This window comes from Salvia miltiorrhiza, chromosome 1, assembly GCF_028751815.1.
Source record: "Salvia miltiorrhiza cultivar Shanhuang (shh) chromosome 1, IMPLAD_Smil_shh, whole genome shotgun sequence".
NCBI lineage: Eukaryota > Viridiplantae > Streptophyta > Magnoliopsida > Lamiales > Lamiaceae > Salvia > Salvia miltiorrhiza.
Genome location: NC_080387.1, coordinates 38578147 through 38650235, shown reverse-complemented (window position 1 = coordinate 38650235; position 72089 = coordinate 38578147). Strand labels below are relative to the sequence as shown.

The following is a 72089-nucleotide window of genomic DNA, read 5'->3' as shown; positions in this document are numbered from 1 at the left end:
GCACTTTCGACATGAATGCCCTGATCTGACTCCAGTTGAGCGCAGGGAACTGAAAGCTAAGAAAGATCGTAGCTTTTCGAAGAAGAAAGCGATGGTTGCTGATGATGCTGACTCTTCCAAAGACACATCAGAATCATCCGACTTCGACAGTTCCAGCTCAGATGATGAGAGCCGAGCCCTAATGGCCAATGAATCAGAAAGCGTGGCTGACAACAGCTACGACAATGGAATGAATGGCTCAGAGGTAAACTCTCACTCAAAAACTCCATTTACTGATAACTTCCTGATGCTTTCAGGAGACCACTCAGAATCTGGAGATAGCTCATCCGATGAAACTGACGAGTTTGATCAGCTCATAACTGATCACTGTCAGCTGAGGAAAATGTTCGAAGATCTCCTCAAGCAGAATCAGAAAATGGACAAGGAGATCAATGATGAACGAGCTAAGAATCAGACAATCATCTACTTTCCGGATGAAATTTGTCTTGATCAGCTAATCATGGAGAACAGCCGACTGGAAGAAGAGCTCAGAATCTCCAACTCAGAATGTGAAAGAGCATCTCATGAAATCAAGAGGCTCAATCACAAGCTGGAAGAAACAGTCAAGATCTGCATGATGCAGTCTCCCATGATGAGCAACTTTCCATCGAAAGGACTGGTCAACAGCATCGGAGGAAAGGTTGCAGCTGTCAAAGGAAAGGATATCATGATCATCTCAAAGGACGATCCTTCTGAAATCACAACCTCAGAAGAATCAAGAGATCATAATATGGATGAAGTTCGCAAGCGCAGACTGATGGCTAGATCAAATGTTCCACCTCCGAGAAACTACAGACGAGCTAAGGAGGCCCCCAACCAGATCATTCTATTGAAAAGGCTGGAAAGCAGATTTCAGTCAAAGATCCGGGAAGGAACATCAGGAGTCAAGAAGAATCTTCCTCACCCATCCAGGGGGAAGAAAAGTCACATCAGTCAGAAACTGACTTCCTCAGTTCAGTTTCAGAAGGAACAACATCCATGGAGACCAAGCAATGCTGAGTCCAGACGAGCCAAGAGTCATCCTCGACAACAAGCTACTAGACATCAGCCAAGTCTCCAAAAGTCTGCAAAGACTCAAGTATCTCAGGAAAGATACTTCGCCGAGCAAAGAAGACCTCAACCACTCATCAGACAGAACTGCTACAAAAGTGAGGCCTTCAAAAGGATTTCTCAACAAAAGAATGCTCATGTGCCACCTGAAGCGCCAACGACGTCAATCAGACATTCAACCAAGCGCAAGAGATCAGCCAGACCAACTCTGAAGCAGATATGGGTTCCAAAGGGAACTCGAGCTAACATCGAAGGACCCAAAGCTTGATTGGGTGCCTGAAGCAACTCTTCCTTGCAGGTCAATATCAGGAAACACAAAAAGAAGGAAGAGGCCAAAGCTTCAATCAGAACGTGGTATCTGGGCAGTGGCTGTTCGAAGCACATGACGGGCTACAAAGAATATCTATCTCAGTATGTTGAGAAAGCTGGATCCAAAGTTGCATTCGGAGACAACTCAATCGAAGAAACAAAAGGCTATGGTGTGCTCAACATGGGTAACGACAGTATCAGTAATGTTAGCTTTGTTTCTGGTCTTAAACATAATCTGTTGTCTGTGAGTCAATTTTGTGACAGTGGTTTCACAGTGAAGATCAAGAAGGATGAATTCACTGTTAGAAACAATCAAAAGAAGGTGGTTCTGAAAGGATTCAGACAAGGAAGTCTCTACGTCGTTTCTTGGGAAGACAGCCCACCAGAAACGTGCCTCATCAGCAAGAGCAGCTCGGAGCTCAATTGGCTATGGCACAAGAGACTCAACCATCTCAACTTCAAGACGATCAACAAACTTGCTAAACATCAACTGGTAGAAGGTCTTATTTCTATTGTGTTCCAGAAGAAGCAAGAATGTGAAGCATGCCTCAGAGAAAAGCAGACGCGGAAGTCATTCAAGTCAAAGTCAGGACACTCCTCTGGAAGGATTCTGCATCTACTTCACATGGATCTGTTTGGCCCGATCACTCCAAGAAGCTACAACGGTAGGAAGTACACCTTAGTAGTTGTGGATGATTATTCACGATATACTTGGGTTATCTTTCTCTTCAAGAAGAAAGAAACACTGGAGGAACTGCCAAAGCTGCTGAGAAGACTGTGTGTTGAAAAAGAAGTCAACATCATCAGCATCAGATCAGATCGTGGGACTGAGTTCCTCAATACTGTCATTCGTAAGTATTGTGATGAACAAGGAATCAGTCATCAAACTTCTGCAGCAAGAACTCCACAGCAGAACGGAGTTGCAGAAAGAAGAAACCGGTCTCTAAAGGAAGCAGCAAGGACGATGCTAGCCGAGTCAAAACTCCCCTTGAAGTTTTGGGCCGAAGCAGTCAACAACGCATGCTAGACGCAGAATCGCTCCTTCCCCACTCAGAGACATGGAAGAACTCCATACGAGTTATGGAAGAACAGAAAGCCATCGATTGCCTACTTTCATGCTTTCGGTTCTAAGTGTTTCGTACACAACAATGATAAGAAGAGGTTGAACACTTTCGATAGCAAGGCTGATCCAGGAATCTTCCTTGGATACTCTGGAACAGAACGTTCAAGCAAAGCCTATCGAGTGTTTAATACTCAAACTCTTTGTGTTGAAGAAACACCTCATGTGATCTTTGATGAGTCTACAGATGGTTTCAGGGAATAAGATGCTGAAAAGAATGTTCAGATCGTTGAAGGTTCCAAAGCTGAAATCCACAACATCGAGCCCTCTACTGTCTTGGCGTGGGGGCCTGGCAAAGATGAAGATGCTGAGATGCTTCAGTATCAGAAGATCAACCAAAGGTCTGAAGTTCAGACTGGAGCCAATGCAGACGGCATCAGTCAATGGGGAACTCCAGTTGCTGAAGTTCGAGTTGAACGCGCAGAAGCCGCCCCAGCTCAACTCTCCCCTGCTCTAGAAGGTGCTCAACACCTCAGAACCATTCTGACCGAAGAAACCCCACCATCTCCAGAAGAAATCAAGAAGTATCGAAGATGGTTTGAACTCCACTCAAAGGAGAATATCATTGGAGAACCATCAGATGGCGTCAAGACTCGGAGATCAAAGTGCAACCTCGTCTTCGACATCAATCAGAACTGCATCAATGAAGATAAGAATTTCAGCTGTTTCTTATCAACTACAGAGCCCAAGGATATTGAAGAAGCTCTGAAGTCTACTCAGTGGGTCATCGCAATGCTAGAAGAACTCAATGAATTCAACCGGAATTCAGTTTGGGAGCTTGTGGATCGACCAGACGATGCAAAGGTGATTGGCTTGAAATGGATTTTCAAGAACAAGGAAGATGAAGAAGAAAACGTTGTGAGAAACAAAGCAAGGCTAGTGGCTAAAGGATACAGTCAAGAAGAAGGAATCGACTACGACGAGACGTTCGCTCTAGTTGCCAAATTGGAGGCAGTCAGACTCTTCTTAGCCTTCGCAGCTCACAAAGGTTTCAAGGTACACCAAATGGATGTCAAGTGCACATTTCTCAATGGAGTGCTCACAGATGAAGTCTATGTGGAACAACCTCCAGGGTTTGAGGTTGCTGGACCAGATAAGGTGTACAAGCTGAAGAAAGCGCTCTATGGGTTGAAGCAAGCACCAAGAGCGTGGTATGATACTCTCTCGGAGTATCTGGTTGAACAAGGTTTCAAAAAGGGATCTGTGGACAGAACTCTGTTCACTCTCAAAGAAGGAGAAGATCTCTTGCTTGTTCAGATTTATGTCGATGACATAATCTTCGGATCCAAATCCGAACGCATGTGCAAGAAGTTTGCTGACATCATGACCAACAAGTTTCAAATGTCCATGATGGGAGAAATGAATTTCTTTCTCGGATTGCAAGTCAAGCAGACCAACGAAGGAATACTGATCAGCCAGTCCAAGTATGCCAAGGAGCTGATAGCTAAGTTCGGTATTCAGCACATGAAGTCAGTCAAGATCCCAATGAACACAAACTGGAAAGTTGATCCAGGTTCAGAAGGAAACTCTGTCTCTTCGAAGAAGTACAGAGAAATCATTGGATCTTTGCTGTATTTGACTGCGAGCAGACCAGATATCGCATTTGCAGTCGGGGTATGTGCAAGATATCAATCAGATCCTAAGGATGCTCATTTGGATGCAGCAAAGCGGATTCTGAGATATCTTAAAGGCACGCCCAATTTAGGATTGTGGTATCCAGCAGACGACGACATCAAGCTCACCAGATATTCAGACTCAGACTTCGGTGGATGTAAGCTTGATCGCAAATCAACCTCCGGAACATGTCAATTCCTAGGCAACAAGCTCATTTCTTGGTTTTCAAAGAAACAGACTTCAGTCGCCACCTCTACAACTGAAGCTGAATATGTTGCTGCCGGAAGCTGCTGCTCACAAATCCTGTGGTTAGTCCATCAACTAAAGGACTATGGGATCGACGAAAAGGAAGTTCCTATCTATTGCGACAGCTCCAGTGCTATTGCAATCTCCCAGAATCTAGTTTATCACACCAGAGTGAAGCATATTGAAATTCGACATCACTTCATTCGTGATCATGTCGAAAAGAAGAATGTCTCTGTGGAATGGATTCCCACTGCTATTCAGAGAGCGGACCTGCTGACCAAGGCTCTTCCAGAAGAGAGGTTTAATGATCTATCTGCAAAGATCGGCCTCATCAACCCTGAAGAGTGATGCTGTGTTTGAAGATTTTCTCAAACAGTCATGCTGACTGGTGGTCAACCAACTGCTGCTTCTACGTTCGCCCATGTGGAAAGCAATGAAGTCCGAATGCTCATCTGAAGAAGAAATCATCCTGATGAATCAACCAGGATCACGTGGTATCAACTGACTACGATGTTCAGTTGATCAGTTAGTATTTTAAATACTTGCTCTTTCAAAATCAGTTGTTTCAGTTATGAGCTTTAAGTTTTTAGTTCAAAATCTTTTCTCTAACTGATCAGTTTCTTTCAAAAACTTTAACTGATTGTTGGAATTGTTGGAAAATGGAATATCCGAGAAGGACAAGATTTTTATAAAGTAAAAATCTGTTTTGATTGAACTTGTCCTGATCTTTTTGCCAAAAATCTTTCCAACCTTTGTGCCTCTGCAATAAAATTTCTTGAAAAGCTCATTGACATGATAGTATGTAATGATGCCTTTCAACTTTTTGAAGACGCAGTCCCTCGCAGTGGACTACCATGTTGTCTTCAATATTTTTCTGCACCAACTACCAACTCTCCACAGCCTTCACTGTGAGAAAAAAGTTTCAATTATTTCAAAAGTTGCAGAGAAAATTTGTTCCGACTAAAGGAGAAATCTATGACTGCAAAGTCATGGAGTGGAAGAATGACGCTCACACACTTGGTCTTCACCGGACCCTTCCACTGGATCTCAACGTCTCTCCGACGTCAAAGTTTGCTCTACCCTCACTTGTATCCAGCGAAGCGAGCGTCTTCCATCCTCATGCCCGGTGCATCGGATTGAAGTATCTGTCTGAAATAATACAGACTTCATCGTCTTCACAAACAGACCTCTCGTTCACTGTGAAGCTTCGATGCCAAGCAACAACAATGAGCAGGAGCTCGTTGTCAACCGGTGCAACATCGACAGTGTCTATCATCACGATAGCCACTCAGTCGATTTTTCTCCTCCACACACTTCTCCTTTGATGCCTCGTTCTCTTCACCATCAACCCTCTCCTCAACCTCCTTTGGTTTGCATGATTGCTGCTCTCTTATTCAACATCTCGAGAGCCATGCAAACCTGATCCCACCCCGTTCTCCGCCTCCTTCATCCCTCCTCTTCTCACTCTTCATTTTTTCTTTTCTAAACCCTTCGCGTTCTCCGTCTACCTCTGACCCTCAGCATCTTTCTCTGGACCATTCTGCGATTCTGTTTCCACGCAGTGGTCTTAGCTTCATCCCTCAGTCAAATTCCCACCTTTTGATGTTGCCAAAAAGGGGGAAATTCTTAAGAGACTTATTCTCAAAAGACTGAAGACGATCAAGCAAAATGATCATCCTATTTCTTCAGGATGATCATGAGGAAGATTAACCAGAGGAAAAGACCTCAATTCAACGGAAAACAAGTGAGAGTGGAACAAGCTTAGGAACATGAAGACACGAAGACAGAAGATGAAGATCAAGAAGTTCAAGGCGCAGCCAAGCAGACTGCTGGAGTCCATAGGTTTCCCATGTTGTTTTTGTTTTCTTTTTTACTCCAATGTAAGTCTTGCTCTGTACCTCGACTGATGGCTTATCAGTCATTTTTAATGAAATGAACTTCTTATTGATCTCAACCTGAAGACAATGACTCTTTGTCCAGGCTCTGATTATGGTTTTTCTGTCTTCTTTCTGTTCTGTTTTTAGAACTGTTTTTGTTCTTACTCTAAGTACAAGTTTTTAGGTTCTATTGTTAAGGGGGAACTGTTTTCACCCCTTGTTTAGAACTTGTACTATGAGTTCAGTCTTTTTGCTGTCTAGAACTGCTGTGTGGTTTTGGCATCATCAAAAAGGGGGAAATTGTTGGGAACCTTGTGGAATATCCTAACCCTTGTTTTGATGATACCAAAATTCATAGGACTTATATGTAATAGACTAGAATCGTTTTGAACTCAAGTGTTAGAGTTCGTTTCTAGTTTAGTTGCGGTGTCGAAGACTGAAGACTGAAGACTGAAGACTGAAGAACGAAGACTGAAGACTGCAGATACCAACTGAAGTATCAGTTGAAGAATCAGTTGAAGACTGATTATTTAATGCGCTCAAAGGACTGATACTAAAGTCAAGTATCAGTTGAACATTCCTCCTAGGACTGATCTTCCAACGTTCAGAGGAAACCACGTACGCACAAGTACAGCCGCATTAAATGCAGAGATCTCAGAATATCTTATCTCTGCAGAGGTCATTCCTATCTGGTGGTTACTTTTCAGAGATGTCACATCTCCTGTCCATCAAAGAGAGCCGTTTCCACACAGACAAGGAACCTCGAAGATTGAAGCCTCAGCCCAAATTCGAATTGCTCTCCAACGGAAGAAATCTTGAGGACGATTTACGCCAACGGATCTATTCAAGAGTTCTCCTACAAATAGCGCTCGAGGATCACTTCAACCTTCATCGATTCAACGACATAAGCTGAAGCTCTGCCGAAATTGCTACTCAGCCCAAAGCTTAACCGCCCCAAAGCTTGAATCGAAGAAGAGAATTCCAAAGCCAAAATCAGTCACTGCTGATTACATACATTCTCTTAGACCCTAGGCATATATCTGTTTACCCAGAAGCCAAAGGTCAAACTTGCTTCAAAGAACTTGTTCTTTGTAAGTATAGTTGGCGCTCGTTCAAACCTCTCCCCCATAAGAGTGTTTGAGTGGTTCGGAGTTCAGGAAGGTACTCTGAACTCTGAGTGAAAAGTCTGAGCACGAGGTGTGCTTAGCAGGGAAATCCTACGCGAGGTGTGTGGGTGCTGAAGAAGGGTTTTCTTCAGTTTACGGTTGTGTGCACCAGGCAAGCACACGGGTACGGTTTGCAGTGCACCAGTGAAGCACTTGCGGAGTGGATTGTTGGTCTGATCAACCAGCAGTGGATGTAGGAAAGGGTTTTTCCGAACCACGTAAAAGTCTCTGTGTTGTTTACAGCTTTCAGTTTTACATTCTTACTTGTGCTATTTCCATTGATAAAACTGAACACTGACTAACAGCAAAGAGAAACCTTAATCCAACTATCTGCTCCACCGAGGCTATTACAAAACGAAGTTTAATTTCCGCTGCGTATGATATCTATCTGACTGAACTATCCTCTGAAAGTAAGGAAGAGTGATATCATCTCTATCTTAGCAAACACGACTGAAGCCCTTACTTGGATCAGTTAAGTTCCAGCAACTTAACTGATAACTCTTTACTGAAGAGCTTTCAGTATCAGTCGTCAACCCTGTTGGTCAAAACTGATTTCAGTAAAACAGGAGTCCTTGTTTGCGTGTAAAGTTTCGTTTTGATCTCTGACTGAGATCCCTCTGATTGAGGTCAGTAGATTGTTGTAAAAATAGCCTATAGGTGTATTCCCCCCCTCCGTACACCTATTCGAGACCCCCCGGACCTAACAATTAGTAATTAAACTTATTAAAAATCTAAATATTCGGGGTGTTACATGGTGTGACTGTCATATTCTTCTTTTGTTGGATCCTCCTCTAACCAAAGGCAGAATAATCGTTTGCATTGATAACCCGATACGTAGGTTTCGCCACAGTTGTAGCACAACCGTTTAGCGCGTCTTTCAGCAGCTTCAGATTTGTACAGTCGCTTGATAAGCGGGGATAATGTTGGGCATGTTGACGAAGGATTCAAAGCTGATGTAAGGGAAGTAGTGGGCGCCGACAGTGTAATAGTGACTTTGGGAGGCAAACGGAGTTGTCGAGATGAAGTGGAAGTCTATAGTTCTAGTTTCCTGGCAAATAGGCGCGCAACGCTGATGGCCATAGTCAGATTTAATGGCTTTTGATGTTCAACGTCTAGGCGCAAAACTTCATCGAGCCCAGCTATGAAGATCCAAACCTGATACTCCATATGTAACGGTGGAACACAGGCTAGGTGATTTTGAAAATCCTTAATGTAGTCCTCAACTGGGCGGCTGTGCTGCTTGAGATTGGATAAATCACCTAATGGTTTTACACCACCTAGAGGTCCAAAGCGCTGCAGGAAATAATCCCGAAAAGATTCCCAAGAAATGTGAGGTTGATCTTGGCGTAAGTGGTGATACCATAGTTGAGCATCTGCTGTGAGATAGTAGGCAGAAATTGCGACTCGTTTTGCTGGTGTGGCATTTTGATTCATAAAAAATAGCTTGTATCGGTATAACCAACTAAGTGGGTCCTCAACCCCAGAGAAGTGAGGAAATTCGAATCGTGGCCCTGGATCTGGGGGCACACCATTCCCATAGTTGTGCAGGGTTGGGATCTCCTGGTCGCAGAGCTAGATTCATCGGTTGGAGACTTGCCTTTGTCGACCACCAGTTGTTCCACCAACTTTTCCAACGGCTGATGAATTCTTTGAGAGTAGAAACCTTATATTTTGATGCAAATGAGCCGCCCATGACGCCGACAACGAAACCAATGATATTGGATGCTATTGTGCAAGATCGTGTCACGGGCATGCGAACGTGAGAAAGGGATGATTGGGAGTGAGATGACTTAGCTATGATTGCGGATGAGGAGGTAGATATAGGTCTGCAAACTTGCATAGAAAGAAGTAGGAATTTTTTATTGAGAATTCCACAAACTCCCTAAGAATGTTATTGCTTCAAACTTGCGTGTCTTTCTCTATAATTCTCCAGCCTTTAAATAGGCTTTACAGATCTATAGCACTCAACATAAAAAAAGAAATACAATATTTCAAAATAAAAGGAAAGATGCAATATTCTAAAGATAGCTTCAATCAAATCCTTTGACTGTCATTTGTCTTCAATCACTCCCAACTTGCTCTACTTGATTTGCTTGATTTATGACATCATTTATTTTGAATGCATCAATTAACCATCTTCTGTGTATTTGAAAACAGAAGTACTAGACAAATATATATCTAATTCATTAGTAGTTCAGTTCACATGGGATTGGAACAATAAAGCGGCGGCTTGAGCGAAAGGGTTCGAATTCCAAGCACCTATGGGGGTTGTATAAGATTGGCTACTAGTATTACTACCTACATTTGTTGAAGATGGGTTTGATTAAAAATATTTTTTGTCCATATTCATTAAATAAGGCCCTCAATGTTTGGTCTATTCTAAACATAATATCATTTACGTCGGGAAGGAACCATTCTATTTCTTCCCCACTTGGTAATCTCTTCTCAGAATAAGGCATATTTCAAAAGACATCATAATGGATTTCTAACATGCGATTAACACAGGCAAGTTTCATTTTGAGGATCTAAAACCTTAGCAACTAAAAAAACATCCGGAATTCGCATAAAGTATTTAAGCCACTTAAGCACCATTTTATATAATACATTATATAAATATTAATTTTTTACTACAAGCATTTAAAGCAATAGTGATATATGCAATGTTCTAAAATTTTAACACTAGTGCAATAATAAACACTCGATAAATCAGTTGTTGCGTTTTCAAAAACCTTTAAAAGTTGAAATAAATCATGGCATTTTCCCAATAAGAAGACAACAAAGTCATATTAACCTCAGAAAATGTTTAAAAAAATCCTATAAATATTCTCGATGGTCCATTGTAGATGCAAGCATGGCATAAGTTGAATTCCAACATGTTAAAACGTTTTTAACAAAATTGGTATAACAAATTTTTTATGACGACAATATTTTTGTCATTTTTTTTCCAATATTCATTTTTGATGTAAAATTTTAACATCATTTCTAATGGGATCAACATAATCATTAATAAGTTTGTAAGCATCTTGTAAACATCTATTTAAGATATAACATACATCTAGCATGAAAATACTTACCATTAAAAACAAGTGAGCATTCGGCAACTAATTTGGGAATGGAGGCGGTGTTGGCAGCCGCATTATCAAAACCAATAGAAAATATTTTATTTAACAAACGATATTCATTTAAAGCGGAAATTAGCATTTGAGCAGTATTAGTAGCATTATGTATTTCATTAAACTCTCTAAATGCAATTAAACGTTTTTGCAAAGACCGTCACATTCATCTATTCAATGACAAGTAACATCCATATAAGCATTTTTCCAAAAGCATTGGTCCATATAGCGGAACATATAAAAATATTTTGATTTAACATGCTAAAATACTTCACTAAATCATGCTTTTTTTCATCGGCTTGTCTTCTAACTCTCCTAATCATTGTAGTTCTACTTATTTTATTAGCAGTGGGATTATAAACATTTTTTATAAAATGTTTAAAAGTCATTTTATCGGCAAATTGAAAAGGCAAATGCTCCATAGCAATAAAACGAGCTATTATTTCTTGACCATTTAAATGATCATATTGCCATAAAATACTAGAACTCATACATGATTGTTGATTACCTTGTTGGGGACGTAGTTGAGTTTGAGTTGTATGGATTCCAAACTCGGTGGGATGATTCTTCTCCATGTGCCTTAAGAGTGTGTCATAACTGTATCCTGATCCGAATCGTGTAAATGACACTATTCGATTATACAAATGACATTGTCTGTTATTGATACTATTCAGTTGTATAAATGACACTACAACATTATAAATGACACTGTTTATAATTGACATTATTCGATTATACAAATGACACTATTCTGTTATACAAATGACATTGCCTATAATTGATACTATTCGGTTATACAAATGACACTAAAACATTTTAAAATGTCATAGTGTCGTTTGTATAACCGAATAATGTAAATTATAGACAGTGTCATTTGTATAACTGAATAGTGTCAATTATAGGTAATGTCATTTGTATAACCAAATAGTGTCATTTGCACAGTTTGGGTTAAGATGCAGATTCGAATCAAGATGCGGATTAGGATGTAGGTCAGAGTGTGGTACAACTAGTTATACCCAAGTTTTTATGAAAAATTAATAAAGTGATTAATTTGCATAATTTCTTGAAATCAAACCTAGCCAATGCAAAAAGATACGTCACACGCGTTCACTACAATTAGACATGTAATCTTGTGTTAAATATCTAATCTTTGTATTATATTATATAAGATTAGGATTAAGTGAGAATTGCATGTTCATAAATTCATAAAATTCGTGAATAAATCAACAAAATTTATAAATAAATAAATATAGCACATTAATAACCATATTAACTTAATTAATGTGATTATCCGTAAGTTATTATTTTGTTTATTCTCGTTGAATATTATATATGTGTATGGGGGTGTATATCAGGGGCGGAGCCAGGCCCCTAAAGACAGGGGGGGCAAAACATGATAAAAAAAAACTTTTATAAAAATTATATAATAAAATATTTTTACAATAATTCCCTACGATTACTTATATTTTGAAAGCGACGTAATATCAGCTCATTAACAATACTATATAATAACAAAAAAAAAAGTATTTAAAATAGTTGATTTTGTATACCTTGTAATCCTCAAGTTGAAAAATCAATTGTGAAGATGGCAGATAGAAGAATTCTCAATTTGATGATGAATATATTTTTTTCGTTCAGCAGACAGCAAAAGACAGATGACAGAGACGGAACAAAATTGAGAGTGAAAAACTAAAAATACGGTAATTCATAGGGAGAGAAACTGTTTGATATTTCCTTTTGATACAAGGAAACTTGTGGAAAAAGATAACAATGATTTATCTTTCCTATATATCTTTTTTTTTTATCTTCTCTCTCCAATCCATATATAAGGTATATAAGAAAAAAAAAAATCAAATTTGATTAAGTCTCATCTGCAATGTCACGTGGACGTGGTTGCCCCTTTTTGCTCAATTTTTTGGTGGGGCAAAGATATATTATTTTTATAAGTATACATATATATACATGGTACTAGTTACTATTAATTTTTTTAGGAGGGGCAATTGCCCCACTACCCTAAGCTGTAGCTCCGCACCTGGTGTATATTCGAAAGGGATAAGATTGGTTAGGCACTAATGAGTTCCACTAAACTCCACGGCATAAAACATGGGAAGTCGAGTTCCAATACAAACAATGTTGTCTATATATTCTAATAGGAACTTTCCCACCTTTTCAACTAATTATATTCCTCTCTCTTTCTCTCCCCAACCTCACAGTGGTTTCTCCATTGGAAGATGAACATATGCACTTTTTTGTAATTTTTTAAAAGGACTACCACAACATATTCAAATTACTAATTTTAAAAACCAAACAAACAAACTGATATTTATTTTAATTTATATATATAAGAGAAGTAAATGTCAATAAATTCAATTTGAAGGGTAAATTTGGAATTGAAAAAAATGAGTAGTTAAAAATAGGGAAAATTGCATCTAAATACACAAACTTTGCCAAAAATCCATATTTGACGCGAAGTTAGGATTTTACATTTTAATACACCAACTTTCGTTGTTGTCCAAATTTGACACAACTTAATTCTTAAAAATTCAAAAAACAACATCTTTTTGTAAATAATTATACAAAGACCCACTTATGTTATAATTTGGGACATTTAAACCAAAACAAAATATTTACTTATGATGTTTTCTTTGCGCGGATCAAAGATTAAAAGAAAACATCATAAGGAAATATCTTGTTTTGGTTTAAATGTCCCAAATAATAACATAAGTGGGTCTTTGTATAATTATTTACAAAAAGGGTTGTTTTTTGAATTTTTAAGAATTAAGTCGTGTCAAATTTGGACAACAACGAAAGTTGATGTATTAAAATGTAAAATCCTAACTTCGCGTCAAATATGAATTTTTGGCAAAGTTGGTGTATTTTCACGCAATTATCCCTTAAAAATAAAATTCAATATATTCACTACATTTAAGCAAAAAAGAAAAAGAAACTGCCGACCTCTAATTAGGATTACAAAACCGCCAAAATAGTTTGTTGTGTAGCATATTATTAAAAATCTTTTATTTATTTATTTTCTTATTTTATAAATAGAACTCATTTCTTCATTTTCAAATAATTTTGTGTTTGATAAAATCTGTAATGTACATATTGAATGAAAGCTCATGAAATGACTTAAAATTTGATATCTACACACACACACACACACACATATATATATATATATATGTGTATGTATGTATGTATGTGTGTGTAAAAATTAAATTTAAAATAAGCAAGTTATGATAATTTAAAGTTGTAATGCATAAAATAATGGGTTAATTACGCCAAAAACCATGAACTTTGGGCCCATTTCCAAATTTTCCATGAACTTTGTTTTTTATCAAATTTTCCCTGAACTTAAGGGCGTGATCAATTTTTCCATGATTTTGACCTCCGGTAATACTCCGGTCTGAGCTGGCTCCTACGTGGCAATACCGAGCTGACAAGGCGCCTACGTGGCTCGGCTCTCTCTCTCTCTTCCCCAAACACACTCATCTCTCTCTCTCTCTCGGCTCCTACGTGGATCGTTCTTCTTCTTCCCCAAACACACTCATCTCTCTCTCTCGGTCCCTCTGTCCGCGGCCGCCGCTGCCGGCGAGCGGCGCGGCTGCTCCATCTCTCTCCTTCCCTGAACTCTCCTCTCTCACCCTCTCGCATCTATCCCTCTCGCTCACTCTGCCGGAAACAGGACAGCAGACACCACTAACGCGGTGCGCCGCCGCCTGTTCCTCCTCTCCGGCCACACGGCCGCCGTCTCCTACTCCCTCCTCTTCTCTCATTCCCTCTGTCACACTCTCACACGCGCACGGACATGGCGTAAGCCGCGCCGCCGCCCGAAATCGGTAAACCCTAACTCCTCCTCTATTTCCCCCTTTTTTTTCTTTTTCTCATCTTCTTATTTTTTTCCCTCTTTGGCAGATCGGAGACGACGACAGGTTCACCGCCGCCGCTCCATTCTCTCTCCACCACGCACCACCTTCCCCCACCTTCGCAAAACCAGATCCGCCCCCACCAACCATCTCTACAGATCCGCCGCCTCCCAGATGCAGCAGTGGGGTTTGGGCTCGACTGCTGCTGCTCGATTTCCGGCGAATTCCACCACCCCCTCTGCTCTGGCCGAGAACAGCTCTGGCTTTGCTCTGCCTCCGGCACCCGTACCAGATCCGGCGCCCCTGCCGCCGCCGCGCCAGTCACCTCCACCCCTCGCAGATCCGCCGCCCCAAATCCCGATCTAAAAATTGGAAATTTAAATAGGACGACGTCGTTTCTTCACATCGTCGCCGGTGCCAAGTCAGCTTTCAGGTGACTTAAATGGTGCCAAGTCAGCAGTCAAATTGGGGATTTTCGAAAATCATGGAAAAATTGATCACGCCCTTAAGTTTAGGGAAAATTTGATAAAAATCAAAGTTCATGGTAAATTTGGAAATTGGGGTATAGTTCATGGTTTTTGGCGTAATTAACCATAAAATAATTTATATTTATAAACAATGATATTTACAATGATATTTTCCTTCAAAAAGTATATTTCCTTCCAGAATTATTTATATCGTGTATATATATATATATATATATATATATATGAGAGGGCTACAGTGAAAACACTTCTTAAAATATAAATATAAACGTTTTTTAATGTACGAATTTATCCAACATGGTTACGAATTCTGAAAAATAAATTTTTGTTACCTTTGGAATTCGAACCCAGGACCACGAATTCATCCAACAAGGTTACGAATCAACTGTAGATCTTGATGATCTAAGGGCTGAAAATTGTTTATATTTTATATTTTAAGAAGTGTTTTTATTTTAGCCCTCCCCTATATATATATATATATATATATATATAGGGAGAGGTTCAAGAAAGAACCATAAATAAAAAAAGAACGGAGAACCATTTTCAGCCATTCGATTATCAAGATCTACGGTGGATGTATCATCTTGTTGGATGAATGCAGATCCTGGGTTCGAATTCTGAAGGGAGCAATTTTTTTTTATCTTTTTGAGTGCATTAATTTTAACAGCGAATGCATTAATTTTTACAGTGAATGCACTAGATTTGATGGTTCTCACGTTCTCACAAATAATATAGCTCTCTCTAGAACCACACCCTATATATATATATATATATATATATATATATATATATATAGTGCATTCACTATATATATATATATATATATATATATATATATATATTCTAAGGATTTGACATGTGTGCATTTTTCTTTAAGTATATATTTTCTCCTTTTATTTTCCTTTTTATTTTTGACATTTTCTCCCTATATATATATATATATATATATATATATATATATATATATATATATTCTAAGGATTGGACATGTTATACAGAAGTGTTTATACCGTAGCCCTCCCCTATATATATATATATATATATATATATATATATATATATATATATATTTTTTCTTCTTCTTTAAGTATATATTTTCTCTTTGAGCATGAATACATAACGATTATCCTGAACCGTAATGAGATGTATTATCTATGAGTGTGTCTTCTATAACGATAGTTTAAGCATTAATGTTCAAACTAAATTCATGTTAATTTCAAAATTGAAAAAGAACAAATGAATTCACTTATCAAATCAGCAGTTAGGATGTGATAAATTATGATTTTTTTTAGATTATTTTCTTTTTTGCATGTAAATGTGTTTTGAATGAAATATCGATGACGCTCTCCCTCTCTCGCACATCTGTATTGCACCGCCGCTAACCCTAGTTCGCGGCTGCCATTCTGCTCGTCTGTTTCCGGCCAGCTATTGGTATTCTCCGGCCCGGCATGATCCCTCCTTCATTGCTCTCCGATTTCCCTCTGCTCCAGGCCAATTCTCGGCCTTCGTTTCCTTCCATGCCTCCAAGTCTAGTCACCGGATTTGCCGTCGATCACGCGGACCTACTCCATGATGGTGCCCGCCTTCCAGTTGCCTTTGACAACGTTTGATTCCTGGATATTGGGGCGCCACCACTCCGCCCTAACCCTTTTAGGGTTTCTCAGCTGTCTTTCTATTCCATGCCCACGTTCGAAGGCAATGTCGCCTCCTCTCGATACTAGGGTTTCGGCCTCTGCATTGGCGGCGGAGGATTATACGCCTGGTGGATGTGTTGTTGAGGACCTATCTCAGTCCGTTCCATTCTCCCTGTCGGGTCAGCAATCTCTTATGTCGCCGGACCCTTCAGCTTTGGTCCTTTCTTCGGTTGTGGCCCCGTCGGATAATAGGGCTCCCTTGGTTCTTATTCGCTCGAACGAATCCCATGGTTCCCATGCTAGGTGTTCCACCGACGAGTCCTCTTTTATTGCCAATAATTCGGCGATGGTTCTTTATGCTACGACTTTTCTGCCGAATGGGCTGGTTGGAGTGGGTGAAGGATCAGGTTCAAAGCTCGCCTTCATTCAGCCTTTCTCCGCTGATCGGACCAATGCTCGCTCCTTTGATGTTCGTTTCCCGAAGATCGGTGTGTGCCCTCCACCTGGTCCGACAGATAAGCGGCCTCACCAACATGCTAAGTCCTTTGTGAACACGATCAAGACAAACTCGGGTCGGCCTGCCTATGTGCCGGCTCACGACTTCGCGGTTCTCAAGCCATCGATGGAGGGGCCGTCCTTGCCTCACCCTCTCACCAGATTTTCATCAGCGACAACTCCGCTCGTTCCAATTTGCTGTGCATGGTCGGCTGTTTCTACGCAAGGGGAATGCTCCCCGTTCGCTGCCGATATCTATAATGAGCTCAATGTTCTCTGGAAGCCGTCGCACCCTTAGGAAGTCATTCCTCTTGGAAAGGGTTTTTTCACCTTGAAATTATCTTCATCGGATGATTATGCTATCACTTTCTCTAAGGCTTCTTGGCGCCTGCGTACTGGAATTCTCCATCTTCAAGCTTGGGTTCCCAAGTTCAATCCCAATAAGGCCGCGTCTACTCTTGCTCAGGTTTGGATCCGTATTTTCAATCTTCCTCATGATTATTGGCATCCTGAGGTCCTTACTGGTATTGCTACGCACGTGGGAACTCCTATTATTATTGATTGTTGTTCTGCTAGAGCTTCTGTTGGTTATTTTCTCGTGTGCTTGTTGAAATGAACGTTGTTGTTGAGATTCCTGATTTTTTGGATGTGAAATGTGGTGATGATGTCTATGAAATTGAATTTGGCTATGAAAATCTCCCATATTTTTGTTGGATTTGCTCTGTTGTTGGCCATGCTACTAACGATTGCAGGAAGAACCGTAATGAGATGGAACCTTCTTTCCCGGCCGCTGAGCCTAAAAGTAAAAAAGCTAAAAAATAGGGCAGGATCGTTCTTTTGATGTTTGGCATAAAGTTCCCAGGGCTGCTGAGGATTCTGCCCCTCTTCGGGGTAATCATGACCCTGACACTGGCATGAGAAAAGTTCCTGAGGGGGGACTTTCACGTCGATCGCCTTCGTCTCTCGTCGCCGAGGCCATGACCTCTAATTCTTTTGCCATTCTAGCGGGTGAGGCGGAGGATATGGATATTATCACGCTTAAGCTGCATTCTTCTGGCGCCGCGGCCGTAGGGATACATGAGCTGCTTTTAGCCTCTCCTTCTTAGCCAGGACGGCCACCTAATCAGCCGTCTTCCGCTTTGGCCTCGGTTGATACTTCGGATCCCTTCGCCATTCTGGCGACTAATGGAGATGATAGGGATATTGTCACGCCACATTCTCCGTTATCTACTTCTACCGCCGTGGGTGCTTTACATTAGGTCCCGCAATCGGCGGCTGCTTCTGAGCCGAGTCGGCACGAGTCATCGGATGGGACGCCCCCTTCGACGATTGATCATCCAGCTTCAGACTTGGCTTCTAATGTGCCTAATATGCAGATTGATAATGAGGCTGTTTTCACCCTGCCAGGAAATGCGGTGATTGAGGATCCTCCCATAACTCGCGGCCAAGGGCGTCCGAAGGGTGCTACCATGAAGGAGAAGATTTCTGATTCCTCTATAAAGCACCGACTCCGGCATATGATCAAGAATGATATGTCTTCGGATACGAGTAAGATCCAAAAAGCAACGGGCCGTGCTGCTGGGGCCGTTTTTTAGGGCGCTATTCTTGACACTTCGTCGCCAGTGGAGTTTTTGAATAAAGTGCAACAGGCTCAGGGTGGAGGTGCGATTCTGCAAAATTTTGTGATTCATTCTTCTTCCGATGCAACTCGATCTATGTCGGCTGTGGTTTCTAAAAGATGAAAAGATATGTTAGACGACGAAGATTCTTTGGACGAGAACGACTCTTAGTCTTGGTTTTGTTTATTTTTCGGTTACCCATGGTTTCTTGCGGGTGTTTTTCGTCTTATTTTGTTTTGCCTTTAGACGGATCATTTGTGACCCGACCCTTATGCGTCTGTGCTCTCTTGGGTTTATAGGTCCTGTTTCTTTTTTTTCTTTTCCTTTTTTAATAAAATTTCTATTTCAACACTTGAGTAAATCCGTTCCGAATTCACTATAAAATATTCTAAATTTTCTGTGAAAAAAATATATATTTTAAAAAATAAAATTTTCAAGAACCCTAGACAAAAAATTTATTTAACAACGTTATGAATTCACCATAGATTTTCACGATCTAAGAGTTAAATATATTTCTTATTTTATACAATATATATATATATATGGATGTGTTAAAATTAAAAACTTATTTTAAAATATAAAATATAAATTATTTTCGGCCCTTAAATCATCAAGATCTACGATTGATTCATCACTTTGTTAGATGAATTCAAGCTCATGAGTTTGAATCTCATAGGGAGCGAAAATTTAAATTTTAAAATTCAGACATTTACACAACAAATTCAAAGAGTATTCGAAAATTAAACAACGATTGTCCAAAGATTAAATTCCAACCTTAGATTATGGATATAACAATGGTGTAAATTTGATCCTGGTTTACAACCTAACCAATTCCTATATATATCGAACTCAAGACCACTGAAGTACTTTAAAGGTCAAATGCAGTTCTTTGGGAGGCTCTCTTTCATTATTCGAAGGGGAAGGTAGGGAAGTTAGTTGGCGGTGTGGATGGTAGTGCGTGGAGGAGGAAGAGGTGGCGGATTGGTGGCATGATAATGAGTGGAGTGGGATGGTGGTGGCGATGGTGCTGGTGTGGAGGTGAGTGTAGATCTCGTGCAGCAACTCCGGCAAAGATGAAGCCATCAGAGAGAAATGTGGGCCGCCCATTTTAATTTAAAAAAAAAAAAAAGTTGACTAACGGAGGAAAACGGCGTTTGGTCGAAGGGGTTTAATTGAGCGATTTTTAAGATTTCGGGGGCTTATTTGCACAAAGAGTGAGTAAGAGGAGTTATACGCTATAGGGGCTACCACTACAATGGTGCATCTGCACCTTTTCCCTAAATTAAAATTATAATAGAGAATCAAAAATTCTCAATGCAATAGAGTAGCATTATTGCAACTTTATTAAAGTTACTTAATTAGATACATACAAAACGGTAAGTTACTTTTGAACAAAAAATATTATAAAACTTAGTCATAAGAAGTTACACTCAATATGCAAATGTATTTAAAACGCCATTTCTAAAGTAACCAAGACATTTGTTAATTAGGAGGAAAATTATTAGTAGTATGTTATATTTCAGTTTTATAATTAATAGATATGTGAACTTAATAATACTCCTACAACTTAAAATTTTCATTACAATATAAAATGTATACCTTGAAAATATAAAAAGAAGGTGTGTGTATATAAATAATATATGTACAGCTTTTCAATTAAGTAAAATTATATTATAATTAAACAATTTCTCAAAGTTCAAGCTATATAAAATATAAATTAAAATTAAGGTTGTAAATTAAAATTTGCTAAAAATTAAAATAAACTATAATTAACCCTAAAAAACTTCAATCTTATATTTTCAAAGTAGAACACTACATAAATCTACTTTTTAAATTTGAAAGCGCTTTTGAAATAGCCATTTTAAAGAAGGAAACACAATATTTGGCCACTAATTAAAAAAACACAAAATCTGGTCATTTATTATGTGTAAAGACTGTTTTGCCCTTAATTAGGGCGGACCGAATTCAGGTCGAATTTGGGTTTACGCGCGGGTTAGGCACATATGACAAAAAAAAAAAATCTAAGTATATGGCACTAATAACACTAATATATTTATAAGTACCATTCGTGCAACACTACATAAGAGAGTATATGACACTAATGACACTAATATATACGTATCATCCGTGCAACACACTAAATGGAGAATCTAAACCCTAAATGAATAATCTAAACCCTAAATGATTAATCTAAATCCTAAATGATAATCTAAACGCTAAATGGGTGATCTAAACCCTGCTGGGAAGTGTTCAAAATGGTCATATAACTGTACTCATCTAAATAATATCAGCACATAGGTATATGGCACTAATGACACTAATATGGTCATAACTATCATTCGTGCAACACTGAGTATATGACACTAATTAATAGTGTCATGAGTGTCTAACCCGCGTTCAAACCCGAATTTGACCCGAATCTGGGCGAATCTGGTTCGTCTTAATAAAGGGCAAAACAATCCTAAAATGTAAAAAGTTGTCAAATTTTGTATTTTTTCAATTAATGGCCAAATATTATATTTTTTCCTTCAAAATAGTCATGCGAGTATATTTTTCTTTAAATTTTGTATGTGATGGAATTTATATCATTGTATTTATTTTTCTATGGTCATTTCACGATTTTCAATGAATTTATCAATATGAAATTTATATATATATTTTTATGAAAAATAGAAAGAGCTTGACAGAGAAGAGCGGTTAAACAGTTTCAGTTAAACAACAGAACTTTGACTGATATCCAAAAAGGGACTTCAGTCAGGTTTTGAAACAGAGGAGTGCTATGAATCTTACCGATTATCCAAAGATTTATCAGTTAGACTAATAACATTGGCAGTGAAAAAACTTAAACTTAAGAAATAGCCTTTGTGATTAGCACGTTGTCAGGAGTTTGGTTTCACTTTGCAATTAACCAGTTTCAGTTAAAAAGAAGTTTGTGCACAGATAAGAAAGTAAAATTGAAAGAGAAAAACAACAAATGATTTTTACGTGGTTCGGAACAAGTTCCTACGTCCAGAGTCAGTTAAACACAATGACAATCACTCTGGACTTGTGCTTACGGGTGCACAGCAAACCTTAGACTGAAAATACAATTTTCAGTACCAACACTCTGGGTTGAATTTTTCGCTCATTCTTAGCACACTAAGACACAAGTGCCTTTTCCAGCGGGTTGCTAAGATCTCTTGGAGTCAGAACACTGGTGTGAACTCATCTCTACTCAAACTCTCTTTTCACTCGGGTGAAAAAGGGGTTTGAAGTACCAACTAGATTATAGAGAATATGCTCTCTGTAATCGGAAACTTAGGCTTTGGATATTACAAAGAATTTGCCTAAGGAACTAAGAGAATGTATGAAATCAGAGAACTGATTTTGGCTTTGGGAATTCTCTTCTTCGATTCAAAACTTTGAAGGCAGTGAATGGCTGAGTTGCGATTTTGGCAGAGTTTCAGCTTGTGCGTTTGAATCGGTGAAAATTGTAGTGTTCCTTGAGCTCTATTTATAGGAGAAGTCTTGAATAGATCCGTTGGCTGAGATGGTCTTCAAGAATTCATCCGTTGTGAGAGTAATTTGAATTTGGCTGAGGCTTCAATCTTTAAGGTTCCTAAATTTGGTGAAGAACGGCGTCTCAGTTACAAGAGGTAAGGCGCCTCTGAAAAGTTATCACCAAAAAGGAATACTCTGCAGAGAAAAGACGATCTTGAATATCTCTGCATTTAATGCGGCTGTACTTGAGGGTACGTGGCTTCCTTTATACTCAGCAGTTTCAGTCCGAGGAAGAATGTCAACTGATACTTGACTTGAGTATCAGTCCGCTAAATCCACGTAGCCTGCATTTTTACTTAAGCCATAATTGATTCTTTAGTAAGCAACTCTTTCAGTCAAAACATCAGTATTTGACTTAGCTTTTTCACAGCTAACTTCAGTTGAGGTCGTCAGTCTTCGGTCATCAGTCTTCAGAACACTAGATAAATTAAAAAATGAACTTCAACACTTGAGTTCAAAAAATTCTAATCTATTACAAAGAAAATCTTAGGATTTTAGTATCATCAAAACTAAGACTAGGATATCTCATTAAGTTCCCAACTGTTACTAAAGAAAAACATCATTTTCAGGTGATATTGCTTTTCCGAATATGGCCGAAAACCATATTTTAATTCACATGGGAGCATCAAATTATATAAAGTTCAGAACACACAGACAGTAACGTAACGTCCACTATATCAATATGTGGTCACTAACTCAAATATTCACATTTTTTAGATTTTGGACGGTGATATTTCTAGACTATTAAAACAATTTTATTTTTATTGTGGTTTATTATAGTCTGGCTAATTTCCAAATATTTGATCGCCTGGTAGCTCCAGTATTCCTATCAGCTAGATATTATTCCACATAGATTTCGATTCTTGAAATTTAGTACTACTATAATTTATGTTTTACTTATTTTATCGTAAAAATTGAAAATATTATATTAAATGTATAAAGTTATTATATTTCTCGTGAAATTAATTTTATTTATTAAAAAAAATCGTCTTCTATGAAATTTGAACCTGGGTGCTATATTCATATATTAAGATGATGCATTTGATATATCATAAATCTTAGCGATGCCCTGATCTGGAAAGCGAAAGCTCCGGCCAAGGCCATCGCCACGGCATGGAAAATTCTTAAAGGGAGACTTCCAACTGTGGACAATCTCCGGAAGAGACAAGTGGTGGTGCAATCGGCTGATCTGTGCGCCCTGTGCCAAGAGAAAGAAGAATCCATCGAGCATCTTTTCTTCTCATGCCGAAAAATAGATGGAATTTGGAAGGAGATCTTGAGTTGGATTGGTAAACAATCAGTTCTTCACAATAAAACTAAAACTCATTTCAATGCTTTTGTGAATATTGGGAGCAAAAAGGAGATTATCTCTTTCCTTGAAGTATGGATCTGCGTTACTTGGAGCATTTGGAAGTGTCGAAACAACTACATTTTTAATAAGGGGAGTTGGAATAAGGAAAGAATGGTGGCTGACATTAAGTCCAGTTTGTGGGGTTGGAGAGCTGCCTCAAATCAGTTTGTCCAGGCGCAGGATTTTAGAAGTTGGTTCTTGGCTGCACGTTTTCCAGTTTAGTTGTTTTTGCTTCGAGTTTGGTTTTAGAGGATTTTTATCCTCCCGTTTCTTGTTTTTCTTGTTTGTCTCTTTGACTTTGTTCTCTCTTTTTGGTACTTCTGGTACCTGGTTTTATAATATGCTTCTCTTGCCTGATAAAAAAAAAAAATGAGTGAAAATTATTCTTACTGTCACATTTAAAAAAAATCACCGAGATCTAGGGTATGAACACTTCTTAACATATAAAATATGAATTGACTAATATGTATGAATTCTATGTAGAACATGTATGAATTCACCGTATAACTATATGAATTGCAGAAAATAATTTTTTTGCTATATAAATTCGAACTCGGAACCATGAATTCATCCAACAAGGTTATGAATTAACTGTAGATCTTGATGATCTAAAGCTGAAAATAGTTCATATTTTATATTCTAAAAGGTGTTTTTATTTTAGTCAACCTCTCTCTCTCTCTCTCTCTCTCTCTCTCTCTCTCTCTCTCTATATATATATATATATATATATATATATATATATATATAGGGTCAGCATCCATTGAGATTTCACCTTAGAGTTAGATTTAAGATAAAATCATGTCCTTCCAATTTAACAGATCTAACGGTTCAGATCATTATCGAGTATCGTTCTTTTAATTTGTATTTTATAATGTAATTACAATTTTCTGAACAAGAAGGCTACATTAGTCAAATTTTCCTTCTGCCAGAATCCCGAACAAATCAAATCCCGGTAATTTCTCCTTTCCAACTGAAATAGAGTATCGATTTGGCAAATATTTGCTTATTATGAGAACAATAATTTATTGTTAAAAAACTTATCGGCGTCCAAACTAGTTCGAGGAAGAAGCTCTGCGGCGGTGTCTAAATTGGTTCGAGGAAATTGTCGCCGCTGCTGTTGAGGGGCCGGCGAGGCGAATGTCGTTCCACCCTTCTTCTTCTCTCCTTTGTCCCTCAAAACAAAATCACAGCCACTGCGTTCGATTTCAGGCGAGATCGACGCGCCTGGAATTCATCTGCTACCGCTGGCGTTCCCAAAATCAGCGAAGCAACTACGACTTTGGTTCGACGCGCCGTCGTGCCGTTGGAACTTGTAGAAAATCTCCAAAATCATTTGAGTAAAGCCTTTATTCATCACTACATTGCTGTCTACTCTATTGTTGTGCTAATTTGGTATTGGCCAAAGGATGTTAATTCTTCTGTAATTATAATTTTGGTCACTTTGTTTACCTTCCCTTACACCTTGTTATCTCTGTCGTTTCTTCAAGTTCAATTTAAATATGCAGATGTTCAACGTATAAACAACAAGGTTCATTACGTATGTTAATAAAATTCAACAAGTTCATCACTTTATGAAAAGTAGTTCTATAAATCCAATTTTGATGTTCATCACTTTATTTACAGATACAAGTGTAGAAGCATAAGATAAGAACCACGAAAATTTGGAAAACACTGGTGCAGAAGAAGGGGCTCATGAACTGGATAATGATTGTTTGAAAACATATATTTGGTCTATAATGTTCTATAAATTAATCAATATGTTCATCACAAATAGTGATAATTATGTTCATCACAAGTAGACATATTATTAATTAATATGGGTAATCCGAAAACATTACCAAGTATATACATATTTACTTTCCGTAATTTGAGGAGTATAACCGTTTGCGAATTTTGTTGAAATACAATAGTACCCTTCGTTAATTAACTAATGCTCAAATGCAGGTTCAGTTGTGTTCGTCGGATCAGGGAGATCAAAGGGATGAGATTTAATCTCAAATCTCAAAATATATATAAATCTCAATTGAACCAATTCCTATATATATATATATATATATATAGGGAGAGGTTCAAGAAAGAACCATAAATAAAAAAAGAACGGAGAACCATTTTCAACCATTCGATTATCAAGAGCGACGGTGGATGTATCATCTTGTTGGATGAATGCAGATCCTGGGTTCGAATCCTGAAGGGAGCAATTTTTTTTATTTTTTTGAGTGCATTAATTTTAACAACGAATGCATTAATTTTTACAGTGAATGCATTAGATTTGATAGTTCTCACGTTCTCACAAATAATGTAGTTCTCTCTAAAACCACACCCTATATATATATATATATGGTTGGATCTTATAGAACCTTTCACTTAGGTAGTAGGTAATATATAGATCCAAATCTGGACCATTGATTGAAAAAGGTTGACTGCACAGATGAATGACATACGACGCTGACATTAAAAAAAAATTTATTCTTAAAAAAATACGGAGGGACAATACAGTTATTCTTTCTTTTCAACGTTATGTATATATTTATATTTACCTTTATGTATATTTGTGTTTCGCTTATTTCTTTGATGTTTCGCTTATTTCTTTGTAGCATAACATAGTAATAAGAGTTGCACGGAGTAAATCAATTGGATTTTTCGTTTATTTCTTTGTATAAGAATACTAACGTAAGCTTTGATTGCTGCATTTGGGGAAAGTTCGAATTGCATAATGACCATTTACGAGTTGCATTTAGTTTGATGTTTTGCTTATTTTTATGTAGCATAACCTAGTAATACGAGTTGAATAGAATAAACCAATTAAATTTCTGATTTATTTCTTTGTATAAGGTGTGGTTGTTGCAATTTGCGTAAAATCGAATTGCACAGAACACTTATTTGAAATGCTCATAAATTGGGATTGTTGAGAGTTACATGATAAATGATTATGAGTTGCATCCTCCCCTATCCCTAGAAAAGAGTGGCACACTCGTTGCATACCTTCTAAATTATTGTTCGAATGTCGATCTCCGTCGAAAAGTTTTGCACGAACGTCTCACTCACTAGTAACCGTTGCATTAAAACGGTTCTTGGCCGAAAATTTCAACACTGTCACCTCACTCCTTTGAGTCCGCCGCACAAATGAATATATATGTTGTAGGAACGAAAATATCCATCACCGATTTGAGTACGTTTCGGACCTCTAGGGCTGGAATAGTTATTTATATGTTTATTTTAATTTATGTTTAATTTTTTAAATTTTAGGTATTTTAAATTTAGTAATTTAAATTAATGTATTTTTAATTCAAGAAATTGTGTTATTTAAATTTGTGTCATTTAAATTAAATCAAAAGGTCAAAATCAAAACTAATTCATATGTGTCAGTAGGATATGTCAAGCCAATGCAACACTTGACTTATAAGTGGTTCCGGTGCATGGATGAGCCAAGACTTGATTCAACCAATGTGGATGCTCTTATAATGTGATTGGATAACAAAATTCAATTAATCAATAAAATTTTTGCCCCCTACAAAATTTGAACCCAGGTCAAAATTTGTCCCCTTTAGATAAATATCAGCCATAGGATTTGAAAATATGACGTTACATATTCATTCTTATTTCTCATTCGATCTTCTATATATATATATATATATATATATATATAGGGGAAGGCTAAAATAAGAACGCTTCTTAAAATATAAATTAGGAACCATTTTCAGCCCTTAGATCATCAAGATCTACGGTTGATTCATCACCTTGTTGGATAAATTCATGGTCCTGAGTTCGAATCCCAAAGGTAGCAAAAAATTATTTTTCGCAATTCATGCCTTTATACAGTTTATTCATGCGTGTTATACATAAAATTCATGCATTTTTGCTGGTTCGTAATTCTTAAAATAAGGATGGTATATTGAATAACCGCCCCCTATATATATATATATATATATATATATATATATGGTGTGGTTATAATGAGAACCACACTTATCGTGAGAACATAAGAACCATTAAAATTAATGCATCTGCTATATAAATTAATGCATTCGCTATTAAATTTAATGCATCCGAAAATAATAAAAATTTTGCTCCCTTCAGGATTCGAACCCAGGATCTGCATTCATCCACCAAGATGATGCATCCACCGTAGATCTTGATGATCGAATGGCTTAAAATGGTTCTCCGTTCTAATTTTATTTAGTGGTTCTTATTTGAACCTCTCCCTATATATATATATATATATATATATATATATATATATATATATATATATAGGGTTAGGTTCAATGAAAAAAGCCTAAATGTAAGAAAGAAGAGAGAAGTAATCTCATCCGTTGATCTTGTCTAATCTAACGGACATGATTTGTTCACGCCATGTTCAACGGATTTTTTCGTTGAACATTCGTGAACATATACAATATTTTTGGGGGTTCTGGGTTTCGACCCCCCACATGTTCAACGAAAAAATCCGTTGAACATGGCGTGAACAAATCATGTCCGTTAGATTAGATAAGATCAACGGATGAGATTACTTCTCTCTTCTTTCTTACATTTAGGCCTTCTTCATTGAACATTGGCCTATATATATATATATATATATATATATATATATATATATATATTTTAGTGAGATCTAGGGCACGATCTGGTGCGTTTATTTTATCAATCCTATGGCTGATATTGTATCTGGAGGGTGATTTTTTTTCACAGGGTTCGAATCCTGGAGGGAGCAGAAGATTTTAAATTTTGTTATTCATCAATATATACTGCATTGTTTCATCAGTATATACATCTTGTTCATTAGTATTATGTGTCTTATTCATTGTACTCATGTTACACGAAAAATAGGGGGTCTCATATATATATATATATATATATATATATATATATATATATATATATATATATATATCACCCTATATAGGGAGAGGTTCAAATAAGAACTACTAAATAAAATAAGAACGAAGAACCATTTTGAGTCATTCGATCATCAAGATCTACGGTGGATGCATCATCTTGTTGGATGAATGCAAAACATGAGTTCGAATCCTGAAGGGAGCAAACATTTTATTTTTTTCGAATGCAGTAAATTTAATAGTGGATGCATTAATTTGTATAGCAGATGCAATAATTTTAATAGTTCTCATGTTCTCACGAAAATTATGGTTCTCACTAGATTATCAAGATCTATGGTTGATTCGTAACCATGTTGGATGAATTCGTGGTCCTGGGTTCGAATCCCAAAGGTAACAAAAATTTATTTTTCACAATTCGTAATCATGTTGGATGAATTCATACGTATTCTACATAAAATTTGTACATTGAAAAATATTTTTATTTTTATTTTAAGAAGTGTTTTCATATATAGGGAATGGATCACATAGAACCTTTTCTCTTCGGTGGCATATAGATTCAAATTTGAGCCACACAATATGAGTATGTGGCACGCTGCCTTCTAATGGCTTACAAGGCACAATACACGCAAGGGTAAAATATGAATAAAATTTTTGAAAATTAAAAAAAAATACTCCCTCCGTCCACCAATTCGTGTCCTAGGGGAAAGGGACACAATTTTTAAGAAAAAGTGTATTGTTATTTATTGAGTGGAGAAGGGGCACGACTTTTAAGAAAAAAAATTAATTTATTTGTTAAGAAAATAGTTACTAAAAATAAGTAGGACACAAAGTGGTGGACGGACAAAAATGACAAATTGGAACACGAATTGGTGCACGGAGGAGTATTTTTTTAATTTTTTTTTGTCGAAAATTCATTTTTTTTGGCATAGCCGCCGTCAAAATTATGAACATAATTGAACACAAATATGTATAAACATAAACACAAATTTGCATAACGTTGGATAAAAATATGCATGAGAAAGTATCACTATGCGACTCCTCTAATGCCTCTTGCCGTTGCTCGTCGCCGTCATAGTTATGCATATAATTGGACATGAATATGTATAAAGGTAAACACAAATATGCACAACGTTTGATAGAAATATTGCACAACAGAACAATGAATATTATAAAACTGAACCGTGCATATTATGTCAATGAACCCTTCATATTGTGTTAATGAACCATTTATGCTGTAGGGTTCATTGACGCGAGATGCATGGTTCACTGATACGAGATGTACGGTTCATTGACACAATATGCATGGTTCAGTTTATATGAATGCATAATTCAGTTTAAATATTTTCTTGCAATTAGTCGTGCATGGTTTTGTTTTATAACATAAATTATTCAGTTTTGTAAAATACAGTGTTCTGTTTTGTCATATGTATGGTTTTTGCAAGAAATAAAAAAATGAATGTTTTGTCCCTCCGCATTTTTTTAAGAATGAAATCTTTTAATGTTAGCGTCATGTATCATTCATCTGTGCAGTTCGTCTTTTTCAATTAATTGTCCAGATTTGAATCTATATATTATCTAAGGGAAGGGTTCTATGAAATCTCAATCCTACATATATATGAGTTGATTATTGTGAAAATTATATTATCGGGAGAACTGAAAATACTGCATCAAATTTATAAAATTACTATATTCACTGTGAATAAATTGTAGTATTTGGAAAAAATGAGATAAAAATAAATAAAATTTCACCACTCAAAAAATTCAAATATAGATATTTGCATTCATTCATTATTTTAATGTATTCACTATAGATTTAGAGACTAAAGAACTAAAAATAATTTGTATATTCATATTTTAAAGTTAAGCTCGTATTTAAACTTATATTAGCGAGAGAGAGAGAGAGAGAGAGATGAAGAAGGGATCTGAGGTATTAGACAAGGGAAGATCCTAAGAAAAAGATAACAAGGTCAAAAAGAGGAGACACACTCAAGAGATGACAAACCCTATGGGCCCCACTTCCAATAACTTTGACCCACTTATAATAAAACCCTAGCTAACACATTACACAAAACCATATGCATCTCTATATCATTGCATCAAATTGACCAAAATGCCTTCCACATTCCCAAGAAACAACAAAGAGGGTTGAATTTTGTCATGCTTTCCACGATCACCAATTTGAACCTCACAAACACAAATTAATGGTTACATTTTATTTTATCACCCATTGTCTATTATTTCCTCTCCTCGCTTCAAATAATTTGTAGCCGTAAAAAATGCAACCAAGAAATTGGAGAAATTTACTTATGCTTCTACCCATGATTACTGTGGGGAATATGATAAGTGTGGAAAGTTATAGTAGTATCAGAGAAGGAGAACTAAACTAGGTTAAATTCGATAGTTCGAAATTATCTTTGTATAGAATTCTAAAGTACTCCCTCCGTCCCACGAATCTTGACACGTTTGGATTCAGCACGAGAATTAAGGAATTGTAGATTAGTATTTTAAGTGTGTAGTTAATAAAATATAAAAGTGATAAAGTAGGAGAGAGAAGGTAATAATTATTACCCAAAGTGGAAACTTGTCAAGATTCGTGGGACTGTTCAAAAAAGAAAACGTGTCAAGATTCGTGGGACGTGGGGAGTACAACACTAATTTGGAAATGAAAATACTAGTATAGAATCGTTGTATATATTCCATCGAATGAAGCAATTATGATTGCAAAATTACTTATTTGGGCTTTTGAAAGGTGTCATGTTAGTTTGTTCCTTGAAATTTAAGAAGGGGGGACCAGATTATGAGTCAAAATGCTATGACAGTTTCTTGGTGGAGGGATCGAAATATATATTTTTCTTGTTTATAAACAAAATATTGGGATTAGAATGTGTAATCAGGTACACTAAAAAGGAGGAAACGAGTAGACAAAAGTGTAACAAACACATCTTTTTCTCCCCTTTGCTTTCTCTCCTTTTCATGTATTATTATATCTCTTTCCTCTGTCCCAAAGGCCAAAGGCCCAAGGCCCCCTCTCTCTTTCACTGCAGCAATCAAAAGAAAAAGCAAATGTTCTCTCTCTCTCTCTTACACACACACATTAAAAGAACACTGAAGAAATGGGTGGGGTTTCATATCAAAGAGAGAAGCTTTGAAATCTCAACAAAAATTTCTTCAATAATTTAATAATTCTATCCAACTCTTTTTCATGTATGCTGTACAATGCCATTATTCAAATCCCATCTCCCATATTTTTGAATATTTTTTTTGGGGGAAACGCTCAGTTCCCTTTTCTTTTTTCCTATTTCCACAAATCTTACATTTACTAACAAAAAAGAACCCAAAAAATCCCAAAATGTTCCCTCCCACATTTGAATGTACAAAACAAACTTACAAGTTGCCAGCCACGGCTGATCCTGCAAAAACATAGCACCGCGCGCGCAATCCGCCCCTCCCTTGGCTCGGTTGAACCCATCATTGGCTGGTCGTGCACATAATATACTCTGCAGCCTCAACTCAGGAGTGTAGCACGTTGGCATTCTAGCCAGGGGTTCCAGATTTTCCTAAGAACACACACCAACATTGGCTTCACCTGTCCTCTATAAATATTCTCCCAACAAAATCTCGAAATCTTTTGGAATATAGTTTCGGATCCACGGCTGAGATCGAGGTTGGATCAACTTGCAATGATTTGTATGCGTGTTCGAGCTTCTTGCTGATATCATAATCTTGTAAAATGTCAATGATCCCAAAGTAGAGAACTACTTCATATACTTCACCACTGCGTGAGGGTCTTAAATTGCTAACTCCTCCACTGGAATACTTGTCAAAATCACTCCTCCTAGCCACGCGCTCGGCTCGTGCGGGCATGTTGGCACCTAGTCTGATCAGTGGTTTCCTGATCATGAACAAATACAAGAAACAAAACTCAGAATTTGAACAGTATTTGCTATAAGATTTAAGAAGGTATATACATCTATATAAATCTAGATCCCAAATAAGGTTGAATTTGAGTTCTTGAACCCACAGATTCATTTTTGCTAAGAGAGGAAACAAAACCAGCATGTCAACTTTGTCATTAAATGATATAGATTGCCAAATAATGTTAAGAACAGCATTGCAAGAAAAAGAAGAATAAAACCTATACCCCACTAACAACTGTCTTCTAATAAACTGCCTAAACTACATAGCCACCCCCATCCAAAAGGCTCTTTGAATTATTCAACTACCATATTCAAATACTATATAAAAAGTAATTAATCTAAACCTAACCCGAAAGAAATCAAACACTACATGCTGAAAATTTCTACTTATTTCTCTGAAAAAATTATAGAGCAATCCATAAAAAGAGAGCATAATCTGTGGGTTGAAAATTTTACCTGCCAGCTAGAACTCGATCCATGTCCTGCAGCTCTGCTTCAAGGAAGCGACAGCCACGCATGAACTTTTCATTCTGAAATGAATCGCTCTTTCCTGATAAGCAAGAGTTTAATATAAGCAATCTCCCAGTGCCACAAACTAATTACCAAACACTTATGATGATAATTATAATTACCTGTACGCAATAGAAATGGCGACAAACCCATTTTGTCTCGAGTGCTATCATCGCGGAAATGAAGACCTACTAAGAGACTGTAATCCATAATTCTCTCTGCCTCCAAGAACTCACAGTCGCGATCAATTTGCCTGTATAGGTGCTTAAGCGGATTAGAACAAAGCCATCATCTAAAATTGAAAATTCCAAAGATAAACAGGAAGCATCGAAGCACTAACTTGATAAGTTCTTGATACCAATTGGTCTGCAGCCGAAATACAAAGTTCAGGTCAAGGTCCTTGAGAGTTGTAGTTTCATCAATCTCTCCCTCGGGTTTATCGGTTGTCCGTCCATGGGATGATCCTTTCAAATCAAACCTTCGATGAATTCGGTAGTCTGAGCAGAACATGTTTCCCATCACAATGAAACGCGTCTATTGTTCAAAAATGTATTTCTAATTAGCTATCTCGCAGAAGATCATAACATTATCAGAGAACTGAAATAATAGCAACGACTATTTACCTTGACGCCCCCGACTGGTTTGACACAATGGACACCATAGAACTTAGTTACAAGGGTATTTTCATATCGGCAGACGTGCTGGTAATAACTTGGAAGCATCTTAGTAAGCACCTGAAAAAATAATTCACCAAACTTCAATATCAATGACAATTATCAAGAACAAAGTGGTCCAATCCAAGTTGAACCAGTCCACCAATACAGAAAGATGATATAAGCAGTAAATGTTGATTACCAACAATGCGACATTTTCATAATCATATAATTTTTTTTTTCTTCTCTTAAGTCAAAGAATTAGACAACAAACCTTGACTTCTGATTTCTTGACTGTCTTGATCATGAATCTATCATCCTGTGTCAAGTAAAAGAAACTTCCACTCTTCCCGGGAGACGAAAGCTCTCTCAAAGCATCATTCCCACAAATGGCTAACATGTAATCCGCGGGATCAACTTGAAATAGCTCCCTTAAATGTCTGAACACGCAGATAAAGAAATCAAAATCTAAGCAAAATCCAGCAGTAAATATGTTCAAAAAGTAATATAATCTTTCTCACATGCCATACTAGCAACTGCACATACTAAAGTTATTTGATCAAACAAGATCAGTTACCTAAAAACCACAGGACAATAGTCCTTCCAACGGAAGTCAATGGATTGATGAGGTGGTGTAAGCTTTGATCCCTCGGGTGGAAACCTTGTCCAAAACTTTTCTTTAGGATCAAAATCACTGAGCTTAAGATTACGCGACATGGAACCATGCTTCCCTATTGAATACCTAATTAACAAACACAATAATAGAAACATCTCAATACAAATGAGAAGCATAAACAGATTAACATTACAACTAGGATCACCATTATTGTTACCTAATTCCCAACTGGAGATTTAGCATCAGCTCATAATTTTTATGCCCCTTCGAAATGGTCACCCCCGGCTTCTTCGCCTCCCCACTGAGGAAGCAAGGGTTCTTCCTGAACTGCTTGATAGCATCCCTATCAAACACAAAGCCATCTCTATACAACATAGACGCCTCCACATTATCAATAATGTCACACGTTATATCCCCCTCCTCTCCATCCGACTCCCAAATGCATATCCTCGGGAACGCCCTATCCGCCCCAACAGACGACCTCTTCTTTCCCGCACCTCCCCCCGCCATCATATCCATACTCTCCTCCCCCACAACCAGCAAGGGCGCCGACAATTTACACCCAAAATTCCTCACTTCCCCATTGTTAGCAACACCACCACCATTCTTGCCATTGTGAGCAGGGTAAAAAGTCCCATTCAACGTCTGATTCGGATTCCGATTCCCATTCTTGGGAGAATCATTCGTCCAACTCCCCATGTAACAGCTCCCATCCGGCCAAGTGAAAACACCTTGCCCTTTAGGGCTTCCATTCTCCCAATTCCCATCATACCGATTCCCATTGTTCCACACCAAAACCCCCCTTCCATGAATCACCCCACTCTTCCACTCCCCAATATACTCATTCCCGTTCCTCCACAGATACCTCCCCTGTCCGTCCTGCAAATTCCTCCTCCACTGCCCCTCGTAGTAATCTCCATTGCTGTAATGCTTAATCCCGTAGCCGTGCTTCCGATCCCCGGACCACGAGCCGCGGTACATATCCCCATCGGACCCAATGAACGTGCCGGTTCCCTCCATCCGACCCGATTTGAATTCGCCCTCGAACGTCGCCCCCGACGGCCATGAGAATTTCCCCCTGCCGCTCGCCTTTCCCTTCTTCCAATCTCCCTCATACATGCACCCGTCCTTCCACAGATACTTCCCCGATCCGTGGGGTGTGTTGCTCGAGAATGTCCCGATGTACAGATCGCCGTTGGGGAGGCGCTTCTCGATGACGCCGGGTCCACCGTCGGGAATCGACGCCGGCGTCACGCGCCGGCAGGTCGCCTGAGATTTACTGCGCGGCACTATTATCACTGATCTCGGCGTGGTGGTGGTGGTGGTGGCTGCAGCATTATCTAGGGATTTGTCGCCGGAATTCTCGCTGCTTGGCTTTCTGCGCTCGTTCTCGGCTGGCTTCACGCATAGCAGCGTCTCTGGCATTTTCCCCCCTTTTTCAGCTGGAAATTGAACAATTTCTCCAATTTCTCTCTCTATCTTTTTTGCTGGGTTCGATTAACTCACAACGGCCGGAGAAATTGGCGCGGAATAGCTGGGGAATCCAGCTTACGTAGCATTTCCGGCGTGTATTGCGGTCGATTATTGCCGGAGGATGAGCGGCGGATTGGTTTCCCGGTGGCTTGTGAAGTGGAAGTAGTCTAGAGAGAAAGTTATAGAGAGAGAGAGAGAGGGTGAGATGGGATGGAAATGGAATGAGAAAACAAGGAAACTGAAAAAGCAGAGATGGGAAAAGAAAGAGAAAAGAAAAGATGGGTTAGAGAGAGAAAGGTGAGTGCGTGAGAGAGAGAGAGAGATAGTAATAATAAGCTCGCTGCGTCAGCCGGCGTCGCACTGTAAACCTATACATACACACACACTGAATCGTCCCTGTACGTATGTGTGCAGTAATATGACAAAGGTACCCTTCTGCAAAATGTAGCATTGTAGCTGGAATTGGAAGTCACACATTTTTTTTTTCTTTTTATTTAAGGCTTTTTCTTATTTTCAATTCATATTCCATCCATATAAAATTATTCAGTAAATATATGATAAACGTGCTTCAACCTATGTTGGTGGTGACGTGTTGTCCATTCGAAAAAAAAAAAAAAAACGAATTTATGAATTCAATTTAATTTTGCTCGATTAAAATATTTTTTAAAAAAATACTCCTTGTTTAGCTATTTTTGTTGTTATTTCTATGGATGTAATAACGTAAGCTCGGCTTGTCCTATCTTCTTATTATTATAGATTCGGACTCGGAATAATATCTAACTTCTCTTTCGTCTAAAAATATTCATATTAATTATACAAGAACTCGTTAAAGACGCATAATGACCTAATTAATGGAGTTAAGTTACGAGTTTATTTGTTTTTTTTTAGTTGCACATATAAAACTATAAAAGTTTTAGTTTATTTTCGATATATAGAAAATATTTCATTCTACTTTTTATACAAGGTTTACATTTTAACAGATTTTTACAACATTAATTTTGACACCATCTTTAAATTTTCGGCATTCCCAGATTACTAGTAATAAATGTATGTGGTTTTTTTTTTTTTTGTAAAATGATGTCATTTTTTGGTGCATATCAAACAAACTTCGACGAAAATTCGATGATGTTATAATTGCACAAAATAATTTGATGATGTAATTACAAATTTTCGAAAATAGTGTGAAAATTGGAGTAATACATTTTGTTTGTTTCTACCATTACCCATCTAAATATCATTTCACTTGACTTCAACTTATAAAGTTTCAGCTTATTTGGTTCAATTTAAGAATTATAAAAATGTGTCTTATGACATGGAGTATTTTTATTTTTTTTGATAAAATAGTCATACTCATCTTTTCGATGTCAAAATTTTATATCGTGCCACATTTATAATGTGTTTGAAAGATCATTCTTTTATTATGTTTTAAAATTGTAATTTGAAAGATCATTAACAAATCAACTTAATTTTAAATTGAGCTAAAAATGGATTCCCTAAAATATAAATGCAAAACGTTCACAACAATGGGAATATCCATACCTTATTTTCATCGAGAATTGACAACATTAACAAAAGAAAAAGGGCAGGCTGTGTCGTGTCAATATACAAAAATACCCTCAACATATGTCTTAAATTACCATTATACCATTTACTTAAAATCTTGGGAATTTTTTATAGGGCGATTAATTAATGTTAAGAAAATAGAGTTTAACATTAATTTATTTTAACATTGACTCGCTGGGAGACAAGTCACTTCTTTCGAACACATATTAAATGCATTGGTTAATATTAACCCTTAATTTACTTAGGTGTGTTTCAATGAAGTGTTTTAATCAATCAGCCCATCTCAAAATAAATTAATGTTAAATCCCAAATTTTCAAATTTAATGTTATATTATTTAAGATTTAATATGAAAATTTCTATAAATTAAATTATAAATTTCACTAATTTTTTTTCGTAACATTTATTTATTTTGACATGAAATTTAAATTACATATTCGTAACATTAATTTATTTTATTAATAATTTAAATTTAGTGTCACATAATAGGACACTTATGAGTGTCCTACTATAGTTTTAGTGATTGATCAACCAAAAAGGTTAATAATAACACTTTGGTACAATATCAACAGTTAATTTGAGTATTTGATTGATATTATTTGAAAGTTGAAGACATTTTTAAGATAAACAAATAGTTTATGGTTTAATTTGATAATGAGCTTTTTTATATGGTGGTTCACATCTAGGTGAACCATAAGGATTCTTAATAGCTTCGATTTTTAAATCATTTTTCAACTATCCCCTTAAAAATAAATTTTCGTGCGTAAACGAGATTGAACTCAAAACCTCTCACAAAAAAGAATTTTTAGGTGCCTGTGTTTTGACACTTGAACTATACTTTATTGGCTATGAGCAACTTATTATGGTAACTAGAAATAATTAGTCCTTATTATAGTTTTTATTTGTATCGTATCTCATTCTATTTCTACCTATATGCCATATAAAAAATATAAGTAGTGTGTATTCTGTTAAAAAATGATTTGTCATTTTTTCTTTATTTTGCATAAATTATATTTAGATAATTGAGTTTATCAGTTAGAAAGTAAATTATGAGATAGAAAGAAAAAAAATTAATTATATAGATGAAATTGAAAGGATATATAGATGTGATAAAAATAATAAAGAATAGTTTATTTATTTTTGTAAAATAATTGTTTGTTACTCTCTACATCCCATTACAAATATATATCTCACTTTTCATAATAGGATGTTCCATTACAAATGTCTCATTCTTTTTTGACAAATAATTAAAGGAATTTAATGGATCCACCCATCATATTCTCACTCCATATTAACTTTTAAAATAATATTTAAATAATCTTCATCAATTCATTTTATTTACTAATTACACATTTCTTAATCTCTGTATCCAAAAGTAATGAGACATTTGTAATGGGCAGATAATATAAAATAATGAGAAAAAGTTGTGGTTGAGATTTTTTTTTTTTTTTGAGAAATTAAATTTATAAACACCTAAAACTTATTTTTACAGCTTAAACTATTTAAATACTTATTTTATCAATACCTTTTAAAAATTTATAAGCAGCTAAACAACTTAGCTTAAGTCATATATAAACCTAGTTCAAATATGGCACCCCATACACATGTACGAAATGCTTAGCAATAATTATTTGATTAGTCACTGATTAGGAGAATATATCATGCAATTATTGGGTTTATATATGTATAGATCAAATTTGAAATGGTTGGTGAACAGTGAGATAATGCAATCAAATTCCAATTTTAAAAGAATGGGATTAACTAGCATTTTGCCATCTGTAATAAATATTTGTCAACTTAGGAATAATTTATTATTGGGTGATGTTATTTGGATCAATTTGATCCGGATCAAACACAATAACTATTCAATTTTCAATGTAAGAAAATATTCTTACCCTTAATATACTTTTTCATTACATAATTTTATTATAATAATTATATATATCAGAACCTATCACTTACCTACTATGGACAAGTATAATGTGTTGATGTGGCAATTTTAAATTGGAAAGAGAATTAACATATCTTACTCTAATTAAAATTATCTTACTCTAATTAAGATTGTCACATCAGTAGTGGGCACATTATACCTGCCCACGGTGGGTAGGTGATCGGATCTGTTATCAGAATACGTATATATTGGAAACAAAAAATTCATCAAATATTTGTATTTTCAATAAATAAAAAAATTGACTTATTATATTAATATTTATATATAGTTATTAATTGAATAATGATTCATCATTAAATTTACTTTAAAAATCATTATTATAAGGATATTTTTATTTTAAAAAATTGGTAATTTATTTTAATTAAATATATATTTTTCATTCAATTAACTTCAGTGTGAAGAACTAGTCGTCAAACTGAAGTTCAGTTGAGGGTGCAGCCTTTTCAATTTTGAAATCATAGTAATGTTAGAAATCTTACTGACTGTCAGAAGACTTGTCAGTTAGACTGATAACACTTTTGACGGAAGCGATTTATGAAATAGCATTTAGTGAAAATATTGTCAGTTTTAGGGTTTATCCTTTAGGTTATCAGTTTTCAGTGTATGTCAGAATGAGTGTGCAGGATTTTACGTGGTTAGCAATTCTGATTCCTACTACGTCCACGGTCAGTAGATCACACTGACAATCGATTAGGGTCGTGCTTACGGGTGCACACCAAACCTTACAACTAAAAGATTCCTTTCAGTGCCAACACCTATTGGACTTCTCTTCCTTAGCTTACTGGTGCTAAGTAAACCACACGTCTAGCTTGCGGGTGCTAAACAACCTAGTGTTCAGACAACTGCCTCGAACAGTCTCTCAAACGCTCTTTTCTCTCTCTTGAAAAAGGTTCGAATTTCCAACTAGGATTACTGAGAACAGAATCTCAGTAATCAGTTTCTAGGCTAAGGATGAGAGTGTATATGCCTAGAAGACCTAAGAGAATTTTTGCTATCAGTTTAGACTGATATTACAGCAATGGGTATTCTCTTATTCGATTCAAACTTGATAGCAGTGAGTTAGTTGGCTCTTGAGTTCGACAGAGTTTCAGCTTTGTGCATTGAATCGGTGAAGAATGAGGTTGATCATTGTGCTCTATTTATAGGCATCATCTTGAGAATAGATTTGTTGGAGGAGGTGTGTCTTGAGATTTCTGTCGTTGTGACTCAGATTTGAATCTGGGCTAATGTCCTCACTCTTTGTTCTCCTAATCTGAAAGAATAAAGCAGCACGTAAAGGGAAACTCCGTATTCTGAAGGGCGATTCTGCAGATTTGTGCATTAAATGCAATTATCCTTGTTGACTTTCCACGTGGCTTAATTTGAAATGAATGAGACAACCTCAAACTGAGAATCAATTTGGGACATAGAATAAGTTCGAGGTTTTAGCTGATACTTTACTTCAGTATCAGTCTTGCTTTATCCGACGTGGCATGTATCAGTGTTTCCCTAACACTGATACTTCAGTGCACGCGTCGTTTAGTGCGAGTTAGCAGTCTTATGTTCTTTGGTTTTCAGTTTTCAATACTTCAGTCTTTAGTCTTCAGAACTTCAGTCCTCAGTACTTTAGCCTTCAGTCTTTGGTACTTCAATATTCAGTCTTTAATACTTCAGTCTTCAGTCTTTGCCTCTTCAGTCTTCAGTCTAGCTAAAAACATGGACTCTAACACTTGAGTTCAGAAATACTCTAGTCTAGTGAAGATAAACTAAGTGTTTTGGGATCATCGAGGATATAATATTTCTATTATTTTCCCAACAATTATAATTAAACAAAATCTTGAAGTTAGAAAATATAATTAATGGTATGCATGTAAAATTATACTCCTCCTTCGTATGTGTAATTTTGTGTCATATGACACTTATTTAAAGATGGAGGGAGTATTTATAAAAAAGTTGGTAATCTTCTTTTTTTTTAGAGAAAAAGTTGGTAATCTTTTACTATGGGTATTTAAGGTAAAAATATATTTTTATTTTTAATATTGTAATTATTTTCTCCTCATTGATTCGATCCAAATAGATTTACGTTTTATTAATTAACATAACTTCGATACTAATTAAAGCTCTTAATATTGTCGTATTGAGCTAATTTGTTGAGACAAGGGCGCAACGTCTACAATAATTAAGATTTTCGAAAGTTCTAATCATCAGTTGTTGAAGTTGATGACGAGTTATTTTTATGTCTGAAAATTGTTTGTGTGGGTATGAAGGTTTTTTGAAACAATAAATCTATGTAGCCACATTGTGGCCACCCACACACTAATATAATAAGGACAATTTTGATTTATTTAATTTATTTTTTTAAATAAAAATAGGATTTAGTTATTTTATTATATTCTCTACATTGTACTTATTTTTTAAATTTTTTTTTGCATTTTTTATTTTTAATTTATTTTTTAATAAAAATAAAAAAGTTACCAAAAAATTGCAAAAAAATAACTATTGTGTAGAGAATATGATAAAATAACTAAATCTTATTTTTATTTTAAAAAATAAATTAAATAAATTAAATTATTTTCTACTTAAGTAAATTGTGGGTGCCCACAATGTGGCTGTTTAGCATTACTCTTTTTGAAACTCTTCACTTATTGTTGGTTTAAATAATTGAAGCAACTATATTGTGAGAAGACATGGGTGCAATTAGAGTAGGGTTAATAACTGACAATTGTTGACATAAAAATGACACGGGTGTAACATATTTATGCTTAGGAATTTCACATTGATATATTAATGATATTTAAATTATTATCTCATGTTTGCAGCAATATGTTGATCATGTTGAAAACTGAAAAAATAAATTGTTATCTTACTTTGCTGTCTTACAATATTTTACCAGATAAATTGTTGTCTTACTTTGCTGTCTTACAATATTTTACCACAATTCAAACACATACGTGACAATGTATCAAAAAAAAAATTGTATTCAACAAATACTCTATTATTTTATTACGACAATTCTATTACGAGTTGCCATATAATTAGTTTTGAGGGTTATAGTGTTTTTTAGGATAATAATTTTTACAGATTTAGAAAATATAATAAAATTTTTGAAAATGTAAAAATAGGGCACTAATTAATAATTAATAATTAATAATTAATTAATTAATGCACCCGTATGGTAACTTTCAACCTATTTGACGAGTTTGGGGTTTTACTTTGATTGTTGTATGTATAGTTACATGCTCGGTCTGTGCAAGTAAACCTGAAATTTTTAAAATGGATTAAAAATTGTCCTGTGAGTGCATTACTAATTAGTATCATACTTTTCCAAGCCTTAAACTTTATGTCCTAATTTTATAATCAATCTAAGTTAATGTTCTAAAAATCCTTCAACTCTCAATTTTGATGTACAACTATACTAAAACTCATTTACTTAATGATATTCATATCATCATGACCATTTTTGAAGTATTGATGTTTATATTATATATTTATATTATATATGTACTCCTTCCGTCTCATATGCTTAGATTTGTTTTCCTTTTTTGAATGTCCCATTTATATAGGCTTGTTTCCATAAAAAGTAATGTTTTTTTTTACTCATTTATTATTATATCCCTATTTAATTCTTTAATTTACTCCCACTTTAATACATCATTAAATAATAAATATGGGCATACTAGGAATTTTACTTATATATTTTCATTTTTAATGATTTTTTTTAATCTTTGTGAAAATCTCAATCAACCTATCCATATGGGACGGATGGAGTATATTAGAACTAAATCATGTAGATCATCTTCCCTTCGGTAGTATATAGATCAAAATGTAGTCCATACATTGTATTCATGTGGACACCTAATAATGCGACATGTGGTAAAGATCTTCCAAGAAAAAAAAAGGTATATTATTGTCCCTTAAAAATTTAGCAAATTAGGACTTTTCGCATTTTCTCAAGCAAAAAAATGTGTAGTTGTGTTTCATTAAATTAACGCAGAACCGAACTTATGCATATTTGTATTTAATTATATGCATATTTATTGAATTGAGTTTGAATCTCAATAGCTAATATAGAAAAGGTAGAATATATGAACCAAGTAAGAACATTGAGAAATATGAAGAATATATGTTTTGAATGCATAGAGAGAGAAATAGATAATGTTTTTTATTTTCAATTGATGAGTAATGAATGACTTGATAATTTACATATAAAAATATTATTTATAGATTACAAAGCAAATCTAGCACTAAGTCCCATTAATTGAGGCAATTGTGTCCAAGGCTCGTTATAATAATTTTATATTGGAGTGGATCATCAAAGCTAACAGAGTTGTCATACAGGGTTGGCGAAGCTGTCTAAAGGTTGACATTTGGCAAGGGAGGCTGCCAAGGTTGATTCGGCTGAGCTGAAGTGCTGAGGTTGAGGTGGAGCTAAGCCCTAAGGTTTTGGCAGGGTTGATCACCAAAGTTGTGGGAGCTGACTGTCAACGTTGATGTTTGGTGGTTTGATCGCCAAGATTGAAGTTTGGCAAATCTATTGAGCCAATGTTGACGTTTGGCAGAGGTGATCTCCAAGGTTGGCGTCCAGCGGAGCTGACCGTCAAGATTGACATCTGGTGGAAGTGACCGCCATGATTGACGTCCGGCGAAGCTGATCGCTAAGATTGATGTATAACGTAAGTGATAGCTAAGATTGACGTTTGGCGTAATTGACATCCGGCGGAGCTAACCGCCAAGGTTAATGACTGGCGGAGGTGGCGAAGCTGATTATCAAGGTTGTGGGAAGGTTGACTGCCAAGGTTAGCGGAGTTGAAACTCTTTTTTTTTGTCTTATTCTTCCATCTTTGAACGAATGAAATCAACTTTGACTATCTTCTTCCTTCTACCAAGTTTGATACTTCTTTTTAATCCGTAATCTTTATCCATTAGGCTTAATGCAAAGAGAGGTGCATAGTATTATCCACATCAATATTTGTGTTTAATTATGTGTTCAAACAACTTTTACGTAAAACATATTTTAATTTTTTGGGATGGCCACTAGCGCAGAACGCACGAATAAGGTACGCTCGCCACCTGTGTGGACGCTGCCACATGCTCCTCATCTCTATTATCCGTCGAACAACTTGCGCCAACAACTAACTTAGTCGCGCGCCGCCGCCGATTTTTGATAGAAAAATAAAAAGAACGAAGTTGATTTTTTGGAGAGAGGGGGAAAGAGAGAGAGATATCAGATCTAGATCTAGGCCCAACACCACCTGCTCCTTGTCTCTATTCTATGGCGAACAGCTCGAAACAATGGTTAACTTAGCCGCGCGCCACCAATTTGTGATAGAAAAAGATAAAGAACAATATCGTTTTGTGATAAAGATAGAGAAAGAGTATGTTTAAATTTAGGGTTTATGATTGGATAACTTAAAATCGTGCAAGTAAAATTTGTGCTTCGGTCGACATCAGCAGCACCACGCCACCACTTTTACCCCCTTATATCCTCTGCACTCAGATACAACAACAATAACCATATCAGATGAATAGATTACATGGGAAAGAGAATATAAATAATAAATTAGGATAAGATATTAAGAACATGCATATTTGCGTGGAACCCATATTAATCTAGTATCTTATATATATACATCCTAATTATGATTTGTATAGAGTTAGTAATAATTAACTATGATTTGTATCTTGTTTTCGGACTTTTGATTTATACAGAACCTTGTATTTTGTACCAAACAAAATATTAGAGTGTCATATGTATATATATATCCTAATCACTATGTTAAACGAGCCTTAAATATTTTTATATGATTTTATATACCACCACTGGATGGAATTGATAGTGAATGTGGAACCCATATTAACTTAGTATTATGCTAAATTAACCTTAATATCACATCAATTAAATTTTAGAATTATAACAATAGTTTAGAAATTAAAAGCTAATACACGATACTTCATCATATCATATAATGAATTATATGGTGTACATATTCTAATATATAATATTAAATACTTCATTTCGTCCACAAAGAGTATGTGGTGGAATGAAAGACACGAGTTTTAATAAAAAAGTTGGAAGATGTGATTTTTAATGTTAAATAAAAGTATTGAGCCCACCAAATTATAAAAGTAAATGATGGATATTTTATAAATTTTGATTGTAGATGGGATTCAAAGTATAAGGGAGTTTTCTAAAAAAGGAAAATACATATAATGTATTAGTCAAATATATCATGTTTTTATCATTATTACATAGCAAACTAACCATTAACATGACAATATTCAATTAGAGGACATCATAAATAAATAAATAAATAGTATATAATAATAATAATAATAATAATAATAATAATAATAATAATAATAATAATAATAATAATAATAATAATAATAATAATAATAATAATAATAATAAGAACACCTTTTAAAATATAAAATATGAACCATTTTCAGCCCTTAAATCATCAAGATTTACGGTTGATTCATCACCTTGTTGGATGAATTCATGATCGTGAATTCGAATTCCATAGGTAGCAAAAAATTTAATTTTCGCAATTCATACATTTGCATAGCGAATTCATACGTGTTCTACATAGAATTCATACATTTTAGCTAGTTCGTATTTTGTATGTTAAGAAGTGTTTATTAGCCCTCCCTATATATAGGGGTGAGCTAAAATAAAAACCACCTCTTAAAATATAAAATAGAAACCATTTTAAGCCCGTTAGATCATCAAGATCTACGGTTGATTCATCATCTTGTTAGATGAATTGATGGTCCTGAGTTCGAATTTCATAGGTAGAGGAGAGAGAGAGAGAGAGAGAGAGAGAGAGAGAGAGAGAGTAAATATTTTAACAAAATTGAGAAGGCGTGAACAGATCAATAATTATTATGAATAAATCAATAATTTTTATGAACAAACATATTAGTTTGGGATTAGAATCGTAGAAGGCCGAAATTTTCAACATACTCCCTTCGTCCGCCAAATAACTTCTTAGTAGGGGACGACACAAGTTTTAAGGAAAAGTTGTTAAGTGTATTGGTAGTGGAGTCTGTGGAGAAAAAGTGTTATAATTAGTATTGAAAATAGTGAAAATGTGTTATAATTAATATTGAGAATGGTGAAAGGTTGAAAAATAAAAATAAATAAAGTATTGTTAGTGGTGGGGTAATGTCTCAAAATGGATAGAAAGTTATTTGAGGACGTCCCAAAAAGAAAATATAAAAAGTTATTTGAGGGGCAGAGGGAATTAAATAGATGCATTTGTTCATCAATTATATTAATTTATTTGTAGAATTTATTGATTTGTTCATTATTCTCAGTTCTTACGAAAAATAAATTTATCAATAGAACCTAAAAGAAAATACAACATGACAATATAATATATAATATAAATACTATAACCCTATTATGAAAATATTCCAACAAATTCCAGGCTGTTAGCCATCATTAATCTATCACTTTAGATGGATTAGGAGCAAGCTTAACTTCCAAATCAAGTCAATCAAATATTTTTCCTTCTCACCACAATATTGTTTGCACCCTCAATTTCTTTCTTGATTTACAATGAATACAAAAATAATTTCATCATTCCCTTGAAAAAATAACTCAAACGTTGGAAATGGTGGTGGATGATGAAATGTAAAGCCATGAAAACCTAGGTAAAAACCTAGATGTGGGCCTACCTTAATTGGCCATTCACATAGTGGTTTGCCTAGTTAGCATCCCACCAATTAGATTACAATTTTCATATGAGTAATTGTCATTATCATCATTTAATTTTCCATTTAAAGATAATTAAACATCTTAATCCGAGGTGTTTTCTTGGAGTAGTAGTCATCGATCATCCACAAATTTCTTAACCTAATAACTAATTGGGAGTTAAGAAAAATTAATCCTTTCTTTCGTGCCAGTCTTGATGGCCATTTTTGAGGTAATTTTATTCTAATTTCATGATCATTATCACAGTCATATCATTTTCTCACCAATTTTTTTCTTCTTGAAAGGATTTGCTAGAAATTTATGAAAATGGCATGGCAAATTATCATTCTAACACTATGATGTTCGCCTAAATCACTCTATTGAGATGTAATGCAAACGGGATGGAATCATTTTCATATCCATGATTTTGTTTTAAGATGCTGCATTGTGATTTGATATTGTATAAAATATTAATTTTATCGATGTAACATCGTTTATTCAATAGAGGAGTCATATGTAATTTGGTTTGGTTCTACGGGTCAAGATACGTTAAATAGGTTATGGTTCGGATCAAATCATTATGTAACACTATTGTTAATTAGTTACGGATCTGAATCCAAAATATTATCATGTCAGATCGTGTGAGTTGAGTAATCTCTTTATATATAGGGAGGTTCAAATAAGAACCGAGATTCAAAATGAGAACGGAGAATCATCCTCAATCCTTGGATCATGAATATTAACGGTGGATGCAACATTTTGATGGATGAATGCATCATCTGGGTTCGAATCCTGCATGGAGCGAAATTTTATTTATTTTTTCATTCTTCCCGAATGCAGTTAATTGTACAGTGAATGCAGTAACTTTACATGTTAGTGCAGTGTTCTCAGTTCTCATTTTAAATTGTGATTTTCACTATAACCAACCTATATATATATATATATATATATATATATATATATATATATATATATATATATATATATATATATATATATATATAGGGGCGCGCTCCAGTGAGACCCCCTATTTTTCGTGTAACATGAGTACAATGAATAAGACATATAATACTAATGAACATAACGTATATCTAATGAACAAGATGTATATACTGATGAAAAATAAAATTTAAAAATTCGTAATGAATAAGACATATATACTGATGAACAAGGCCGTATATACTGATGAACAATGCAATATTTACTGATGAATAACAAAATTTAAAATATTCTGCTCCCTCCAGGATTCGAACCCTGCGAAAAAAAATCACCCTCCAAATACAATATCAGCCATAGGATTGATAAAATAAACGCATCAGATCGTGCCCTAGATCTCACTAAAATTAGGGGGTCTCATTGGAGCGGCCCCCTATATATATATATATAATTAATTAATTATAATGAATGTTTATTACTAAAATTTGGAGTTTACAAAATTATATACCCTAATTATGGAATAATAATATTAATTAATTAATTAATAACTAAAAAATGCAAACAAAATATTAATAAAAAATATAAACTAATTACATTACTCGGGAATCATGATTAGTGAATCCTAATTAATAACTTCAAATTTGTTGGGGTCCCGGAGGGTTGACTGACACGTGTATGGGGGAGGGGGAAATACACTTGTGGGCTATTTTTCGCAAACAAAACAAACTTAACCAAATTTCAATTCGAAATAGGTTGTAGACTGATACTGAAAATACTTCAGTAGATTGACATCAGTCGAGCACTGGGCTTAACTGATATCCAAGTAAGGCTTTAGTCTAGTTTGTAAAACAGAGGAGAGTTATTTATCTCTCTGACTATATATTGAGTCGCCAGTAGGATTAATAACTCAGCAGAGGAAATTAAACTTAATGCGAATAGCTTTTAGGAAAGAGTTTGTCACTAGTAAAATTCTTAGTTATACTTTTCAGTTAATCCATTTCGGTTGAAAATAGTTTAGCACAAACAAAAAAATAACTGAAAGCATATAAGAACACAAGGATTTTTAACATGGTTCGGAAACATCTTTCCTACATCCACAACCAGATTATTTGTCTGACAAACTCTCTGGGCTTATGCTTAAAGGTGCACATCAAACCTACCAATCCACTCTGAATTGGATTTAACACTTAGCACGCCCTGACACTGTCGTGTCCAATCAGCTAATGCTAAGGTAATTGGAGCCAGAACCTTTAATCTGAACACCCTCTTAGTTTAACTGGTACCAAGGTAACCGTCTAGTTTAGTTTTCTGGTACTAAACAACAACCACTTGGCTTACCAGGTGCCAAGGGACCGAACTGTTTAGTTTATTGGTACTAAACAACAACTACTCAAACTCACTTTTCTCTCGGTTGAAAAGGGGTTTGGACTCTTCCAACTAAGATTACTGAGAACAGGCTCTCAAGTAATCCATTCTAGGCTTAAGATAAAACAAGATGTGCCTAGTCTAATAAGAGAGTTTAGGTAATCAAGTAGACTGATTTTACAACGTTGAATACTCTCTTCTTAGATTCGAAATATATCTATCTAAGGAAATGATGGCTCTCTAATTCGACAGAGCTTCAGCGTATGTCTTTGAATCGGCGAAATTGCAGTTGTTCCTCGAGCTCTATTTATAGGCGAAGTTTTGAATAGATTCGTTAGAGAGATGGTCTTTAGGATTTTTGCCGTTGTGAGAGGATGTCGCTTCTTGGGCTGAGGTGGCAATCTTCGAATACTCCATTTGACAGAATTTTGAATTGTCTTGTCCTCGGAGTATGATGTTTCTGCATCTTTACACGCAAAGGAAAGCTCAGGTACTTGCAAGGACGATCTTCAAATCTTCGACATTTAATGCTGTTGTACTTGAGCATTTAATGCGGCGTGTCTGGTACTCTTCTCTTCATTCAGATGCAGAATGTCGACTGGTACTTGATTTAGTCTTCGGTTCAATGCTAATATTGATTTGTGTGAACATCTTCGACCGATGACTGATGACTTCCAGTCATGGTGCGTCCTTCTGTTCGTTCAGCTAAGTGTGCTTTAGTTGTGCTGTCTTTGATCTTTAGTCTTCTGTTTCTTGACCAACTGATCTTTAGTCTTTGCAGCTTCAGTCAAGGCTTGTAAGGACCAACATATTTGAACCTACAAGAGAAGTAAAGACAAGCGAAACATTCTAATGATTTTGGTATTATCAAAACTAGTTGGATATCTATTTGTGTCCCAACAAAATTAAACCAAAGCACTATAGATTAACAAAAAACTTAAATCAAACTAAAAAATATTTGTATTGGAACATGTACAAATTGAGACACCAAAAAGTGTTAGAGGTTCTCAAGTGAAAAAATTGGATATGTTATTTATTAGTTTTAGACAATTTAATTTGTTTCTCATTAATAAATACTTCTTCCGTCCGCCAAAAGTAAAACATTTTTACTATATCGGGCGTCCGCAAAAAGTGTATCACTTTTCTTTTATAGAAATGGTCTCACTATCCACTTTAATCTTTTATCCCTACAAACACTCTTTATTTACAAAAAAATCACCCCAAATTCAATCTCAACCACACATTATCTCATAAAGTGGTGGGACTCTTTCTCCACTACATCAAAATCATCACCAATTTTATTAAATATCGTGCCTAACCAAAGTGTTCCACTTTTGACGGACGAAGGAAGTATGAATACACGTGAAAAGAATAGGTTTACTTTGACTAAATTTAACAAATCCTATCAAAGAAAGAATTATTAATAGATCAAATTTAAAAACATAGAAGATATAGATGAAAGGTATGACTAAAGCAATGAGTTGGCCACACTTTCATATTTTTTTTTTAAATTGCAAGAGGTTATATAATCAAATGTAAACAATAAGTCATTACACTGTATGCTGGCAGGATTTGTGCATCATACAAAAGTGATAAATTTCTACACCGTATAAAGATGGGACCATTACATCACACAAAGATGTACGAAAATTATACCATTACACCACAAAGTTGGAAAATTACAACGCTCGCAGGCAGGATTGAACCCAAAATATTCTTTCTACTTTCATTGAAATCCTAAAATTTGTAGTAAAATCATATTGAAAGAAGAATTTCTTGTGTTCTCTTTAATTGATAAATTTATTATGAGAAAAGAAAGGATAACAAAAAATCTTCCTTTAAATGTCTTTTTTCTTTTCCCCATTCTCTATAAAAGAAAATTTCATAATTTCTCACCTCAAAGAGGAATAATTTTATCACACAAAATGAAGGGATAATAATATCCCTTTTTGAAGTAAAAAGAATGAATGAGAAATGAATAAATTCTCTTTTGTAGAAAATAAGGAAAAAAAAAACATTTAAAATGACAAATTTATCGATATCCTTTATTTTCTCATTATAAGTTTATCAATCAAAGAGAACACACCTTATTAACAAACCATCTTATATTCAATCTATAAAAACATCTAGATATTCAAGCTTTAGATTTATTTATTATCTAGAATCAAAATCAACTCATCGGTGCAAAGGAAAATATATAGAAGCACACAAAGCAAAAAATTCTTCAAAGTCAGGTAATTTGATTTATGAAACAAATAAATATATTTATTACTCCCTCTGTTCTATTACAAATATCTCACTTTTTATAATGGGATGTCCTATTATAAATATCTCTTCCCTTTTTGGGCAATATATTCTCTTCTTATATCTAATACTATTTAAATAATTTTTACCAACCCATTTTATCTACTAATTAATTACATACTCCCTCCGTTCCATTACTAATGTCCCGTTACTTTTGGACACAAAAATTAAAAAATATGTAAAAAGTAGATAAAGTGGGTTGATGAAAATTATTTAAATATTAGGTATATAAAGATAATATATTGTCAAAAATGGAATGAGACATTTGTTATGAGACGTTTCATTATGGAAAGTGGGACATTTGTAATAGGACGGGAGAATATTCTTAATTTTCGTGCCAAAAAATAATGAGATATTTTTAATGAGACGAATGGAGTAATATTTAATAATATTGAATTAATGCAAAAGAGATTAGCATATATTACTTTTGCAAAAGAAAAATTGTAATTTGAGATATACAGATTAACTAACAAAAAAATGCTTTTCTTTTTTATGTCTTTAATCGAATAAAGTGTCAACCTTTTTGCATGTACATTTCATTTGTTAGTTATGAGCATGTATTGATGAAATGATGTAACACCCCAAATAATTAGATTATTATATAGGTTTAATTATTAATATTTTCTGATATAGCTTATTATTTTTTTTAGATAATTACATGATACATACAGACATGTATCATTAATTTTATCTAGACTATAATTATTATTTATATTTATGATGCCTAATAGAAGTTTGAGTTAAACTTGTTATTTATTTATTTATTTATTTTTCAACAAATGCTACTATTTCTTTAAATTCGGTGGAGCATTAGTTTTTTTCGGAAGTTAGACTTACAATTTAGAATGTAGGAGTTGAATGAAAGAAAATTAGTTTTTGGATTAATTTTTCAATTGTGGTCAATTTTTTTAAATACTGTTTTATTTGACCGAATAATTGGAAGCTATTTTAAGTAGTTAGTGAACTCTTATTTTATTATGATTAGTCTTGTTAGTTGAATTAATTCGTACTTGGGATAGAGCTCAAAATTGTTGAGTAATATTTGGCTAAACAAATTTATTATGGGCTGGTCTCCTGTGCGACGGTCGCACAGGAGTGCGACGGGTTGACCCGGCCCAAACCCGCCCTCCTGACCCGGAACCCGCCCAAACCCGGAACCCGCCCAAACTCCTAATTATTACATTTGTGTATAACAATTGTTACTTTTAATAAGCATGATATATACATTTGTTCGCACAAATGTATATTTATAGTATTTTCCTTCATTTAATATACAGTATTATATTTTCTAAACCCTAAATTCTATAAACTAAACCCTAAACCCTGTAAACTAAACCCTAAGCGTGAACACTAAACCCTAATAGGTGAAAACTAAACCCTAATAGGTGAAAACTAAACCCTAAGCATAAGATATACATTTGGTCGCACAAATGTATACTTATATTAATATAAATATTTACCTTCATTCAATATAAAACATTATACATATCAATATACATTTATATGAACAAATGTATATATTATGTTTATGAAAAGTAACAATTGTTATGCACAAATGTAATAATTAGGAGTTTGGGCGGGTTCCGGGTTTGGGCGGGTTCCGGGTCAGGAGGGCGGGTTTGGGCCGGGTCAACCCGTCGCACTCCTGTGCGACCGTCGCACAGGAGAATTTGCGATTTATTATATATAAATACGTGTGTATACGTGAGAGACCAAAGTGATATATTCAAAATCTGATTCATGCTTATCAAAGAGTTTTCCTAAAAACTTATATATATAGAGGGTCACATACGCATTAAACGCGAAGTGTATATACAGATATACTTTTTCTTCTTCTTTTTCTTTTCGGATAGAGGAGTTTAACTTTTTGATCAGGAATCAACGTATTTATGTTTCGTCAAAAATATTTTCAAAGCAAGTTTTAAGGTGAGGGATTAGATGCTTGTGGTTATATTCATGTATGTTTTTATATGCTCTTATTTCATGTTTGATTATACTTGCTCAGCCATGTAGGAATACATGTTCAGCCATGTAGAAATACATGTTCAGAATATCAGCCATGTTGAAATATATGTTCAGCCATGTAGAAATACACGTTCAGAAATTTAGCCATGTTGAAATACATGTTCAGGGGCTTTCAGTTCGTCCATCAGATTATCAGTATATGTGTATGACAATGTGAATTATTTGCATGTTTAAGCGTATGTGAATATGTGCATGACTTCTCACTGAGTATATTTTCAATATGCTCACCCCTTATCTTCTCAGTTTTGCAGTTATGCAGTTGAGGTGGCCATGGAAGTCGAGAATTACTAGAGATTTAGTATTTCCATAGAAATTTAAGTTGAACTTGTTAAGTTTTAATTTATTGTTTTTTTTTTTTTTCATGTTACTACTTTAGTTTTAGCAAGTTGATTTTAAATTAGTTTAAATTTTGATAGTCAATGAATTTTATTTTTATCTATTAGTTTTTCAAAGATTTTATATAGAAAAGTTTATGAAAATTGGGGTGTTACAAATGACCTATTTTTCAACAGATTTACAGTTGACAGATGATCAATTAAAAAAATTAATTTTGATTGAAATTGAGAAGTTGCTTGTTGCTAATTTCATCGGTTTAATCAATTTTCCTAGCATGCTTTTCAGAAATATTGATCTATTTAATGAGTGTTACAATGATGCTAGGCTGATAGCATCTCAACTTGGGGAACGCTTAATTGAAGGCAAACTAATTTCAGGAAAAAAAATACGGGCAAAAAGTTTTTTATGGCAGAATAATTACGAGTCCATCGAATTTCACTAAATTTTCTATTCGGTTCCAGATAACACAATTTCCTATGAGTGTCTGTTTTGCTATGACAATAAACAAGAGTCAAGGCAGCCTATTTCGAATGCAAGATTATACCTATCAAAATCTGTATTTAGTCATGAATAATTGTACGTAACAATCTTAAGAGTCACTAGAAAAATAAGTCTAAATATTTTAGTATGTAATGAGAGTGGTCATACGCATGACACAAAAACTAACGTGGTGTATGATGAAATTTTCGATAAATTATGGAGTAATTACTAATTTAATAATTTATTCAGACTTTGTAAGTTGAAGTCATTATTGATATATCTATATATATGTATATTTTTTCTTTCAATGAGTGGTTGCAGCTACTGCTAAATAAAATTTTATTGGCAAAAAAAGGAGAAAGCAAAAACCTAAGATGAACCCATCGAGTACACAAGAATGTAAACTGAGGGTCAGGCTTCATTAAAACCTTCCTGAGAAAAATTCAGTGGGAAAAATTCCGAAAAGGAAAAAGAGTGTCTGTTTATTACAACAGCAAAGAAGAAAACAAAGCAGCGACCCAAGGAAAGAGTGAACGCAAATAGAGCTCCGACTTGACCATCGCCCCGAAGCAACTCACACCTCCCCAGGCCGAGGGCCAAACGAAACAAAGAGTGAACCAACAGCAACAAAATCACAACCGCACCAAAGCCGCCCACTCTTCTCCACGCCGACCAACGAAGGCTTTCCTTCATCAGCCTCGGAGCTACCAACGAGGCATACGAGTGGTAGCAGCTACAAACATCTAATTTAGATCAATTTCAAATAAATGTTGCAGGTTCTCTTTTAAAATTTTATGGATCGCTACTCTGCTTAAATATAAAAAAAAAATCTAAATTAAACTAATTTTAAATAAATGTTATTTTAAATTTATTTCATTCAATACTCTATATTAGTAAATGGAATTCATATATAAAAAATTACATTAAATCATTTCATAAATTTATATAATAATAAATTCTCGTCAAATTTAGACGGACTACTTACTAATAATATAGTACTCCCTCCGTCCCAGCTTTTTGTATCCACTTTTAGTAGTATTTACTACTAAAAGTGGATACAAAAAGCTGGGACGGAGGGAGTATTACATTAACAAAATATATCATGTGATACGGTAACTACTACTTCCTCTCGTACTAATTATATGTCGGGTTTTTTTACCTCGTCAATTAATTTAATGGAAGAAGATTTTGAGAACTCCCACCTATTCACGTGGAGATTTAGAGTTTTACCCAAAGGATTAATGATAGTTACTTTTACTATTTTTTTATTTTATTAATTTATGTGCTTGAAATTTGGATCACATATAAAAAGAATGGAAGGGAGTATTCAATACTCCATATTGACAAAAAAAAATTATTAGCCCATTTAATAGGTCATATTATGCACTACCGTTTGACAAATCCCGACTCTTTGGATGGTACAAAAAGAAGACTCCCTCTTCGATCCTAATTAAAATCGTTTATTATGAGATGATTTTATTTCGTTATCGTACATATATGTTCACAATAATAATTCTCTACAAATGCATGTATGTCATGTATTATTGGAGTCAATGCAATACATATATATAGTCTATCCCATAAATAATATTCTCTCTCCTTCCCATAAAAGCGTATACTTTTTATCATTTTGATACGTTCTACATATTTTTTTTTTAGACTTTTTTTACCAATAAAAATAGATCCATTTTTTCACTAATAATACATTCATCTAATATTTATTAAAATATATGCCATAAATAATCATAAACACTTTTATGAAACGAATCTCATTGAGTTTATATTTTAAGATTTAATCGAGTCGGCTTAATCAGCCATGTTTTTCCTTGTTTTAAGGCTATCACATTCAGTGGCCGTAAAATTTAGAATATCCACAAAATTTGAGCAAATCATATATTTTCTTCGTTTCACTTTCATAGTTCACTTTAATTTTTCATATATATTAAAACAATATAATTAATATTGCTTAAAAAATAAAAATTAGATGTAATTATTTAATTTTACTCTTATTTATTCTATGTTTGACTATATTTAAATAAAATTATTTTAATAAAAAATAAATTTAATGCTAATTTAATTTAGACAGTGGACTATATATATATATATATATATATATATATATATATATATATATATATATATATATATATATTAGGACATTTCAAAAAGGAATAAGGAACTATGAAAATGGGACGGAGGGGATAACAAATTTTTCTTGATAAGAATAGAACTTCAAAACTCAGACTTTATGTATATCATAACTCTTGAGATGTTGTGAGTTGAAACGACAGCAAAAGAAAAAAGGGTTAATTGCATGAAAATACACGAACTTTAGTCGCAATTTCATTTTGCACATGACTTTTGAAACTTACATTTTAAATCATGAACTTTACATTCGTTCCAAATTTTCCTTAAAATTGAGCTCCGGCACCGGAGAGGCTGATGTGGCGCCTATGTGGCAGCCGGGCATGTGCCATTTAAACAGCCGGAAGTTTGCAGACATAGAAACTACGTCGTTTTGTAAAACGACGCCATTTAAACAGCCGGAAGTTTTTCTCTTCTCAAACCGCAACCGCCTCTACCCCACAATTGCTGGAAACGGCTCACGCCGCCTTGACATCATTACAATGAGCGGCGGCAACAAAGAGGCTGAATTTTAATGCTAAGACTGTTGTTGCTGCTTCAATTACTGATTTTAATGCTAAGACCGTCCAAAAATCAACCGAAAACCACTACAACATCAGCGCCAGAGCTTTGAATCAGAATGGCGATACTCCTCTCACTCCCAAAATTCAGAGCGCTTGCCTATTCCTTCTAATTTCCGGCAAGGTTTCATGCAGCCAATCCCCCATTTTCTCCTCTAATTTTCGGAATCAAAATCGGCGATACTTCTCTTCGAAATTAAAATCACACGCCCACACTAATATGACACACAGTTCACGCCGTCGATTCCCCTTTTCTCCTTCTTTGACGGCGGAGAGCGCCGCCGCTAATGGCTGAGATTAAGAGAGCTAGGGTTTTCGGTTTGGGAATTGATAAACACAATATTAAAACGACGTCGTTTTGTGCGACGTCGTTTGAATTAATGACGTGTCACATACGCGTGACATGTTTGAAGACACGTCATCTTTTCGGCTGCCGGAGCTCAATTTTAAGGAAAATTTGAAACAAATGCAAAGTTCATGATTAAAAATGTAAGTTTCAAAAGTCATGTGCAAAATGAAATTGCGACTAAAGTTCATGTATTTTCATGCAATTAACCCAAGAAAAAAAGACAAAACAAAGCAGCTAAAATTCATTTTGCAAACAAATTTATTAACATTATAAGGTGCAATTGAAGTGGTTGAATTAATAAAATAACAATCATATTATTATAAATTAGATTAAATATTTAAACTAATATAACTCAACATCAAAATAAATATTCAAACATTCAAACAAAATACAATTCACACTCGACACGTTTACCGATAAAATTTGAATCAATGACCTTTTAAAAGAGAGGGTCTTTGGTGTTTCAATTTTGACTTTGAGCTATGGCTTCTCAGCTACACTAATATTAAATCTCATGTGATTTATGTATAATTTTTTATTCAAAATAGAACACTGTCCAACCTACATGACCTTCGTATGGTAGCTAGGTATCACAAAATGTGAAAGAGTTGTCGCATTTCGTTTGTTGATATTATCATTAATTTTATACTAAAAGAATTTAAGCATCTCAATAAGTTATAATCCCAATTTACAACCATAATTTAAAAATAGGTCCAGCTATTAAATGAGTAATGTATGCGGGCGGTGAACCCCAACCACCTATTGGCAATTTGGTAGGCACAATTTATTGTCGAAGTTATGCTCTTATTTAATTACACATATTATTATCGTGGCCGTCGATATTATTCCAAGGTGTTAATAGGGAAAAATGCCCCTTCTTATAAAAACTTGTAAAATTGTCCACTTTTGTTTATGAAAGTGGGCAATTTTACAAGTTTTTATAAGGATGTGGGTATTTTTGCAAATGTCCCTTATTCAAGCAAGTATCTAAGTTACTTTTTGTGAAATTTCAAGAAATAATATTTTTATTGGTTTAAGTAGAAGTTGATAGCTATATGTATCATGTCATCTGCCATAAATGGAAACTAAAACGCTTGATTACACTCTATGTTTCAATTTTTAGGTCGAATTATAAAAATAACTTCTTCTTTTTTGAGCCAATAATTATAAAAATAACTTGATCTTTCAAAAAAGTTGCAAATATGAAACCATACAAAAATCGAGCGTTTAAAAAGATGAGTTGGATCATCAAATTTTTTGTCCCGTGCTATATTTTCAACTTTTTGATAAAATGGCCCTCGACAATATATGGTTCAATTCATCTTTTCAAGTCTTGAAATATGGTTTTGCGCCATATTTTCAATTTTATTTATGAAAAAAATATTCTTTTATTTTTATTTTTACGTTAAGCCGTTTTTATAAGTGTTAATACAAAATAGGATATTTTTAACATAGAACTTAAGTTCCAGGGCATTTAAAATTTCCACTCTTTTTATGAATTGATTTAAATGTGGGGAACATAAGATATAATTGCTAAATATGAAATATTATGCTAGTTTATTTTTAGGAGATCGAAATACTAAACATTTTTTATGTAACAATGAAAGGTTTCTGTCATTTTCCATTCAAAACCCACTTATATTCCCTCTTTAATTGAACACTATAACGTGCTGGTTGGAGTAATTAATTAAGCCTACGAAGGTTATAAACAAAATATCAAATCCTTTGCGCTCAAAAAAATATCAAATCCTTATATTATACTCCCTCCTATTCTTTTTGTTTGTCATCCTAAGCTCAAGCACACTTATTAATAAAAAAAAATTATACCCAATATAACCTCATTTAATGTTATTCTAGTACTATTAATAACGCACCATTTAGTTGAAGGATTTTTTTTAACTCTTTATCTTCTCATATCAAATCACCGCAAATATTTTTCTTATGCTTGCCTGACTCTTGATCTTTCGCATAGTTCTCTTTTGGAGCCAAATTATGAAGAAAATTTTTCATCCTAAATTTAAAATTTGGAGCCAAATTTGTATGACTTGTGAGTTCCATGTTCTACAAATATTCAAACGTTGGAGCTGCAAAATCATCTCATCCTCATAGAGTGGAAGAAGAGCCGAACCATCACAAAATTAAACTGAAGGAAATAGGAAAAGTCAATTTGTTTGGGATTAATGCAGGATAGTATTAATTAAGGTTAATATTGGTATAACTTCTCAAAACGACACATAAAACACAAATAAATTAAAATGTTGAAACGACAAAAATTTCGGATAGGAGGGAGTATTAGATATCTGAATATAATCAATTATGTAACTCGCACGCAGGCGGGACCTCACCACCACCCAAACGGTGGGAAAACATAACGCTACCTAAAGTGGAAAAACATCATTGCACGGATGCGGGATTGAATTCAAGAACTCTCACAAATGAGAATTTTTGGGTGTCTCAGCTTTATCACTAGAACAATGCCTCATTGGCAATACGTTGTAGAATATTAAGTTGTTAGTTTATGGATATTTAAAGCTTCAAATATTCATAACCACCAATAAATAACGAAAACTTTGTAAAACCAAACGTGTCAAATAATTGAACCCTCAATGAACTCTGAAATTAAATTTTATTGAAACGTGTTTGTAAGTAACTAACATTAATTAAAATGCTAATGATGTTGATAACGCCTAATACAAAGACGTGCATCCCTCGCATTGCCAAATTAATTACTTGCCATTTTTTAGTTTATAATTATTAGTGTCAACCATATAAAACATGAGTATTTAATTAGTTTTGATTAATGTGTAAACTACTCTTCTCCAACCAAAGAAATCGCGCCTAATAAACCCATCATATATTAAATTCAAAATTGATTAGTTTAATTAACCTTCTAATCTTTCCCTTTCACAATAATAAATCCACTGTCGTTATTTTCCATTGAGCTTTGAGTTGATCTTATCTCCTGTTGAGAAACACTATGCATGACATTCTTTGTAAAACAAACTCGATTAAAAAAATATTTACGAAATCTAAACTCACAATCTTACAATAATGTGTAGACATAAGAAAATATGTTTGAGATCAATGGGTGAAGATTGAAATCCAAACTTATATTCTAAAGAAATATTTATAAAAGAAAGTACCATATTTTGTCGCATCATTTGATATTTTCTTAAACTTTTAGATAAATAAATACTTTATGTTCCAATACTTTTTTTCAATAATGTCACGACGCGCTAATTTGATTTTCACATTAGATCGGACGTGTGTACGGATGGATGCATAAAAAATCACTCACGAGTCTATATATGTTTTTACTATAAATTTTATTCGAAAATACAATTTCAAGAGATTTGATTTATTGATGGGTGCTTTTGCATGATAATTTGCACAAAATTTGAAGATCGTATAAAATAGTAAAAGATTGGTTTTGTGGGGACTTAAGCTTAAGCCCATCTCACCCCATGCGTGATAAGTTATACTAACATTATTGAAATAAGTATTGAAATGTTATGTATTAATTTATTAATATTAAACCCTGCGTGAGTTATATCATACCTGTAGAATATATTAATATTAAAGAAATATGAAAGTATTGAAAAAAATGTCAAATATAGGTTTTAAAATTACAAATTTACTGTTAAAATATAGATATGAATCCAAATCTAAATCCATCTCACATTAAAACGGCCATAGTTAGGTTAAGTAGAGCCAAACATTCGTTTTTAACAGTTAATCGTTAGGGTTTAAGGCATAGGTGGGCCCACCGGCCTATCAAATATGGTGGCACCACCTAACAGTCCACGTGGCGCATTGATAACAGCTTTGCTTATGCTGGTGGAAATTTGTCACGAATTACTCCCTCCTGACTCATTTTGTTATTTAGATCGTCCCACTAAAAAAAACTTATTTTCATAAAAGTAATAGTTTTCTTAAAAAATTATGAATCCTATTATTTTTATTTAATTTACACTTTTTTTTTTAATTTTTGTATCGAAGAAAAGTGAATCATATTTAGGGAAGGGTGGAGGAAGTATTTGAATTCAATAGATAGTGATTTCTGCTATCAGCGTTATTTGGGGCATAAATTTGTGTTAATAGGGAAAAATGCCCCCTTCTTATAAAAACTTGTAAAATGCTTCTAGTGAAAATGCTATCCTTTGTGAAAAATTATAATAATGAATAAGCTAGTATATAGTGTTGAATAAGACAGTATAAAGTGTTGAATAACAATATTCAGTTAATTAATAAAATTTTCGCTCCCTCCAAGACACTGGGAAAAAATTGTCTCATCCAAGTAAATATCAACCATAGGATTTCAAAATCTAACGTTCTAAATTCATTCTCATTTCTCACCATATTTATCTCTCGTTGGAACCATTCCCTATATATATATATATATATATATATATATATATATATATATATAAGAAAATTTATTAAAATTAATCTTAATAAAGAATTTATTAGATAAATATCACGCCTTCTGTGAATTGAGAGTATAATTCTTTTCACCAACACATAATAAACATAAGAAGTAGTATTAGAAAATTATTAGTAACCGAACCTAAAAAATTAAATTCAATCGAACCAATTTAATTTATAAGGATATTATATATATACATAATATGTATGAATAGATTAATTGTTATGTACTCCCTCCGTCCCACGAAGCATGACCTAGTTTCCTTTTTAGTTTGTCCCACGAAACTTGACCAATTTCTAAAAATGACAAAAAAAATTTACCATTTATTCACCTTTTCACTTTACACCTACTACACTTAACACACAAAATACCAATTTCTTAAAACTCGTATGGAAAAGAATTGGGTCATGCTTCATGGGACGGAGGGAGTAGCATATATAATCGTTAGAATTGCTGATAATATAGTTTAATAATAGAAAAATATTTTCTCATTTCATACCTTATATTCCTCAAATTAACATTATTATCAAGAATTTTTAAATTCATTTTTGTTACTTGTCGATTCAGACACAGAATTTTGAGTGTTTTCTGTTTTTCAAATGTCATACTATTATTTTTGCTTTTTAGCTAATGCTGTTGGCCGGTAGAAACTATGCCAGGCTTTCACATTCATTTTTCAGCAGCTGTTTAATTGCAGTATCAAATTTTAAATATATACGGCCGACTAAATTAATTTCAACCACTAAATATTCGTATAAAGTGTACTTATTCCTCATTAAATAAGAGTTACTGAAACTTGAATTATGCTTCAGTAAATTTTAAGTATATTCAACACGTGTTTTCTTGTTGTACCTCTAACATCGTGGACTCCAAATCCCATAACTTATTTTCAAGATGTAACTTATTTTTATTATTGAGATTTGATTATATCCGATTGTGATTGTAGTATAATAATTTAAAGGTCCCATTAACAATAATAAATATAAGTTAAGATTTTATTTCTAAGATAATTATCATTACAATAATATAGTGGGACAAATAAAACAAGTAGCATCCAAATCCAAATACTCTTCAATAATGGAAATAATTATGAATGGAGGCGTTACCGTGTCTACCCAATAACTCGACAGCACCACACAAGATATGGTGATTCATTTTTAAATATGAGGCTTTATTATGTGGTTGTAACTGAATCGAATTCAACCACAAGTTCTCGTCGACTAAATCAAATCATCGTACAACTACTTATATTAACAAGATTATCTCATATACTATAATTATTTTGATCCGTGAAATCGTCGCACAAATATATTAACAATAACCTGAAATCAAATGAACTCATCCATAGTTACTATTTTCTAAGACTCAATGGAAAATTGATAATAGTGAAAGACGAAATGAAACAAATTCTGTACCATATATTTGAAACGAATAGCTTCTGTCTACATACCAAAGCAAATCAAATCTCAGAGTTTCTATTCAAAGGTTGCTTTGGCTAGCTGAGGAGAAAATGCTAAATTGCAAGCTTCAAATTTCGAAAGAACTATACACACCTATCATGAATCATTAGATGATGTTTTCCTAGGGACTATCACCAATTTTTTTTTTTAAAAAAAGACAAAAAAAGGCGAGGCAGCGGTGTCTTACTCGTCCACTGTCTGATCTGGAGGCACTTGACCGAAAATATCTGGGCAACCTTCCCAGTTGCCTTGTTCCCTAGCTTCCCAGTACCCACCAACGTAGCGATAAGTGTTGGAGTCTTTGGCGAACCAGCGAGGTTTCCACCCTTGTTCTTGCATCTTCCTCGCCTGTTTTCCATCCAACGTTTTGTAGTTAGAAGCGAAGCAAACAATGATAGGCAGTTCTAGTTTCATTGAAGGGCCAAAACATTGAAGGGCACACGGAATGTTTACCTGCCGTTGCCTCTGCTCCAGCCTTAGTTTTTCGGCATTTGCCTTCTCGTACTCCCCATTTTCCAAGCACCTTTGATCAGGTCTCAGTCTTGAATCTGTTGGAGGGAGATTTTCCTGCAAACAAGTGTGATATCTGAATAGACCATACCATAAGAAAACGACCAAATTCAAATCTTTGGTGCACGTCTTGTTCGTGGTTCCAACAAAATGGTTTTGAGGAGTGAGGACCAAAGAATCAGACTCATTCAATTATTCCAAGGTGGAGGAACTGTCTAGAGTAATCAGTTACTGATAATATAACATCCACCACTTCCAAGGTCACGGAAATATTAACAAAAGTTATAATTTATGAAACACGACACATTTAGGCCAAAGTATGACATTAACTGATCACTAGGACTAGTGTGAAAACATTGGCAGATTTGGTTCTTAACTTAGGTCGACAGCACATAAACAGTTCGCATTCTAAAGAAAAGTCACCTTCAGTCCTGGAATTAGTTCATTGAGTGTAATGGCAAAACGTGTCAAATTGTAACGTGTAGGGAACTGTGGAGGCTTGCTACGTCTCCAGAGCAAGTGAGCTTCTGACGCATGATGGCCTTTTCCTTTGAATTCACCATTTACATAATGCATGCTCGCATCCCACTTTCCAATCAAAGTTGCCACAGTCTTTCCACTCTTGTCTATGACTACCCCCTGCACCTGAAATTTCAAATTTGTTTTAATGCAATGCCTTAACAGTAAATAGATTATAGAGCCCATTAGTGGATATATTTTCTAGATAGGAGATCCTCGTTCTTTTCCTTCACCATCTGCTAAACACTAGTGCACAGAAAAAGAGAACACAGACTTTATTCATTGCTTGACCATTTGGTTGCTAACTCATCAAGGTCAGATAGGTAATTACCTGGTGGGGGTTTCTATCTATTAGAGACTGCTCCTTAAATTTCAGTTTGCATGAGTAACCACGGTTTCCTTGTATCCGCATAGTACCGTAGTGATCGCAATATAGTTTTCCCAGAATAAGGTTGTATATAGATGTTGTTACCTGCAAAATACCAAGGCACATGTTTCTCAAAGGGAAACTAAAACTAGAGGTGGGGTTGCAGGTTCTCAAATGCTTTATAGTCATACCTTGCTCCACTGGAAAACTTCACCATCATCAAATTCAAGAGTTAAGATACCCTCTGGATCAAGCTGAATGGAGCGACCCCAAAATTTGCTTCTCAGATTGCTGTCGCCATAGAATCTCCACCCAGTACCCTCGCAGTGGCAAGCAACAACCATTGGGTGGTGACTAACCTAATAAAAAGGAAAATGCTGTTAAGAAAAGATTGTTTCAAGGGCCTTGAGTCGATCAAAGCTAAACAGTACAGTATGGTCAAAGCATATCAGCAAACATCATAGATGTAAGAGTCAATAGACAAAGGTACAACACTAAACATATATCTAAACAAATGATTTGCATAGAATAGATATAACAGTTTTGGAAATCTAGACATTGTTCAATAGAACTCCTATCGATTTTACCAATTCTCATGGATGATAAGGTTTCGCCAATCTTGCAACTCAAGGCATAATTTAATACTACTTTTTAAAAGGAAGAGATCATATAGATGTGCGGAGGAACCAAAGTATTCCCCAAGTAATTCATGAGCAAGCAATTGACAGCTCAGAGTGCACACTGACCATCAGAGCAATAGACTAGCATTATTGGATATATGAAAAATGATATGAACATGAGATAAAAGATGTCAATCTTGTGTGTGTTGGCCTAGCGGGAGAGTGGTTAATGCCTACGGCCAAAGTAATTTATTCTTCTTTTCCATTTCCTCTACTATTTCCATGTTTCATGTTATTTATTAGCAACAAAGCAACAGCATGAGCAGAAAAAACCTTAAGCAAACAAAAATAATTTGATTTGGGTAATAAGCAGAGACCTTCTCTGAGAAAAACCGGAGGCCTTTATCTGGATAATCTGCTTCGTAAGTCTCCCCCAACAATGGATTAAATGGTTTGCAGATTCGTCCTTCAGTGGAGGCATATCCAGATACAGCAAATGCAGCTACATTTAGAATCCTCATAAGGCTGTTGCCCTACACAGAATTAAAAAGCTTAGATCAGATGCTAAGGTTGCGAAGCTTTGCATCATTAAAATTGACAGCTTCTAATTAAGCAAAGAACATTTCCTTTACAAAATATGTATACAATGTCAGGAAATCTAGTGAATATGCATGGATATTTTATATAAAAAAATGTATTCCAGATATGGTTTGATGCAGTAGGAACAAGTAACTGAAAAGGAGTATAAACAAATAGCGGCTACAAATAAAAACCACAACCAAGACATCAGGTCAGATATTAAGTTTGTTCTGCTCACCAGAAAATTTGAACCACAGATGAAATATACACAGTGAGCAACATAATCAGATATTGAGAAAGACAAAGAGTCTCAAACTCGGATATTTCTCAAGCTAACATGACCATAGAGCATCATACCATGACAAAAGCAGCAAGAAATAACTTTTTACCAAACTAGTGCTGCTGTCAAATCAGATAATGCAAGAACATATGAAACTGAATCAACTAATATTCTTAGGACCAACTTACCTTTTTCCCCCATTCATTGGCCCGATCTAGTAGATATGAATATTCCAGGTCTTCAAAACATTTCTGCAGAGACGAGAGAGGCTCATTGAAGTAGACTGGAAGACATACTTTTGTAAGATCCTTCCCAATGTTATCTTTGATCATTGACCACAAGCTCACTCCTTTCTCTTTCTCAACAGGATCTGGCAATTTCTTCCGACGTTTAACATGAGCAAAGTTTGTTCCAGCAGATTTAATGGCAGGTTCAATACTATCCTCGGCTTCAAAATCATTGAGTTCGTCGTCATCATCAGAAGAAAAAGATGATGTCCTAAAGTCCGACCCATTGCTTTTAAAAGAGCTAGAAGATAGAAAATCCCTGGTGTCAAAGAAAGTATTCTCTTCTTCATCAGAGTCCTCCTCGACCACGTCTGCTCTTTCATTTTCATCTTCAGATTCAGTAGCACTTCCTGGTCGAGATAAACAAAAAAGTACTAGATATGTTAGAGCTCTTCCAACTGGAAAATGCACCTAAAATAAACAAAATGTTCAGACTACATATGCTATTTACAATAGCACCAACTTTTGAAGAATAATAATCCCTAGAGTTATAGTTCACAGTTTTAGGGAGAACACATCACATTAGTCTACTCTTTAATCGTCTTGTTAGATCACGAAGCTGCATAAATTAATACTGACAAAAGTCAAAAGCAAGAAGATTCTTAATTGGAGGCACTAATTTGAATCCAACAGCCAAAACATTAGCAAATGAGTTCAGGTTCATATCCAAATTCGTGTAAGCAAAAAACATTTATCATATGCTGAGGCATCTTACCACTATACTTATCTTTTGATCTTGAAGATGCTCCCACATCCTTAAACTGTCTCTGGCTTTCGTCTACAACCGTATTCTCCAGATCTACCTTTTCTGTCTACACAAAGTAGCGGCCCATTTTAGCCTACCAAGTAGAGAGCACCAGAAGTTTTACATGCAGATACTTTCAGTTCAATGAGAACATTTTCCATTTGGAGAACATGAAGCAAAATGCAAACAAGCAACTAATAAATAAAGGATCCTCTTTGTGAAACATGACTGTATAAGGAAAGATACTTTACATAGTCCAGAATACAATTAACTGTTGTTCCATGAGAATATTAAGACATCAATTCTCAACATTTTGGTTTACTTGTATCAAAATTTTATCTCCACGAATAAACCACTCTCAATTCCAGCCCTCTTAAACTACACACACAAGGAAACTGAAAATCATTTCCCATGCAATGCTTCAAAGAAACTGAAGAATATTCTGGAATGGGTTTGTAAGAGTTTTATTCCACAATTAACACGTACCTCTAGCTGTCGGAGTGTATCTGTAAGGAGCCAATATTTCTGGCTTAAGAGTCTGAACTGATTTTGCAGTGATGCAAATTCGCTCTTCATTATCTGCTCACTCTCCTCAATCGCAGACTCACTCAAACCTTCTTCCAACAATTTCTGCCTCAACCTTTCTGTTGAGACAGTTAAATTGTCAATAGGAGCCATTAACTCACTATTTGACATCCTTGGGAACATGTCCTTCACAGCTTCCAAAGCTTCAAGCCATGCCGCACGGTCTTCTGCACTATCAGCCCTCAGATGGAGCCTCTTTGTACCAGTAAAAATTGAGAATCTCCGATCATCTGATCGGCTTTCTCTGATTGTTGATACCTACAGAAAGCTACTCAATTGTAGAAGACCAAGAAAACACATTTTTCCATTTTAATACATACACACATCAAGCACACGAGTCATACAAATGGAAGGAAAAAACTTCATGCACTTACTTCTATTGATTAACACTAGTAACACTCCTCACGGGGAACATGCGACAAAACCTCTCACCAAGAAGGAACAGTATTATTTAATTGTACAATAATAATAATCAACAAAGAAAAAGAATAGAATTTGATTAGCCATACCAAAATACAGTATATCAATTTCACTTAAATTAAACGTGCCAGGATGTTTCCAAAATGAGGCCACAAATCCGAAAGACTAATCTGCAAATGAACAGAACGCAACAAATGCATTTCTTCAAAGAGATCCCAACATATGCAGCAAATATAATAAACAAATCATTTATCTCGTATGCAAGAATGGCGCATGTTCCAAATGATTCAGCTAGCGAGTAATAACATTTCATGCAAATCAATTGGAAGAAAATGAAACCTTCAAATGAACTTCTCCAACAGGCTTCCTGCCTTTCACGGACCCCCAGCTCCCAGTCCTGCGATGAAGACCGCTAAACTTACGCGACAACCGTTTCATCGAATCCTCCCCAATCACTCTCGATCCTTTCTCAGTCTGAGGATTAATCCTATCCGGTCCGCTGATCTTATAATAACTCAACACACCATCCTGCAAAACGAACCACCTCGGCCTCCATCCCTTCCCGTAATTCACCCACTTATGCAAAATCCCCGAAATTCCATTCCCCACTATGTCATTGATCTTCAGGTCACGGCTGTGGTGGTTGTAATTCTGGCTTTGGCTACGGCTGAAGATATTACTATTGAACGAATAGCCATGATCCAGCAGCGAATCACGCGACGAAAGAGCCCTCCCGGCACTCAGGCTCCTGCCGATGACCGGATCGGCCGCCGACGGCAGAGGAGGCGGCGGCGGCGGCAAGTCGGAGTTGGTGTGGATGCTCATCGATGTGACGCAGCAGAAAGGATGCATAGCACGCGGATTGACTTTAGCATAATTTTGATTGATGCATCCGAGCAATTGCACCGATCATTTCCCGAAATTGGCGGCGAGCGGCAATGGATGGTGGCAGAGAAGCGAATTCAGCTGCAGGAAATTAGGTGGTGGAATTTGGAGAAAAATTTAACTAGATTTGGATATATGGTGTTTGTACGTAGAGAATTTGATGAATTGGATTGGGCCAAGAGAGAATTTTCCGGTGGCATTGATGACTTGGCACTTGTGGCGGTGGCGTTTAAATTTAGGTCACGGCCGGCGGTTTTGGGGGGTGGGTGGTGGGTGGGTGCGGGTGGAGAGAGTGACGGGTGGGAGAAGTAATTGGAGCAACGTGGCAACGTGGCAACTAAATTGTCGATTTTAGTACTATTTGATTGGATTTTTGACATTACTTTTTAGATTTCTTTAATACTAAATTTTATGGTAATAATTTTAGTATTTAAATCAAATAAATTAATGCATGTTTAATTCAATAGATTCATGTATTTATCAATTCAGGGATTATTACTTCATAGTGATGAACTAGCTGAAGATGATTCAACACCACTTACCACTATAAATCACAAGAAAAATAACTATTGAAAGCGACAACAACTCTTCACAATTTTTTATTGCAGCTCGAGAACTCAGACACCATAACTTTTAGATGCAATTAGAAAAGTTAGGGATTAATTCACATAGATTTCGATTTCAACCACTCATGCAACAATAGGTTCATGGAGTATTTTAACAAGTTACTATATTATTTATAATTATAATATCTTAAGAATTATTATTTTGTAATATTAACCAAATTTATATATATTTATAAAAGGGTTATTTAGTCCTCAAGGGGACACTAAGCGGCTTAAATCGGGACCAAAGAAATTTATTAGGTGTAGAATTTATTGATTTATCGAATATTATTTTAAAGAGTTTATTGTAATTAAAAATTAATAAATCTTAAATGTGATTTGATCAAGCTAAATGAATGTAAATAATTTTTTGTTTTATCTTTATTTTTTATACATGAATGTTTTTTTTTTTTTTTTGACTTTTGGGGGAGGGTTCATTTTTGCAAGAACCATGCATATGACGAAACAGAACACGACATATTGTACAACAGAACAATGCATATTATAAAACAGAACCATGCACGATTAATTGCAAGAAAATATTTAAACTGAACCATGTATATTGTGTCAATGAACCCTGCATATTGTGTTAATGAACCATGCATCTCGTGTAAATGAACCCTGCAACATGCATGGTTCATTAACACAATATGCATGGTTTATTGACACAATATGCATGGTTCAGTTTTATAATATGTTGTTGGGTCCCGGAGGGTCACTGAACTGGTGTATAGGGAGGGGGGAATACACAAGTAGACTATTTTTCAAAAAAAATTGGTATGGTTGAAAAAGTATCAACTGATAATGAAATGTTTAGGCTGAAGGACAACAGTCAAAGATAGTTTCAGTAAAAACGGGGGTGTATACTGATACTGAAATGACTTCAGTATTTTGATTTCAGTTAGGCATAAAGCTTTAACTGATAATCCACGTAAGGCTTCAGTCTAGTATTTTTGAAATCAGGTAAGTGTTATGAATCTTACTGACTATTCAAAGATTTGTCAGTTAGACTAATAACACCATTAGCCGAAAATAAACTTAAGAAAAAGCCTTTGTGATAAGCACTTTGTCAGATTTTAGGTTTCTTTTTTCAGTTTATCAGTTTCGGTGAGATAAAGAGTTTGTGCACAAGTAAGAAAGGTAAATACTGAAAGCGAACAACACGAGATTTTTACGTGGTTCGGAACAAGTTCCTACGTCCACGGTCAATTGATCACACTGACAATCACTCTGGGCTTGTGCTTATGGGTGCACAACAAACCTTCAACTGAAACAAAGTTTCAGTGCCAATACTCTAGATTGAACTTCTCGTCTCCTTCTCAGCTCGCAGTTGCAGAGACTACACTTGTCTTGCTTGCGGGGGCTAAGAACTCTTGAGTTCAGACCACTGTTTCGAACTATCTCTCAAACTCTCTTTTCGCTCGACTAAAAAGGGGTTCGAAATACCAACTTGATTACAAAGAACAGGCTCTCTGTAATTGGGGACTTAGGCTAGTGATTTTACAATGAACTTGCCTAAAGATGTAAGAAAATTTATGTAATCAGTAAACTGATTTGGGCTTTGGATATTCTCTTATTCGATTCAAACTTTGGATGGCAGTGAGTAGGCTGAGTCGCAATTTCGGCAGAGGTTCAACTCGAGTGTTTGAATCGATGAGGATTGAAGATGATCCTCGAGCTCTATTTATAGGCAAAGTCTTGAATAGATCCGTTGGCAAGATGATCTTCAATAATTCGGCCGTTGTAAGATAGATTTGAATTTTAGCTGAGGCTTCAATCTACGAGGTTCTTGATTTGATGAGAAATGGCGTCTCTAGGTGTAGGAGCATGGCACTTCTGAAAAGTTAGCACCAAAAATGAATGCTCTGCTCAGGAAAGGGCGATCTTCAATATCTCTGCATTTAATGCGGATGTACTTGGTGTGTACGTGGCTTCCTTTTAACTAATGAGGTTCGGTCTGAGAAAGAATGTCAACTGATACTTGACTTATGTATCAGTCTGCTAAATTCACGTGGCCAGCATTAGTTATTCAGTTATAACTGAATCTCCAGTGAAGTCTTCGTCCATTAAATACTTCAGTTTTTATCTTTAGACTTTTCGAATGCGATCTTCAGTCGAGCAATCTTCAATCTTCAAACTTCAGTCCTCAGATCATCAGTCTAACTTGATAACTGAACTCTAACACTTGAGTTCGAAAAGTTCTAGTCAACTGAAGAGAAAAACTAAGAGTTTTGGTATCATCAAAACTAGGGTAAGGATATTTCATTAATTTTCCAACGTATGCATTGTTTTGTTGTGCAATATGCAATGTTCTGTTTTGTCATATACATTGTTCTACTTTATTGTTGCAGAGTTTATTGACATGAGATGCATAGCTTATTAATACAATATGCAGTTTTATTGACACAATATGCATTGTTTAGTTTACATGAAAGCATGGTTCAGTTTAAATATAGCAGTTTTTAGGAAAAAGAATGTATGGTTCATTGACACGAGAGACAGAGTTCATTGACACAATCTGCATCGTTTAATTTTGACAATAAAATCCTTTCCAATTTTCCTCTACCAGTTTTACAATCTTCT

The 72089-nt window shown here is 35.1% G+C and overlaps 2 protein-coding genes across 5 annotated transcripts; both read right to left on the bottom strand.

The window, feature by feature from the left end:
* Window positions 1-31503: 31503 nt before the first annotated feature.
* Window positions 31504-35872, bottom strand: LOC131014479 (phosphatidylinositol 4-phosphate 5-kinase 1-like). Its single transcript, XM_057942476.1, has 8 exons — window positions 34273-35872; window positions 34017-34181; window positions 33714-33879; window positions 33410-33520; window positions 33127-33320; window positions 32909-33039; window positions 32733-32826; window positions 31504-32251 (listed from the first exon to the last, which is right to left on the bottom strand). The coding sequence occupies exons 1-8, from the start codon at window positions 35478-35480 to the stop codon at window positions 31942-31944; spliced, it is 2379 nt and encodes a 792-aa protein (XP_057798459.1). The 5' UTR covers window positions 35481-35872; the 3' UTR covers window positions 31504-31941.
* A 27170-nt stretch (window positions 35873-63042) lies between these two features.
* Window positions 63043-69233, bottom strand: LOC131014457 (oxysterol-binding protein-related protein 1C-like). Of its 4 annotated transcripts, XM_057942449.1 has the most exons (12): window positions 68356-68402; window positions 68106-68186; window positions 67971-68021; window positions 67498-67854; window positions 66982-67078; window positions 66168-66616; window positions 65498-65653; window positions 64692-64859; window positions 64465-64605; window positions 64038-64259; window positions 63558-63671; window positions 63043-63452 (listed from the first exon to the last, which is right to left on the bottom strand). In XM_057942449.1, exons 4-12 carry the CDS (start codon window positions 67717-67719, stop codon window positions 63288-63290), a joined length of 1734 nt encoding a protein of 577 aa, XP_057798432.1. In that variant the 5' UTR covers window positions 67720-67854; window positions 67971-68021; window positions 68106-68186; window positions 68356-68402; the 3' UTR covers window positions 63043-63287. The 4 variants fall into 4 exon arrangements, with proteins under 4 accessions (XP_057798432.1, XP_057798441.1, XP_057798421.1 ...); XM_057942458.1 differs by lacking the exon at window positions 67971-68021 and having other exon boundaries at window positions 68356-68380; XM_057942438.1 differs by lacking the exons at window positions 67971-68021; window positions 68106-68186 and having other exon boundaries at window positions 68356-69233.
* Between the last annotated feature and the right edge of the window lie 2856 nt (window positions 69234-72089).

Bases quoted from the DNA above. Each gene is read 5' to 3' on its own strand.
- LOC131014457 (XM_057942438.1), bottom strand. From the start codon at position 68,868: ATGCATCCTTTCTGCTGCGTCACATCGATGAGCATCCACACCAACTCC. The intron at 64,260-64,464 runs GTAATTACCTAT...TTGAAATTTCAG, and splicing joins TAGATAGAAACCCCCACCAG to GTGCAGGGGGTAGTCATAGA. The intron at 63,453-63,557 runs GTAAACATTCCG...GATGGAAAACAG, and splicing joins TGGAGCAGAGGCAACGGCAG to GCGAGGAAGATGCAAGAACA.
- LOC131014479 (XM_057942476.1), bottom strand. From the start codon at position 35,480: ATGCCAGAGACGCTGCTATGCGTGAAGCCAGCCGAGAACGAGCGCAGA. The intron at 33,321-33,409 runs GTAAATAGTCGT...TTTGAACAATAG, and splicing joins AACCAGTCGGGGGCGTCAAG to ACGCGTTTCATTGTGATGGG. The intron at 32,252-32,732 runs GTAAAATTTTCA...GTTCATGATCAG, and splicing joins GATCGAGTTCTAGCTGGCAG to GAAACCACTGATCAGACTAG.